This window comes from Aegilops tauschii, chromosome 5, assembly GCF_002575655.3.
Source record: "Aegilops tauschii subsp. strangulata cultivar AL8/78 chromosome 5, Aet v6.0, whole genome shotgun sequence".
NCBI classification, from domain to species: Eukaryota; Viridiplantae; Streptophyta; class Magnoliopsida; order Poales; family Poaceae; genus Aegilops; species Aegilops tauschii.
The window spans coordinates 28,497,744-28,569,471 of NC_053039.3; the positions used below are offsets into that span (position 1 = coordinate 28,497,744).

Genomic DNA, 71,728 nt, shown 5'->3' on the forward strand with positions numbered 1-71,728 from the left:
GACTATAGACTTGCAAGATAGGATCAAGAACTCACATATATTCATGAAAACATAATAGGTTCGGATCTGAAATCATGGCACTCGGGCCCTAGTGACAAGCATTAAGCATAGCAAAGTCATAGCAACATCAATCTCAGAACATAATGGATATTAGGGATCAAACCCTAACAAAACTAACTCGATTACATGATAAATCTCATCCAACCCATCACCGTCCAGCAAGCCTACGATGGAATTACTCACACACGGGGGTGAGCATCATGGAATTGGTGATGGAGGAAGGTTGATGATGACGACGGCGATGGATTCCCCTCTCCGGAGCCCCGAACGGACTCCAGATCGGCCCTCCTGAGAGAGATTAGGGCTTTGCGGCGGCTCCGTATCATAAAACACGATGAATCCTTCTCTCTGATTTTTTTCTCCCCGAACGTGAATATATAGAGTTGGAGTTAAGGTTGGTGGAGCTCCAGGGGGCCCACGAGGCAGGGGGCGCGCCCCCACCCTCGTGGACAGGGTGTTGGGCCCCTGGTCTTGATTCTTTCGCCAGTATTTTTATTGATTCCAAAAATATTCTCTGTGAAGTTTCAGGTCATTCCGAGAACTTTTATTTCTGCACAAAAATAACACCATGGCAATTCTGCTGAAAACAGCATCAGTCCGGGTTAGTTCCATTCAAATCATGCAAGTTAGAGTCCAAAACAAGGGCAAAAGTGTTTGGAAAAGTAGATACGATGGAGACGTATCAACTCCCCCAAGCTTAAACCTTTGCTTGTCCTCAAGCAGTTCAGTTGACAAACTGAAAGTGATAAAGAAAAAAAACTTTTACAAACTCTGTTTGCTCTTGTTGTTGTAAATATGTAAAGCCAGCATTCAAGTTTTCAGCAAAGATTATGAACTAACCATATTCACAATAACATTTAGGTCTCATGTGTACTCATATCAATGGCATAATCAACTAGCGAGTAATAATAATAAATCTCGGATGACTACACTTTCTCAAAACAATCATAATATGATATAACAAGATGGTATCTCGCTAGCCCTTTCTGAGACCGCAAAACATAAATGCAGAGCACCTCTGAAGATCAAGGACTGACTAACATTGTAATTCATGATAAAAGAGATCCAGTCATAGTCATACCCAATATAAACTAATAGTAATGCATGTAAATGACAGCGGTGCTCTCCAACTGGTGCTTTTTAATAAGAGGGTGATGACTCAACATAAAAGTAAATAGATAGGCCCTTCGCAAAGGGAAGCAAGGATTTGTAGAGGTGCCATTGCTCGATTTTGAAATAGAGATAAATAATATTTTGAGCGGCATACTTTCATTGTCAACATAACAACCGAGAGATCTCGATATCTTCCATGCTACACATATTATAGGCGGTTCCCAAGCAGAATGGTAAAGTTTATACTCCCCCACCACCAACAAGCATCAATCCATGGCTTGCCCGAAACAACGGGTGCCTCCAACTAACAACAGTCCTGGGGGAGTTTTGTTTGCAATTATTTTGATTTGGTTTTAGCATGGGACTGGGCATCCCGGTGACCAGCCATTTTCTCGTGAGTGAGGAGCGGAGTCCACTCCTCTTGAGAATAACCCGCCTAGCATGGAAGATACAGACAGGCGTAGTTGATACATGAGCTATTCGAGCATACAAAACAGAATTTCATTTGAAGGTTTAGAGTTTGGCACATACAAATTTACTTGGAACGGCAGGTAGATACCGCATATAGGAAGGTATGGTGGACTCATATGGAATAACTTTGGGGTTTATGTAAGTGGATGCACAAGCAGTATTTCCGCTTAGTACAAGTGAAGGCTAGAAAGAGACTGGGAAGCGACCAACTAGAGAGCGACAACAGTCATGAACATGCATTAAAATTAATCAACATTGAGTGCAAGCATGAGTAGGATATAATCCACCATGAACATAAATATCATGGAGGCTATGTTGATTTTGTTTCAACTACATGTGTGAACATGTGTCAAGTCAAGCCACTTGAATCATTCAAAGGAGGATACCACCCTATCATACCACATCACAACCATTTTAATCGCATGTTGGCACGCAAGGTAAACCATTATAAACTCCTAGCTAATTAAGCATGGCATAAGCAACTATAATCTCTAATTGTCATTGCAAACATGTTTCATTCATAATAGGCTGAATCAGGATCGATGAACTAATCATATTTACAAAAACAAGAGAGGTCGAGTTCATACCAGCTTCTCCCATCTCAATTAGTCCATCATATATCGTCATTATTGCCTTTCAGTTGCACGACCGAACGGTGTGGATAATAATAATAGTGCACGTGCATTAGACTAAGCTGGAATCTGCAAGCATTTAGTACAAAGGAGAAGACAAGGTAACATGGGCTCTTTGTTAAATCAACAATAATGCATATAAGATCCACTCAACATTTTAATTATGGTCTTCTCCTCTCGACCCCCAAAGAAAAGAAAAGAAATAAAACTATTTACACGGGAAAGTTCCCAACAAGCAAAAGAAGAACAAGAAATCTTTTTGGGTTTTCTTTTAATTACTACTACTAAAGGCATGGAAAGTAAACTAACTAAAAGCTACACTAATTTTTTTGTTTTTCTTAAGGTTTTTCAAACACACAAGAAGAAAGCGAGAAAAAGGAAAATAAACTAGCATGGATATTACAATGAAAAAGTATGATCACCGACAACTAGAATGAGTATGTGAACATGAATGTAATGTCGGTGAGAAATACGTACTCCCCCAACCTTAGGCTTTTGGCCCAAGTTGGTCTATGCCCAAGGATCAAAGCTACTCTCTCCGGTGTACTGCTACCTCTTGAGCACTGCGTTGGTTTTCCCTTGAAGAGGAAAGGGTGATGCAGCAAAGTAGCGTAAGTATTTCCCTCAGTTTTTGAGAACCAAGGTATCAATCCAGTAGGAGGCCATGCTCAAGTCCCTTGTACCTACACAAACAAATAAGAACCTACGATAAAGGGGTTGTCGCTCCCTTCACGGCCACTTGCAAAAGTGAGATCTGATAGAGATGATAAGATAATATTTTTGGTATTTTTAGGATAAAGATTAAAAGTAAAGATTGCAAAATAAACGGCGCCAGAAATAGCTTGTTGACGGGAAATTAATATGATGGAAAATAGACCCGGGGGCCATAGGTTTCACTAGTGGCTTCTCACGAGATAGCATAAGTATTACGGTGGGTAAACAAATTACTGTCGAGCAATTGATAGAATTGACATAGTTATGAGAATATCTAGGTATGATCATGTATATAGGCATCACGTCCGTGACAAGTAGACCGACTCCTGCCTGCATCTACTACTATTACTCCACACATCGACTGCTATCCAGCACATGCATCTAGAGTATTAAGTTCATAAGAACAGAGTAACGCTTTAAGCAAGATGACATGATGTAGAGGGATAAACTCATGCAATATGATATAAACCCCATGTTTTTATCCTCGATGGCAACAATACAATACGTGTCGTTTCCCCTACTGTCACTGGGATCGAGCACCGCAAGATTGAACCCAAAGCTAAGCACTTCTCTCATTGCAAGAAAGATCAATCTAGTAGGCCAAACCAAACTGATAATTCAAAGGGACTTGCAAAGATAACCAATCATACATAAAAGAATTCAGAGAAGATTCAAATATTGTTCATAGATAATCTTGATCATAAACCCACAATTCATCGGATCTCGACAAACACACAGCAAAAGAAGATTACATCGAATAGATCTCCAAGAGAATCGAGGAGAACTTTGTATTGAGATCCAAAGAGAGAGAAGAAGCCATCTAGCTAATAACTATGGACCCAAAGGTCTGAGGTAAACTAATCACACATCATCGGAGAGGCTATGGTGTTGATGTAGAAGCCCTCCGTGATCAATGCCCCCTCCGGCGGATCGCCGGAAAAGGTCCCAAGATGGGATCTCACGGGTACAGAAGGTTGCGTCGGTGGAAATAGGGCTTTGTCTCCTCTGCTGATGGTTTGGGGGTACGTAGGTATATATAGGAGGAAGAAGTAGGTCGGTGGAGCCACGAGGGGCCCATGAGGGTGGAGGGTGCGCCCCCCTGCCTCGTGGCTTCCTCGTTGGTTGCTTGACATCCACTCCAAGTCCTCTGGATCATGTTTGTTTCGAAAATCACGTTCCCGAAGGTTTCATTCCGTTTGGACTCCGTTTGATATTCTTTTCCTTCGAAACACTGAAATAGGCAAAAAACAGCAATTTGGGTTGGGCCTCCGATTAATAGGTTAGTCCGAAAAATAATATAAAAGTGTATAATAAAGCCCATTAAACATCCAAAACAGAATATATAATAGCATGGAACAATCAAAAATTATAGATACGTTGGAGACGTATCAAACATCCCCAAGCTTAATTCCTGCTCGTCCTCGAGTAGGTAAATGATAAAAACAGAATTTTTGATGTGGAATGCTACTTAGCATAATTCTCAATGTAATTCTTTTTATTGTGGCATGAATATTTAGATCCGAAAGATTCTAGATAAAAGTTTAATGTTGACATAAAAACAATAATACTTCAAACATGCTAACCAAGCAATTATTTCTTATCAAAATAACATAGCCAAAGAAAGCTCATCCCTACAAAATCATATAGTTAGGCCATGTTTCAATTTCGTCACACGAAATGTTCTCATCATGCATAACCCTGATGACAAGCCGAGCAATTGGTTCATACTTTTTAACGCGCTTCAGCCTTTTCAACCCTTACGCAATACATGAGCGTAAGCCATGGATATAGCACTATGGGTGGAATAAAGTATAATGATGCGGTTATGTGAGAAGACAAAAAGGTAGAAAGTCTCACATGGACGCGGCTAATCAATAGGCTATGGAGATGCCCATCAATTGATGCCAATGAGAGGAGTAGGGATTGCCATGCAACGGATGCACTAGAGCTATAAATATGTGAAAGCTCAACAAAAGAAACTAAGTGGGTGTGCATCCAACTTGCTTGCTCACGAAGACCTAGGGCATTTTGTGGAAGCCACCATCATTGGAATATACAAGCCAAGTTCTATAATGAAAAATTCCCACTAGTATATGAAAGTGATAACATAGGAGACTCTCTATCATGAAGATCACGGTGCTACTTTGAAGCACAAGTGTGGAAAAAGGATAGTAACATTGTGCCTTCTCTCTTTTTCTCTCATATTTTTTCTCTTTTTTTTTCTTGGGCCTTCTCTTTTTTTTTTGGCCTCTTTTTTTAGTCCGGAATCTCATCCCGACTTGTGGGGGAATCATAGTCTCCATCATCCTTTCCTCACATGGGACAATGCTCTAATAATGATGATCATCACACTTTTATTAGTTACAACTCAAGAATTACAACTCAACACTTAGAACAAAATATGACACTATGTGAATGCCTCCGGCGGTGTACCGGGATATGCAATGCACCAAGAGTGACATGTATGAAAAATTATGAAAGGTGGCTTTGCCACAAATACGATGTCAACTACATGATCATGCAAAGCAATATGACAATGATGGAGCGTGTCATAATAAACGGAACGGTGGAAAGTTGCATGGCAATGTATCTCGGAATGGCTATGGAAATGCCATGATAGGTAGGTATGGTGGCTGTTTTGAGGAAGATATCAGGAAGTTTATGTGTGATAGAGTGTATCATATCACGGGGTTTGGATGCACTGGCGAAGTTTGCACCAACTCTCAAGGCGAGAAAGGGCAATGCACGGTACTGTAGAGGCTAGAAAATTGTGGAAGGTTGAGAGTGCGTATAATCCATGGACTCACATTAGTCATAAAGAACTCATATACTTATTGCAAAAGTTTATTAGCCCTCGAAGCAAAGTGCTACTACGCATGCCCCTAGAGGGATAGATTGGTAGGAAAAGACCATCGCTCGTCCCCGACCGCTACTCATAAGGAAAGCAATAAAAGAACACCTTGTGTGTCAAAATTGTCACACAACTTTTACCATACGTGCATGCTACGGGACTTGCCAACCTTAACACAAGTATTTCTCAATTTTACAATTACTCAACTAGCGCACTCTAATATTACCACCTTTATATCTCAAAACACTTATCAAGTATCAAACTTCTCATGATATTCAATGAACTCCATATGGAAGTTTTATTATGCCAATCTTGGATGCCTATCATATTTGGATTAATTGCACAATTAAAGCAAATTACCATGCTGTTTAAGAATCTCAAAATAATATAAGTGAAGAATGATAGATCAATAATTTCTATAAAATAAAACCACCACCGTGCTCTAAAAGATATAAGTGAAGCACTAGAGCAAAAACTATATAGCTCAAAAGATATAAGTGAAGCACATAGAGTATTCTAACAAATTCCGAATCATGTGTGTTTCTCTAAAAAGGTGTGTACAGCAAGGATGATTGTGGTAAACTAAAAATCAAAGACTCAAATCATACAAGACGCTCCAAGCAAAACACATATCACGTGGTGAATAAAAATATAGCCGCAAGTAAAGTTACCGATAGACGAAGACGAAAGAGGGGATGCCTTCCGGGGCATCCCCAAGCTTAGGCTTTTGGTTGTCCTTGAATTTTACCTTGGGGTGCCTTGGGCATCCCCAAGCCTAGGCTCTTGCCAATCCTTGTTCCATAATCCATCAAATCTTTACCCAAAACTTGAAAACTTCACAACACAAAACTTAACAGAAAATCTCGTGAGCTCCGTTAGCGAAAGAAAACAAAACACCACTTCAAGTTACTGTAATGAACTCATTCTTTATTTATATTGGTGTTAAACCTACTGTATTACAACTTCTCTATGGTTTATAAACTCTTTTACTAGCCATAGATTCATCAAAATAAGCAAACAACACACGAAAAACAGAATCTGTCAAAAACAGAACAGTCTGAAGTAATCTGTAACTAACGCAAACTTATGGAACTCCAAAAATTCTACCAAAATAGGAAGACCTAGATAATTTGTTTATTGATCTACTGCAATTGGAATCAGTATTTTATCACATTCTGGTGATATTTAACAATTGTTTTCGTGAACAGAAAGTTTCTGGAATTTTCAGCAAGATCAAATAACTATCATCCAAGAAGATCCTATAGGTTTAACTTGGCACAAACACTAATTAAAACATAAAAAAACATCTAACCAGAGGATAGATGGATTATTTATTACTAAACAGAACCAAAAAGCAAGAAAATAAAATAAAATTGGGTTGCCTCCCAACAAGCGCTATCGTTTAACGCCCCTAGCTAGGCATTGATAATTTTAATGATGCTCACATCAAAGACAAGAATTAAAGCACAAAGAGAGCATCTTAAAACACGTCACAAACACATCTAAGTCTAACATACTTCCTATGCATAGGCATCTTATAGGAAAACAAATTATCATAGCAAGCAAAAACTAGCATATGCAAGGAAGTGGAAAGAAACAATAGCAATCTCAACATAACGAGAGGTAATGTTGTAACATGAAAATTCCTACAACCATATTTTCCTATCTCATAATAATTACATGTAGGATCATAAGCAAATTCAACAATATAGCTATCACAAAAAATATTCTTAACACGATCCACATGTATGCAAAGTTGACACTCTTCCAAAATAGTGGGATTAACATTAACTAAAGTCATGACCTCTCCAAACCCACTTTTATCAAAAACTTCATAAGATTGAACGTTATCCAAATATGTGGGATCTAAAGTTGACACTCTTCCAAACCCACTTTCAATATTATTGCAAACATTATTATCAATCTCATATTCATCATGGGGCTTAAATAAATTTTCAAGATCATAAGAAGAATCACCCCAATCATGATCATTGCAACAAGTAGTGGACATAGCAACACTAGCATCCCCAAGCTTAGGGTTTTGCATATTATTAGCACAATTGACATCAAGAGAATTTATTATAACATCATTGCGATCATGCTTTTCATCGAAGGAACTATCAAGTATGGGTGCGATAGCAACGATCTCATGATTAACATATGGGACTATAGCAAATTCATCTTTATAAATATTGGCATCATGGCCACAAGAATAGCAAGCATCATGTTCATCAAGGGATATTTCAATCAAATCATCGGAATCATAATTATCTATAGATTCATGCATATCATTATTTTCTTCCTCCATAGACTCCTGCAAAATATCAGCCTCTTCTTGGACAGCGGAGGAGTCCTCAATATATGGTTTAACATAGGCATTGGAAGCATAATTATCATAACAATATTTAAGTATGGCAAAATTTTCAGATTTGTAAAGAGTAGCATCATACGTTTCAATCAAAGAAGCAATTTCATAAGCACCCTTAAAAGCAACAAATTCTTCAATTTGTTGAGCATCATAGTAATTATAAACACCCTTAGCATACGAAGATACGATTCCATTATCACTAAACTCACATTGGTAGGGAAGGTGTTTCTTAATGTTTTCAGAGCAACAAGTAAAATCATAAATTTCACAAAGATTCCAAGCATAACACATCAATCTGTTTATTTGATCCCATAAGAGTCTCCCCTTTTCAGACAAACGATGACGCACAAAATGAGCATGCTCATCTAAAGATTTCCCATCAACTAAGCTAGTTGGGGTTTCAGCACGAGCGCATAAGGATCGAAGATGATCCAAGTACAACACTTTAAGAGGATCCATATCAATAGATTTTTAGCAAGAAAAGATGCAAGCAAATAGAAGGCACATGGTAACACAAACAAACAATAGATCTGGCGAGAAAAAGGAAAACGAAAAAGAAGGCGAATAAAATGGCAAAGGTGAAGTGGGGGAGAGGAAAACGAGAGGCAAATGGCAAATAATGTAATGCGAGGGATAAGAGTTTGTGATGGGTACTTGGTATGTCTTGACTTGTGCGTAGACTCCCCGGCAACGGCGCCAGAAATCCTTCTTGCTGCCTCTTGAGCACTGCATTGGTTTTCCCTTGAAGAGGAAAGGATGATGCAGCAAAGTAGCGTAAGTATTTCCTCAGTTTTTGAGAACCAAGGTAACCAGCAGGAGGCCACGCTCAAGTCCCTTGTACCTACACAAACAAATAAGAACCTTGCAACCAACGCGATAAAGGGGTTGTCAATCCCTTCACGGCCACTTGCAAAGTGAGATCTGATAGAGATGATAAGATAATATTCTTGGTATTTTTAGGATAAAGATTAAAAGTAAAGATTGCACAATAAACGGCGCCAGAAATAGCTTGTTGACGGGAAATTAATATGATGGAAAATAGACCCGGGGGGCCATAGGTTTCACTAGTGCCTTCTCTCAAGATAGCATAAGTATTACGGTGGGTAAACAAATTACTGTCGAGCAATTGATAGAATTGAGCATAGTTATGAGAATATCTAGGTATGATCATGTATATAGGCATCACGTCCGTGACAAGTAGACCGACTCCTGCCTGCATCTACTACTATTACTCCACACATCGAGCGCTATCCAGCATGCATCTAGAGTATTAAGTTCATAAGAACAGAGTAACGCTCTAAGCAAGATGACATGATGTAGAGGGATAAACTCATGCAATATGATATAAACCCCATCTTTTTATCCTCGATGGCAACAATACAATACGTGTCGTTTCCCCTACTGTCACTGGGATCGAGCACCGCAAGATTGAACCCAAAGCTAAGCACTTCTCCCATTGCAAGAAAGATCAATCTAGTAGGCCAAACCAAACTGATAATTCAAAGAGACTTGCAAAGATAACCAATCATACATAAAAGTATTCAAAGAAGATTCAAATATTGTTCATAGATAATCTTAATCATAAACCCACAATTCATCGGATCTCGACAAACACACCGCAAAAGAAGATTACATCAAATAGATCTCCAAGAGAATCGAGGAGAACTTTGTATTGAGATCCAAAGAGAGAGAAGAAGCCATCTAGCTAATAACTATGGAACCGAAGGTCTGAGGTAAACTACTCACACATCATCGGAGAGGCTATGGTGTTGATGTAGAAGCCCTCCGTGATCAATGCCCCCTCCGGCGGAGCGCCGGAAAAGGCCCCAAGATGGGATCTCACGGGTACAAAAGGTTGCGGCGGTGGAAATAGGGTTTTGGCTCCTCTGCTAATGGTTTGGGGGTACGTAGGTATATATAGGAGGAAGAAGTAGGTCGGTGGATCCATGAGGGTGGAGGGCGCGCCCAGGGGGGTAGGCGCGCACCCCTGCCTCGTGGCTTCCTCGTTGGTTCCTTGACGTCCACTCCAAGTCCTCTGGATCACATTTGTTCCGAAAATCACGTTCCCGAAGGTTTCATTCCGTTTGGACTCCGTTTGATATTCTTTTCCTTGGAAACACTGAAATAGGCAAAAAAAACAGCAATTTGGGCTGGGCCTCCGGTTAATAGGTTAGTCCCAAAAATAATATAAAAGTGTATAATAAAGCCCATTAAACATCCAAAACAGAATATATAATAGCATGGAACAATCAAAAATTATAGATACGTTGGAGACACATCATGTACTGAGGAGGATCCTCAGGGTGCCACTGGTTAGCGATCTCCTCCGGATTCCACTGATAAACAGACTGATTGTGAGGATCAAGTGGTGGCTCCGGCTCGGGCTCTGGAGCTGATGTTAGGCTCCAGTAGGCATGAATGGCCTCTGGCAGAACAAGGTACATGCCTGAAGATAAGTTGAACAAAGAAGGAGCAGGCAAGGTAATAGTCTCAAAGTAATTTTTATCAAATATCAGTCTATAGTTTAGCATCTTTTTCTTATTCTTAACAATAAAATCATGTGCTACCATACTCTTATAGTCTAGAAAAATAAGAGGTAGCAACTTTTCCTCTTTCTCATAGTGTCTAATAGGTATCTCAAAATATTTAGCAAGACGCGAAGCAAAGATACCTCCAAAGATTGGACCCTCCATACGGTTCAGATTTAACTGCTTAGCAACAATAGCGCCTAAACTAAAAGTGGAATAAGCATGGCGCAGAATAAGAATATCAGGGGCACTAAGATTTCCACAGTTCCCGCGACCAATTAAGCATCTACTAGCAAATATTGCAAAGTAACGTAGAACAGGAAAGTGTATGCTAGTAATTCTTGCATCGGAAACCTTCCTCGTCTCCCCTACAGCGATCATATCAATAAACCCTTCCACATTGTTACGATGTGGTTCCTCTATGCTGCCCTCAAAGGGCAACTTGCAAACCCCACAAAAGTCATAAAGTGACATCTCCTTATACTCATCATATAAATAAAAATCCACTGAAGGTGGTGATCTCCTAGCATGGAAATGAAAATTTTGCACAAAAATATTAGTGAGTAGGAGATACTGATCGAGCTGGTCGTGGAGGAAGTCGGTGAGGCCTGCATTCTTAGCTGAATAATAAAAATCATCATGAATCCCGGCTGCTCTCAAGAACTCATCACAAGGCCATTCACACGGCCGAACCTCCGTGGTGCGAGGGAGATTATATTTGGGCTTCTTATCCTCTTCACTTTGCTTATCCTTCGAGCTTCGGCTCGAAGAGCCCCTCAAAAATCTCTTCATCATTTTCTGAAATTTTCTGAAATTTTTAGTAACTCAAAATAAAAGTGAACAAAACTCAACAAAATTGATAGCAACTACTCCCAGAAGTGCCTAGAGACTATATCATGCATTAGAACTACTTGGGACCATATAAATTTGACATGCAAGCTCAAGAACAGGGTCACCTAAGCATCAAAATTTTGCAATGAATAAAGCACTAGAACAAAAACTAATTGGACCATTGAAGGAGTCACATACCGAAGAACAATCCCCCAAAGCAGTTTTGTGAGTGGATCTTTGAGCAAGGAGATCGAAAATGGCAGCAAGATGAGCTAGAACTCGTGCTTTGAGCTGGTGGGTGATTTTTTTCTAGAGGAAGGAGTGTGTGGGTGCTGGAATAAGTGGAGGGGGCACGTGGGGCCCATGAGGCAGGGGCGCGCCCTGGACCCTCCTAGCCAGGTGCTGGCTCCCCCTGATGTGTTCTCAGTGCCAGATATTCTCAAATATTCTAGAAAAAATCATATTTCATTTTCAGGGCATTTGGAGAACTTTTATTTTTGGAGTATTTTTTATTGCAAGGATAATTCAGAAACAGACAGAAAATACTATTTTTGCTTTATTTAATCTAAATAACAGAAAGTAAAAGGAGGGTACAGAAAGTTATGCTTTCTAACTTCATCCATCTCATGCTCATCAAAAGGAATCTACTAACAAGGTTGATCAAGTCTTGTTAACAAACTCATTCCGAATCGCATGAAACCGGAGAATTTTCGAATAGCACTAGGTTACCTCAACGGGGATATGCACATCCCCAATAATAAGAATATCATATTTTTTCTTGACAGTAGGAAGAGGAAATTCAAAACCTCCAATAGTAATCGTTGGAATTTTTCCAATAGAATTGATACTGTGGACTTGAGGTTGTTTACTCGGAAAGTGTACCATATGCTCATTGCCATTAACATGAAAAGTGACATTGCCTTTGTCGCAATCAATAACAGCCCCTGCAGTATTCAAAAAGGGTCTAGCAAGGATAATTGACATACTATCATCCTCGGGAATATAAAGAACAACAAAGTCCATTAAAATAGTAACGTTTGCAACCACAACAGGCACATCCTCACAAATACCGACAGGTATAGCAGTTGATTTATCGGCCATTTGCAAAGATATTTCAGTAGGTGTCAACTTATTCAAATCAAGTCTACGATATAAAGAGAGAGGCATAACACTAACACCGGCTCCAAGATCACATAAAGCAGTTTTAACATAGTTTCTTTTAGTGGAGCATGGTATAGTTGGTACCCCTGGATCTCCAAGTTTCTTTGGTATTCCACCCTTAAAAGTATAATTAGAAAGCATGGTGGAAATTTCAGCTTCCGGTATCTTTCTTTTATTTGTAACAATTTCTTTCATGTACTTAGCATAAGGATTCATCTTAAGCATATCAGTCAAACGCATACACAAAAATATAGGTCTAATCATTTCAGCAAAGCGCTCAAAATCCTCATCATCCTTTTTCTTGGATGGTTTAGGAGGAAAAGGCATGGGTTTCTGAACCCATGGTTCTCTTTCTTTACCATGCTTCCTAGCAATGAAGTCTCTCTTATCATAACGTTGATTCTTTGATTGTGGGTTATCAAGATCAACAGCAGGTTCAATTTCTACATCATTGTTATTGCTAGGTTGAGCATCAACATGAACATCATCATTAACATTATCACTAGGTTCATGTTCATTACCAGATTGTGTTTCCGCATCAAAGATAGAAATATCATTGGGATTCTCAGGTGTGTCAACAACAGGTTCACTAGAAGCATGCAACTTTTTATTGTTTTTAGAAGGACTAGGTGCATCAACATTAGTTCTCTGAGAATCTTGCTCAATTCTCTTAGGGTGGCCCTCGGGATACAAAGGTTCCTGAGTCATTTTACCCCCTCTAGTCATAACTCTAATAGCATTATCATTTTTCTTATTGTTTAATTCATTGAGCAAATCATTTTGAGCTTTAAGCACTTGTTCTACTTGAGTGGTAACCATAGAAGCATGTTTACTAATGAGTTTAAGTTCACCCTTAACTCTAGACATATAACCACTCAAGTGTTCAATCATATAAGCATTACGTTTCAATTGTCTACCAACATAAGCATTGAAGTTTTCTTGTTTAACAATAAAATTATCAAACTCATCTAAGCATTGGCTAGCAGACTTATAACGAGGAATATCACCTTCATCAAATCTATAGAGAGAATTTACCTTTACTACCTGTGTCAGGTTATCAAGACCATGTATTTCTTCAATAGGTGGTAAATTCTTAACATCTTCAGCTTTAATACCTTTTTCTTTCATAGATTTCTTTGCCTCTTGCATATCTTCAGGACTGAGAAATAGAATACCCCTTTTCTTCGGAGTTGGCTTAGGAGTTGGTTCAGGAAGTGTCCAATTATTTTCATTAGTCAACATATTATTCAATAGCAATTCAGCTTGATCAACTATTCTTTCCCTGAAAACACAACCATCACAACTATCCAGGTGGTCTCTGGAAGCATCGGTTAGTCCATTATAAAAGATATCAAGTATTTCATTTTTCTTGAGAGGATGATCAGGAAAAGCATTAAGTAATTGGAGAAGGCTCCCCCAAGCTTGTGGGAGACTCTCTTCTTCAATTTGCAGAAAATTATATATTTCCCATAAAGCAGCTTGTTTCTTATGAGCGGGGAAATATTTAGCAGAGAAGTAATAAATCATATCCTGGGGACTACGCACACAACCAGGATCAAGAGAATTAAACCATGTTTTAGCATCACCCTTCAATGAGAACGGAAATAGCTTAAGGATATAGTAGTAACGAGTTTTCTCATCATTAGTGAATAGGGTGGCTATAACATTTAATTTAGTAAGATGTGCCACAACAATTTCAGATTCATAACCATAAAAAGGATCAGATTCAACCAAAGTAATTATCTCAGTATCAACAGAGAAATCATAATCCTTATCAGTAACACAGATAGGTGAAGTAGCAAAAGCAGGGTCATATTTCATTCTAGCATTCAAAGATTTTTCTTTCAGCTTAGCTAATAATTTCTTAAGATCATATCTATCATTGCAAGCAAGAAAATCTCTAGCAGTTTCTTCATCCATAACATAAACCTCAGGCACAACAGGCAATTCATATCTAGGGGGAGAATCTTCATCATCACTTTCATCAATATTATCAGTTTCAATAATTTCATTCTCTCTAGCCCTAGCAAGTTGTTCATCAAGAAATTCACCTAGTGGCACAGTAGTATCAAGCATAGAAGTAGTTTCATCATAAGTATCATGCATAGCAGAAGTGGCATCATCAATAACAAGCGACATATTAGAATTAATAGCAGAAGCAGGTTTAGGTGTCGCAAGCTTACTCAAAACAGAAGGTGAATCAAGTGCGGAGCTAGATGGCAGTTCCTTACCTCCCCTCGTAGTTGAGGGATAAATTTTGGTTTTCTCGTCTTTCAAGTTCCTCATAGTGATCAGCAGATATAAATCCCAAATGACTCAAAGAATAGAGCTATGCTCCCCGGCAACGGCGCCAGAAAATAGTCTTGATAACCCATAAGTATAGGGGATCGCAACAGTTTTCGAGGGTAGAGTATTCAACCCAAATTTATTGATTCGACACAAGGGGAGCCAAAGAATATTCTCAATTATTAGCAGTTGAGTTGTCAATTCAATCACACCTGGATAACTTAATATCTGTAGCAAAATATTTAGTAGCAAAGTAGTATGGAAGTATCGGTAACGGTGGTAAAAGTAACAGTAGCAGTTTTGTAGTAATTGTAAAAGTGGCAACGGAAAAGTAACTAAGCAAAGAGCAATATGTGAAAAGCTCGTAGGCACTGGATTAGTGATGGAGAATTATGTCGGGTGTGATTCCTCATGCAAAAGTTATAACATAGGGTGACACAGATCTAGCTCCAGTTCATCAATGTAATGTAGGCATGTATTCCGAATATAGTCATACGTGCTTATGGAAAAGAACTTGCATGACATCTTTTGTCCAACCCTCCCGTGGCAGCGGGGTCCTATTTGAAACTAAGGGATATTAAGGCCTCCTTTTAATAGAGTACCGGACCAAAGCATTAACACTTAGTGAATACATGAACTCCTCAAACTACGGTCATCACCGGCAAGTATCCCGATTATTGTCACTTCGGGGTTAACGGATCATAACACATAATAGGTGACTATAGACTTGCAAGATAGGATCAAGAACTCACATATATTCATGAAAACATAATAGGTTCAGATCTGAAATCATGGCACTCGGGCCCTAGTGACAAGCATTAAGCATAGCAAAGTCATAGCAACATCAATCTCAGAACATAATGGATAGTAGGGATCAAATCCTAACAAAACTAACTCGATTACATGATAAAATCTCATCCAACCCATCACCATCCAGCAAGCCTACGATGGAATTACTCACACACGGCGGTGAGCATCATGAAATTGGTGATGGAGGAAGGTTGATGATGACGACGGCGACGGATTCCCCTCTCCGGAGCCTCGAACAGACTCCAGATCAGCCCTCCCGAGAGAGATTAGGGCTTGGCGGCGGCTCCGTATCGTAAAACGCGATGAATCCTTCTCTCTAATTTTTTTCTCCCCGAACGTGAATATATAGAGTTGGAGTTGAGGTCGGTGGAGCTCCAGGGGGCCCACGAGGCAGGGGGGCACGCCCAGGGCGGGTAGGCGCGCCCCCCACCCTCGTGGACAGGGTGTGGCCCCCCTGGTCTTGATTCTTTCGCCAGTATTTTTTATTAATTCCAAAAATATTCTCCGTGAAGTTTCAGGTCATTCCGAGAACTTTTATTTCTGCACAAAATAACACCATGGCAATTCTGCTGAAAACAGCGTCAGTCCGGGTTAGTTCTATTCAAATCATGCAACTTAGAGTCCAAAACAAGGGCAAAAGTGTTTGGAAAAGTAGATACGATGGAGACGTATCACCTATCAAGCTCGCCTTGGGTCCTGATGCGAGTGTTTCTTTTTATTTCTTCTTCAATTAGCGATCAAATAATAATGCCCTCGAATTTTGTATGATCAAGACCAAATGTTTCTTATGCGCTAAGTGTTAGTAGCAGATACCAGAGTGATCCAGGAGTGGCCCACTAAACAACAGTTAAAAATATTTTCAAATACCTCGGAGGAACAAAGGACATGCTCCTAGTTTATAGAGACCTGGGTTCGATCCCAGGTTCCTCATTTTTCTCTTCTTTTCTCTCAAGCGCTCCTCCCCCCCCCCCCCCCCCCCCCACACACACACATATGGGCAAGGCGTGACACCCTTGATTTTCTTTTCTTTTCATTTTTTGCCTTTTCTTTTCTCATTTCTGTTTTTGTATTCCTTCTTTAAATTAATTTCGGACTTTCAAAAATTCCGAATTTCGAAAAGTTGTCTGCTTTTTATATTTGAGAAATCAAAAAATGTTCGTGAATTCTAAAAATGGTCAGGAAATCACAAAATGTTCGTGACTTAAAAAAATGTTTGCATATTATAAAAAAAATCATGATATCAAAAAATCGTGAAATAAAGAATGTTCATAATTTTTAAAAAACCACCGTGTATTCAAAACATATTAGGGAATTTGAAAACAATGTCCATGAAATTTTAGAAAATATTCAAACATATCCATTGAAATAGACCCGTAAATAACAAACAAAACGAACCGTCGCTTACATAGAGTTTTTTTAGGAATTCTGTAAATGTGTTTTATGATTTTGTTTAGTCCATTGTGCGTTGGGTAAAAAAAGGTTTTTGTGTTCCATAAAGTGATGAGCCCCAAAAGTATTAATACAACTTCCTATGTGTTAGTTTTTGTAAGATATATGAAAATGACTAAATGTATAATTTGCCTCCTTACATAGCTATGTTTATTCCGAAAATGCCAAATGGAGACCGAGCTCCATGAAGGCCTTTATTTGAAAACTTGAAAATTTAATCTTTTCGGTTTCAAAATATTCTGAAAATAAATACACATATACCTAGATACCTAATGTACATGTGTGCAAATTTTCAGGTCGAAATACATTAAAATCTGAGCTAAAACAAGACAAATCTAGGGCCTTTTAGCATATGTACTGTTCATATATAAAGTCCATGAATTTGGTTTTTTTGTACAGCTCGTAATTCAAGGTATTTCATCCTGAAATTTTTCACACATACACTTTACATCCTTGCATACATGTGTACTGTTTTCAAATTTTTTTAACTGAAATTTATGAATTTTGAATTATTCAAAATAAAGGGCTCCATGGAGCTCGGACTCCAAAATGCCCTACTATGTTTATTCTGGTATTATAGTTTTACTAGTCATGGAAAATACTCCCATGCTAGGTCAAGGTAAGACACATCATTCATCAATCTAGCTTAGCCAGGGTCCTTAATGCAATTTGCTCAACCAAAATATTTTTTGGTGTGGCGCCTTAGGAAATCAAGTCGTGATGAGACCATCACATTTTTAGTTTTTGAAATGATTTTTTAAAAGTCCCTTATCTCATCATGACATGATTCAGACATAGTTTATAAAATGACATTTCAAAAGTCTTTATCTCATCCTAGCATAATGTGCATAAGTTGGTTGTTTTTCTCCCGTTGCAACGCATGGACATATTTACTGGTATAATTAACAAAAATTGCATGCATATTGCATGTCGAGGTGGTTCTTTGGTTTATTGCATAATGAGGTGACATAGTCGTGTGTTGAAATAAATATTTTAGTAGAGATCAACTACTTATTTTTCTAGAAAAAAGATTAACTACTTATTTATATAGGATTTTGCTTGTCGTCGTAGCGTCGTCGCACACGCTTTTTCAACTATTAATAATACAGAAAAAAGAAGAAGCTAGATATAGCCCTGGACGACCCCAAACCCAAACAAGAAGTCAAGGAACTTTGCTGGCGCGACGGTTTGGAAATTCGATGCCCAGATCACTCTACTTATCGTTATGTTAACCCAGATCGTAGTGAGCACCTCGTTCTGTTAACCCAGATCACTCTGCTTATCGTTTTTTGGTCAATTGGAACGTAAATTGGATGACACCATTGCAGCATGCACTTTATTTTCTTGCTACTACCGAACATATGTTACCCAAGAAATTCCATTCCCCAACTCCGAGATTAAAAAAGTTCATAAAAAAACTCCTGGATAAAAAACATGTCCTACAGGCTACAGAGACACCAGGACCGTGCATTCGAAGGCACCAGTGTTTCTTGGGGATCAAGCTGCGGTTCGCTTTCGCTTGGGTAAATGGTGCTCCTGGCCGCGCACCTTGATCACTCGCCGAGGAAAAAGTCTTTGACAAGGGGAGGAAAAAGTCTCTAGATTCTGGAATCCACGCCGTCTACTCCAACCGACTACTGTGGCACGCCTCTCCGGCTCGTCGTCATCGCCGCGAGCCCCAGGGCTTAGGCATGTACAATGATTAATAAAATAGTTTTATCTTAAGTCTTGCATGTAATTTAGAGATGATACTAAAGCATGTCTACAATACGCCATCTTTTAGCCTTATCTTAAATAACTAGCTATTCCTAAAAATATGGTGAGACATATTGTGCTAAAAGATTATTTTTTGTCTTCTCAGAGAAGGCAAGTTTTTTCTTATAATTCCTTTTTTCTCCACCTCATCATTTATCCTACGTGACATTTCTAAAATAAAACCATTGTACATGCCTTTAGAGCATCTCAGGCGCTAGGATAGGAATCCTGGCCGATTAGCGGTTTAACCATCATATCACCCATGACATCAGCGCAATATTAGGTGCCAGGCGCTTGACCCTTTTTTTTCTCACGGGAAGGTAAACGACGCAGTGAATTGCTGCCGGTTTCTTTGTTTATTAACGCCTTAATTAGCGGCCAGCGTTGCGTAAGACGAACGCTTAAATATTTTATAATTTGATAATTTTTTTTGCTATAAGCGCCTAAGCAAGCGACTTGCATTGAATATGCCCTTAGGTCACGTACAATGTAGGGAGCTAGAGTGTGTGTGTCTATATATATATATATATATATATATATATATATATATATATATATATATATATATATATATATATATATATATATATATATATATATATATATATATATATATATATATATATATATATATATCACGTTCAAGATTAATAGACCGACTTCCGCCTGCATCTACTACTATTACTTCACACAGACCATTATCTAGCATGCATGTAGTGTATTAAATTTATGGACAAACGGAGTAATGCAATAAGAATGATGACATGATGTAGACAAGATCTATTTACATAGGAATAGACCCCATCTTTTTGTCCTTAATAGCAACGATACATGCGTGCCTCGCTACCCTTTCTATCACTGGGTGAGAACACTGCAAGATCGAACCCATCACAAAGCACCTCTTCCCATTGCAAGAAAAATCAATCTAGTTAGCCAAATCAAACCAAAGTTTCGGAGAAGAAATATGAGACTATAATAATCATTCATATAAGAGATCAAAGAAGACTCAAATAATATTCATGAATATAAATCTGATTATAAACTCACAATTCATCGGATCCCAACAAACACACCGCAAAAAGTCATTACATCAAATAGATCTCCAAGAACATCGAGAAGAATATTGTATTGAGAATCAAAAAGAGAGAAGAAGCCATCTAGTTACTGCCTATGGACCTGTAGGTCTGTGGTAAACTACTCACGCATCCTCAGAGGAGCACCAATGAGGATGATGAACCCCTCCGTGATTGTGTTCCCCTCCGGCAGGGTGCCGGAATAGGGCTCTAGATTGGATCTCGTGGTGTTGGAACTTACGGCGGCTTGAATTGTGTTTCGTCGACTCTTCTAGGGTTTCTGGAATATTTGAGTATTTATAGAGCTGAGAGGCGGCTGAAAGGACCTACGTGGGCCCCACCACCCATCAGGGCGTGCCCAGGTGGGTGATGGGCCCCACGGGCCTCCCCTCGTGCACTTCCTTGGCTCCCAAGTTGTCTTCTGGGCAGAAAATATCTCCAAAAAGTTTCATGACATTTGGACTTCGTTTGATACTGATATTCTGCGAAGTAAAAAACAATCAAAAAACAACAACTGACACTGGGCACTATGTTAATAGGTTAGTCCCAAAAAATGATATATATACTCTCTCTGTTCCTAAATATTTTTCTTTTTAGAGATTTCAAATGGACTACCACATACAGATGTATATAGACATATTTTAGAGTGTAGATTCACTCATTTTGCTCCGTATGTAGTCACTTGTTGAAATCTCTAGAAAGACAAATATTTAGAAATGGAGGGAGTAATTGCTATAAAATGAATGTAAAACATCCAAGAATGATAATATAACTGCATGGAACAATAAAAAATTATAAATACGTTGGAGACGTATCAATCGTGTCCCCGACAGGCGGGCCAGGGGAGGACAGGGGCGTGTGTCCCGCCCGTCCACGCGTTGTTCGTTCGGCCTCAAACACGGCCCAAAGTTGGGCCAGGAATGGGTCGAAAGCGGACTGAAAATGGACAACGGTATGTTTGCTCCCGCGCGTTGGGCGGCCAGTTCTGTCCGTTTACCCCCAAGTGGACGCGGGCGGGCCATTTGGGGTCGTGCGTTGGAGTTGGCCTCATGGACATCCTACAACTTCCCATGGTGCTCAACATTGTGTTGCCGCTCATGCAGCAGATGGCGTGGCCATGCCTGCGCCTCATCATCGTGTCTGGGTTTGAAGTCACACTCGATGTTGGCGCCGTGGCGATGTATGTTGGGACGATGGTGATCCTTAAGGCGGGGTCGATGTCCCACTCCGGACACAGATCATCTGACGTAGCTAACCATGCCTTTCCTTGCCTTTCAGTCGCTGACAGGTGGGCCCCGCGCCTAGTGGGACCCATGTGTCAGTGTCTCAACGGCAGGATGGGCTACGCCAGGGGATCCTCGTCCGTCCCACTCCTCCACCCCATAGGTACTAGTACAACGAGATCATCCCAAGGACGCTTTCAACGTCTAGGTGTAATGGACCGACCATTGACCCCATTCAATAAGTGAAACATATTAGTCGTCCGCTCTCTCGAATTGAGAAGTAAGCTAGGGTCAGATATGTGTCAAGTTTGTATATTGTGTTGTTGTATTGTGATCAGTATATTGTGTTGTGGTATGTCTGAAGTACTAGTATATTATACTGTTGTATTGTGATCAGTATATTTGTGTTGTGGTATGTCTGAAGTACTAGTATATTATACTGGTGTACGTGTGTCAAAGTGCTCCCTACTCCTAAACTAGAGTTTGGATAATTTTTTTCTCAAAAGTACAACTCTGGCCCTTCTCACTCTACATATAAGATTTGTTTGAAGTCACACTTAATAAAATTTAACCATATTTATATGAAAAAATGTCAAGATCTATAGTATTGTAATTATATAATATGAAAATTCAATTCATCACACACCTAATGGTATTAAATTTGTATTGTAAATGTTGATATATTTTCTATAAGGTTGATCGACGTTTACAAACTTTGACTTCAGAAAAATTTTATATACGAAGTAAAAAAGGACTGGATGAAGTATATGCTGTGAAGTCGACCAAATTTAGAGAGAAGTATGTCATGAACACATTTTAAACTAGAAAGTTTGTTTCTTTGTATTGCGAACAACGGCCACGCCAGCATCAGCATGCCGCACCCTCATGCTCTGTCAGTGGAAATTGCGCAAACCACGAGCTATTGGTGCCGATTTTGCACAGAACACCACATATTGGTCCAACATTTTGGTACGCTAGCATGCTTTCCGATAAGTGGGCCCCGCTAGTGATTGCACATGTGAAAAAAAAACGGACACATAGGTCGACCACCTAAATCTGTCAATATCTTCAAAACATTTGGTCCGATTGAGTTGGAATTTTTCAAGGTCAGTATTGATTACATGTATGATCTAATTATAATTTTTTGGCATTTTTTCTAAAAATCTCAAATTTTAAAAAACTAATGAGCTAACTAAAATTTCCACGTTGATCTTTGCCACACGTACACTTACAAGCAGGACCCATCTGTTAGAAATTATATCACCGCACCTAAACACTGGATTATACCTTGCCGCAACAGATTACATAAACATGTGATGCTCTATTCAACAAACCCGTAAAGTTGGTTTACTGTACAAAATTAACACCAATAGTTGATATTTTCTCTGCTTTGTCATAGGGCAGTGCAGTACGCGCCCCTGAGCTGCCTATGCCGAGACAGACAAGCCCCGCCGTCCCCTCCTGGTCCTCTCAAGAAAGCCCTAGGGGAGCCATGCCCATGGATCAACGTCTTCTCCGCCTCCATGCCTGGACCAAATTAAAACTGAAACTTTGAATAAACATGAACAGTGAGCGATTGTTTGCGTACCAAAATGGTTCAGTTCTCTTAGAACCTGGTATGGGAAAGTAAACTAACAATTCATGAAAAAGTAAAAAGAAAAAAGAAAAAAGACCGAAACCTTTTCAACAAACTTGACTTGTTTGCGTACTCATATAATAATTTTGACAAAAAAAACTGACATCAGAAATCTGAGCGCAAATATCCGAGGACAATATAGAGTGAATAGTAACTCTAATATAGTGCTGATTTTGTATTTTCGCCAACAATATCATGAAAGTCTTCTTCGTAAAAAAAATTTTGCACGAGTGTAGCGCTTGAGGAAGCTCATTGTCAAAAGTCTTCATTTTTTTCAATAATTTTTGCAATTACTTTTTCTTAGGGAAAAAAAACGGGTGCATCTCCCCAGGTTTGAAACGTTCGCCTCCATGGCCATGCTCTTAAACAAGTGGCAAGTGGGTGACGAGAAGTTTATATAGTACTCGGAGGCGGACGCCCAGCACTCATATTCCCCTGAACCCAACCATAGCCGCCGACCATGAACTCCATGAACTACCTGTCCAACCCAAACTCTGTCTGCTCCATCATCCCACTAACCAGACGCGTCCCCCGCTCCACCTTCCGCATCGGCGCCGGCGCCGCGAGCACCATGGCTTACCGGCGTTACCGCCCCGTTCCCGTCGCCGCGAGCCCCATGGCTCACCGCCCCGTCCCAGGCTCCACTGTCCTGTGCTTTGCGAGTGCTCGGCAGCCGGAGCCCGTTCCGGAAAGCACCAGGAGGAAGCTCGTCGCCGCGCGCCTGCTCGCCGACCTCCGCGCCGACGCCATCGTTGCGCGCTGCTTGGACTCCCTGCCGGATGACCTGGACGCCGTGCGGGCCATCGCCATGGAGGTGGGGAACACGCCCATCGGAGAGGACGGCCACGTGCCGGTCATCTGCGCCGTGTCGGGGTGCAACAAGGGGGACATCGGCGCCGCCTGGGAGGCCCTGCGCCACGCGCAGAAGCGGCGCATCCGTCTCGTCGACGTCGACGTTGGTGCCATGCAGATGCAGCACAAGACGGCCGAGCAGGTGGTGGCCGACGCCAGGGACATGGTGGCTTACGCGCGCACTGTTGGATTCCTCCACATCGAGTTTACCCCCGAGGATCCCGCCAGGTACAAATTTTTGTTCCACAGATTTGTTTTTTTTTTCGCCAGGTACAAATTTTTGTTCGACAGATTTGTTGGCCAAATAATCTGATTGCAGTAGCACATGTTTTTTCTTTTTTTGGATCGAGATTGCACCGCAATTGTTTTTTAGATTTTTTTAGACGAACTTATTTTTTAGATTAGAGAGATATTTTGCTTGCACACCGTGACACGCCGTTTGGGTGGCCCGGCCCAAACAATGGTACTGTACTACCCGTCCGTGAGTCTGGGCCGAGCCCGACGACCACAGATCGCGTCCATCAATCGATCGGTTCGCGTCCATCATTGATCAATAAAGCGAGTGTGTTTAGACTAAAAAAAAATCAATCGAGATCGATTAACCTGTCAAAAAAAATCGAGATCGATCCTCCCCACATCAAAAAAATAAAAATAAAATCGAGATCGATCCCCTCCGCTCCGATCTTGGTCGAGCGGCGGCGCTGGTGGCGATGGAGAGCCAAGCCAGCATCTCTCCCTGGGTCAACTCCACTTTACGGGCAAGCCAGCAGCGGCAACACGCGAGGAGCAGCCGCCGCCGATCCCCTTCTCTGCTCGCGGTACTGCTTCTTCTTCTTCGGATGCCCATGCCGTTGTTCTCCTCTCATCTCCCTTGCCTACTGCTTCCGATCATGTATTGTATTCAGATTAAGTTGACACCCTTGCCGAAAATCCAGTCAGAAGTCAGTGGCCTTGTTGTCCTGTTCAACTTAAGTTTGCACGATGCGTATTTGATTTCTTGGCTGATTGTTGTGAGCATGAGTTATATATACAGGTTTACACTCATGCTGGTTTATCTCCTTTCTTTTTACAATAATAACTATTACAAACGAAGCATGAGGCTGCGAATAATAAGTCTCTCTTTGTCATCCAGGTCAGACAGGGTGTTCCTCTATCATATTCTAGGAGAAGTGATAAAAGCCGGAGCAACAAGCCTCAGCATCCCAGTTGGCCAGCACACCCCTCTTCATGAATTCCAGGAATTAATTGCTGACATAAAAGAAAACACTCCTGGGATCGAAAATGCAATCATATCTACTCCTTGCCATGACGTTCTTGGTCTTGCAAGTGCCAACACACTAGTGGTATAAATTTACTTCCTGTCATTTATTCTCTTTGGTCTAATGATGATGATCATGTTACTAATTTTGGCTTGGCTTTAGGGTGTTTTTGCACGAGCAAAGCAGTTAGAGGTGACTGTCACTGTTAGTGGTGAAAGAGTCGGAAATTCTTCCATGGAGGAGGTGAGCTCCTAACACTATATTTCTACTTACAAGTTTGTCTTACGGGGTGGGGAAAATATGAGTGTGGCCTGATAATAAATTGTAACCCCTCTTCAGGTTGTCATGGAAATTAAATTTTCTCGAGAACTTTCAGGTGACCTATATACTGGAGTTAATACCCAAGGAAGTACCATGAAAAGCAAAATGGTACATATTGGTCTTTTGTCTTTGTCCTTGTAACAGTTCTCAGGCAACTTGGGTTTCTTGTGCAAAATTCTGTAATTATTGTAGATGCAAGAGCAGAGTGGACTTCACGCGCAGCTGCATAATGCTACTCTTGGCGCTATTGCTCATGAAAGGGAAATTAATCTGGTACCTGAATTTGCAGCCTCTTCCATCAGTATTACCATCGAGCTTTCAATTCGGCTTTTATTAGTGATAGTTAGTCTGATTTCATGGCATGGCACCATTTGGCTTTGTTGATGGTGTTCTCACTGGTATATGTTCACTGTTTACGGATTAATCATTCTACGATAGAGTTGCAAAACTCAGTTTTGTTTTGTTTTGATTTGTTTTCTCAGGAATGCACTGAGATGCTTAAATTCGAAAGAACTTGTGAAATAGCATCATATGTTGATATCGGTCTCAGGTACCATTCAAAATGTATCTTTACCCCTTAGTTGACGTTCTTACAGACTTTTAATGTGATGTATTGCTAGTATATTTTTCCTCTCTCGTGGACTATCTTCTAACTTGATATGGTGTATGTGCATCCATAAAGTCTTGACTAGCGCCTGATATTGTGTCATTGCAGAGGCCGGGTGTACTTGATATCATCTTGACACTAATATATCGCCCTTCATTGAAAAATGGCTGTATGTTCCAGCTAAGGAACCCCAAATGCTTAGATTTTGAAAGTGTGCATAATATGGGGACTGTCAAATTCTTGGAGACATGTAGAGGTAGCGTCATAGGGCAATGAGTCATCAAGAAAGGGTGTTATGTACACCATTGCACTCTTTTGTCATCTGTACTCTTCTGAAGTCATCTGTACCCTTCTAAATTAGCTTATCTTGGTATAGAAATCCTGCTCGAATACATTTAGATCAAAGTTTTAAATAGCCCGCTATAGCTCCCCTGTAGCATCGCTATAGCTTTTGAAGGGCCCTCCCGCAAAGCCATGCACTTTTACTGCTAAATTACAGATGACGGTAATAGCTCGCTATTTTCCGCTATACCGCTAAATTTGAAGTCATTTAGCGCCGGTAAGCTACTGTTGGGCCAAAAATTTCTGCGCTTCCAAAATCACATCGCAGCAGTCCAGATTTCTGCCTTACTATTACTTCTTGTTCTCTATACACGTGATGCATTGATGCAAAGCTTGGTTATTAAATTAGGATGCTTGATTAGTACCTTGTTTTTTAATGCCCGAATATCTCTATGTCAAGTATATGTGATATATCATACATGATGCCTGATTGACTGTTTATTTTTCTATCTTTTTCATGATTTAAGCAAAAACGCTAAATGGGGATTAGTTCGCTATAGCTTTTCATAGCTCCTGGGCGAGTCGTCGCTAAGTGGCATAGTCCCCTACTTAAAACCCTGATTTAGATAGGCATACAGTTGTAATTTAGGTAAGTTCAGATTCCTAACCATAATCGGTGGCCTTTTTTGTTCCAGCAGAAGGCATGTCGTCAGAACTAAAGTAGTGGAGGTATTACTTGATAATTTGATCTTGTTTCTAGTTAGTGCAATTGGTTTTCTCTTTCAGCTGCTATTGCTACCAAATGACGTCCTTCATGCACAAACTTGTAGCATGGATATGGAATCACAGAGAAAGAATTTGCGGATTTATGTAAAAGCAGCTACAAAGTGGTTGCAGAGGAACAAAAGGTGATACTTTTATGGAGTATATGCTTGCTCTGTAGCTACGATGATATTCTTGAGCATTTATTGTTCTTTTCAAATGTCATACTTGTGCTTGGCTAAACAACCTGCAGTCTGACTGGACTCTGAATACTGTCATCTCTGTGTTGTACAGCCCGTCGCGCCGCTGGACTCGCGCATGGACATAACCACCCTGCTCTACAACACCGGGCAGGTGGTTGTCGTAGGCAGGTCCGTCATGGACATTGCGCAGCATCCTGTGGTGCTCAACACTGTGCTACCGCTCATGCGGCAGATGGCGTGGCCATGCCTGCGTGTCATCGTCGTGTCTGGGTTTGGCGCCACGCTCGTTGCTGGCGTCATGGCCATGTATGTTGGGGCGATGGTGATCCTTGATGCAGGGTCCACGTACCGCTCCTCCACCCTGTAGGAACTACGAGATCACCACAAGGACACTTTCGGCATCCAGGTGTGATGGATCCACCATAGACCCTGTTCAATAAGTGGAACACGCCAGCTGTTTGCTCTCCGGTTAGCTAGGAAGTAATAAGGGTCAGGGTGTTGTAATAAGGAACACACTAGCTGTTTGCTCTCAGGCTGTTGTATGCACAATCACTATATGTGCTCTTGTATTTGTGAAAACACTAGTATATTGTACTGTCGTAATAAATGTCCTGTAAAAGAAACTGTCAAGAAACAAGCACCTTTAACTGAAGATGGACCCCGATATGTACCGACCGTTCGGTCTGGGGACCTCCCTGACCGAACGAAAGGTTCGGTACGAGCGCTCTCTCTGGCCGAACGATTCCGTTCGATATAAAACAGCCACAACCCGAACCCCCCAAAACGGAACCCCCCCCCCCCCCCCCCCCCAGCCCCAGCCTGTGTGCCTTTCCTGAACGGGCCTCCCATCTCACCAACGCCATTGTTTATGACAGAAAAAAAAATCAAAGTTTCTTACTGACTACTATCAAGAATTGAAAAAGGGAACTATGAACATGATTTTGAATAGCAAAAAAAAAGAAAGAAAATTGCCATAGTGTGTGTTCTAAACTACCTTCATTATAAAAAATCAGGATGCAAAAATTTAAAAATTATGCTTTTAGACATGTCGATACGAGTAGACCATAATAATTATGAAACTAAGAAAAATGCCAGAACTTAAAAACACACAGGACAAAAAATAAGGAAATTAAGTTTGACCTGAAAAGTTGCCATTGCTTCATGTAAAACAGAATATGGTAGAAAAGCATAATTGAAAAGAAAAAAAAAAGCAAAATTTGCCAGGGTCATATTTTTTGGTTTTTGCAAATGGACCAAAAGAAAAAATCATGACAAATTCGCATTGTGTGCATGGTGGCAAAATATGTGGATTAACAATTGCCAACATGTACAAACACAAAAAAAAAGTGTACCATGTGCGTTCAAATAAAAAATTTGCCACCATGGCAATAAAGGTAAAATTTTGCCATGCCAAAATAAGGTGAAATTTGGCATGGTAAAAAATAAAGTAAAATTTGCCATGGCAATGAAAGGTAAAAAGTTGCCATGGCAAGATGGCAATGAAAAAGTAAAATTTTATCATGGCAAAGTGGAGTAAAAATTGCCACGTGTGTTCTAGTAAATTTGCCATGTACCTCCATTCCAAAATAGATGACCCAACTTTGTACTACATCTGTTGTCTCGTGCTTGTAATACATCTCCATCAGAGTGATTGCGCCTTTGTGCCTCCGTAGTTTTCTCCAGCAAGGGTTTCCACGTAAAAATTTGTGTCTCTCGTGTTTCGTTTATTTTTGTTTTGTCTAACACTCTTTCCCCATAAAAAAACGTGATTTTGTACCAGCCGCATGGATTTGTACGATGATTTTGTACAAGCCCTATTCGGCCGTAGCGGCACATCGGGCGTCCACCGCAAGGCAACAGTTATACGAAGCACCATTTCCCATAGGTGGCAAATACCGCAGGATTGTATCGCGACAGCCGTCACACGTACGCATCAAGCCACGATGCTAATCAGGGGCAGCATGCCGTCCTCTCATTAGATCTAATGTATCCAGGAAAAGGCCAAATTTTGTCGAGAAACCAAGACTTGTCAAATCTCCCTGCTCATGCGCGACGTGGCATGCTCATATCACCTGGGGTCGTGAAGATTTTCCTTTCCATCTGGAAAATATATACTGACAGACACACGTATGTGGGGCGGATGGAAGTGAAAATGTGTCAAAAAATGCATCAGCTCTATGTATCCTTTTTTTCTTAATTTAAAGTATTTGGTGAACACAATAGTTTGACAAGCCGCGCTCATTGCAGAACAAACACGCGACTGCGCGCAGAGCTCATCTGCTCTTAGTTGGTGGTGCTGGACACGGCGGTCCGAGGCTGCGTCGCCTCGGCATACTCGACGAGCCTCTCCACGCGCGGCATGACCGGCTCCACCGCGTCCAGCGCGCAGAAGAGCTCCGCCCATGCGGCCAGGAGCGGCGTGGTGGTCGGGTCGAAGGTCTGGAGCCCACATATCTCCTCCGTCGCGCGCATCGAGCCGAGGAGGCTGCCGAGCATGATATCCAGGTAGCCGGGTCCATCCCTGCCGCTGAAGAACCTCGCCTTGGACTCCCTCAACACCCCCTCCAAGGTTTCCATGGCCGCGGCCGCCTTCTTCCTCCCCTGCTCCTTCTCCTCGCCCGTCTCGCCTCTCAACGCCTGGCTCCGCGCCTTCAACAGCTGCACTGAAAAAGGTATACATGAACGCACGCCGCCATGTGAGGGTGAGGTAGTACTCAAGCAACATGTATGCACCTACCGTGTCGTCGATGAAAGCGGCCCAGAAGAGAACCATGGCTCGGCCGTAGGGGTCGTCGGCGGGGAGGAGGGACGGCTCGGCGCCGGAGAAGGCCTCGTCGATGTACCGCAGGATGACCGACGACTCGCAGACGGGCTTGCCGTTGTGGATGAGCACCGGCACCTTGCCGGCGTGGACAGGGTTGGACCTGAGGAGCAGCTCGCTCTTGTTCTGCAGGTCCTCCTCCACGTACTCGTAGCTGAAGCCCTTGAGGCGAAGCGCGATCTGCACCCGCACCACGAACGGGCTCGCCCACATGCCCAGCAACTTCAGTTCCTCTCCGCAGCCGGCCATTCCCTTCCTACTGCTTTGCTTTGCCTTGCTACTCTCTCAACATCGGTCTCCTTTGCTCCTTTCCTTTCTTAATTGCCGGCCTTGTTGATTGATTTTCTGACTTCAAAGGACTCGATGACCAAGCGCGGTACTGCTACCACTTATACACTATATAATAACATCGTGTGACGTCTCGTGCCTACCTTGTGTACACTATATAATCTGATACAGTATCGTTGTGACGTCTCGTGCAACCCACAACAGAATCGAGCAGAGGAGTTGGCATGAATGCGCGTGTATCTGAATCTAACCTGTTCTTCTCTGTCTCTCATCTTCTTTCTCTTTTCAAGTCCAGTCTCTTTGGGTATTTAACCTGAACTGAACAGAAAAGTTGGCATGAATGAGTATGTATCTGAATCAAACCTATTGGCATGAACAGATCAAATTATTGAGTAATACTTCCACTAGAATAGCTCTGACGGCATGCCTTCCATTCAGTTAGGCCTATAGCTGTCTCTGGTGTGCAGAGGAACGAAGCGCTATGCTCGCACGTGTTGTGGGATGATGAAAAGTAAAGAGACAAACAAATGATACTCCCTCCGTCCCTAATATAAGAACGTTTTCTACACTACCTGTAGTGTCAACAGCGTTCTTATATTATGGGACGGAGGGAGTAAGTTACTGTATAAATGATGATAAAAAAGAAAGAGACAAACAAGCGAGGAGATTTACAACTGTAGTTCTTATTGTAGCGTGGGCGCCCCACTTATATATATATTCTTATACATGTTTTGCCTTCGGGGTCATGCCTCAGTTATATACATATACACAATGTGGGGTGGTGCTCCGTCATCTCCGTCAACTCATCATCACATGTTTATTTCTTTCTTTTTTCTAAACAATATATACTACTCCGTCCGATCAATATTAATTGATGCACATATTGCACGCACAATGATAAGAGATATAACAGCAGTAAATAAAGGCAAAATAGACGTACACTAACTAGGCCGAGCGGGACGGGGACCCCCCTGTAGGCTCATCTTGATGCCGGCATACATGAGCAAGACGCCTAGTGCGAGCGCGGCGCCGAGGCCAGACACGAGGACGACGCGCACCATGGTGAGCGGCAAGGCCTCCCAGCATGTGACCACCAGCCCAAGCACACTTGGGTGGTGCGCTTTCACATACAAGCCAAGCCCCGCCGTCATGAGGTTGATGATCCCGGTGGTGGTGACCACGCGGGCGTTCAGCCACGCCAGCGGCTGCACAGCATAAAAAACATACGACGAATTAGTACTCAGAGACCAATTGGATTCGCAGGGTCCAGCCATGTATGCTGCGCATACCCGTCTTGTTTTTTCCAAAAAGAACAATAAACGGTAAAAAAAATGTATCATGGAAGCAGAAATGATCACCTTTTCCCCCTCCCCGCACGGTCTACAGCTATCCTCACATTCCTTGCCATCGTCTCCAGCTTCTACAGGTTTGGCCTACAAGTTTGCGCGGCCACGATGTCGTTTAGTAGCAATAAATTAACAACCGGAAAAGAAAAGAAAACCAGTTGCAGTAACAAGAAACAAATATCAAATTTATCCGAGTAATACCTCGACCGGTTCATCTCCGACGTCATCACTTCCGCTGGAACAAAAAGACGACCAATGGTTAGGGATCTCAAATTACCTTAAATTAAAAATTGTATATATCTATCTGAATGTACTCGAGCAGGGTTTCTATGTCAAGTTAAGCTAATTTATTAGAAGGGTTACTTTCTGCAAAATAAAATAAAAACACAAGGGTTACACATGACAAAAAAATCGGTCTCGAACTGTTTCCACACGAGTACAGATGATGAATAGAACACAGACGTTCAATTAGTTTTTTTTTTTTTTGCCTACTGAGATTAGACAGGAGAATGTACAAAGTCACATTTTCTATGTATGAGTATTCCTCTCCCACCAAAGGTTCTAGAAAAAGTAATCATGAAACAATAACCCGGTACAGGAACAATGTATTTACTGAAACTGTTGTTTGACTTTGAGTACCTGTGTAGAACAAGGGCTTCTTTTCCATGAGAATCATATATGTGTTTGAATTCGGTAATATTCATCCGGCTAACCTGCACAACAAGAAGTCACAAGAAAAGAAATAGAATATCTACTATCATGTGTTGGTTGAAAAATCATGATGCATACCAGTTCTGCAAACTCTTTGAAGCTTCCCTGCTCCTTCGGCGAAAATGTAGGTAATACCGCTTCTGGTTTTCGACCAACATCAGGAAGCTCGGTTACTAATCTAAGTGTATCAAAGTTCATATTTGCACCGCTACTTATTGCAACCACAGTTTCCCCTTTCAAACCGTAGTATTTGCAGTAAGCTTCAGCCCCAGCCAAGGCAAGGGCCCCAGAAGGCTCAAGGATATTCCTGTTCTCCTCAAACATATCCTGTGCCCATGAAAAACAACATTTTCAGTATGAATAATATTGTTAGTGCAGAACATCCACAACAATCTAGCATAAACAGTCCACAAGCATGATGACGGTAAGATTGGCATAGAACAAACTGCAGAGCTAGAATTTCCACCATCCTATTTTTGAGCAATGTTATCACAATGCTTATGCGTAGTAAATTTTAAAGAAGACACAAAAAATACCAATATCCACAGCAAGAACTGAAAACTAGAAAACAAGGCCACATTATCACATAATACACACCATTATAACACTTCTATTCAAATGAAACTGAAAACTTCTATTCAAGGCGGATCAGACATATAATAAGTTGATCACTCTCACCTTTATTGAAGCACAGATAGCATCTTGGCTGACCAGGACAATGCCATCTACAAAATCTTGACACAAGGGAAATGTCTCCTTGCCTACAACTTTGACAGCTACACCATCAGCAAACCCTCCAATATGTTCTAACATGACCCTCTGGCCATGAAACAAGGACAATGCCATGGCATTTGCATCTGAGGGCTCCACTCCAATTATTTTGACCTGCACCAGAATTGTTGTAAACATACAAGAAAGGACAGCCTGAATACGAATATTTTACCCCGACTGTGACCAAATGATGTATTGTGTTCAATCTAGAGAAGGGTTACAGTTAGGTGATTGGATGAAAAACAATTGATTCCCAAATGCACTTGAAATAGGGCCATTTACTTTAATGGCATTTATAAAGAACTTCGGTGTCTTGTAATGTTTTACATAGAAAAAGAAAACACTCCTGTGTTTGAAAGCTTACCTCAGGGCAGACCCGTTTCACATAGGCAGCAATTCCAGCAATTAATCCACCACCTCCCACAGGTACAAATATTGCATGTAATGGACCTTGCAATTGGCGAACAATTTCCATGCCAACAGTTCCTTGTCCAGCAATAATGTCGGGATGGTCAAAAGGAGGTATGAATGTGAGGCCTTCCTCCTCACAGAGTAGTTTTGCATATGATTGAGCTTCGTCATATGAATCTCCTTTGAGAACGACTGTCGCACCCAGTTTCTCCACTGATCGCCACTGGATTAAGTTGTATGTTAATAGCTGCTGATAATAACTTAGATATACCATACAAACGGCATATTTAAGGTAAAGTCATCGAGATATCGATAACCTTGTTTTCTGGTGTTGTCACAGGCATGACAATAACGGCATGACAGCCCAATCTTTGGGCAGAAAGAGCAACTCCTTGAGCATGGTTTCCAGCAGAGGAGCAGATAACGCCGTTGTTTAACTGCTCTTGGGAGAGCTTTGCCATCATATTATATGCACCCCTCAACTTGAATGAAAATGCCTATGCATATAAGAAACAAATTTTACCTAGGTATGTAAATAGCAAATGAGACAGCCAGTAACAGCTCCATGTGCATTAAAAAAACAAAAAGTAGTGGATAGTTGAGCTAGTCATTCAACCTAAAATTAAAAATTTGTTGGACAATAAAAGCTGAGGGCAAGAGGACCCTGTTAGCAAATCCTACAGAGATGCACATAATTAAACAGGCTCACAATGCATGCACTTGGTTATTCTCTGACGAAACTGAAGAAAATTAACACTAGACTAACTGAAAAAGTGCAGCAGGATTAATGCGGCTAACAGTTACTGCGATAGTACTATGATGTGAACGCCAAGGTGAGAGAGGAATCTAAACATCAGTACTAATCAAGATAGAACCTCCACAAAACCCACACAGACACTGACCGAAGCTTGAAGCGTCAGGAAACGAAGGGCTGAACCCGCATGTCATGGATACAAGGACAAAATTGCAAAATAGGCTACGGGGTTGGTTTGGTGATTGATTACCGGCTCAGGCTGCAGATCCTCGCGCTTGATGTGGAGGTCGACCCCGAGGCGTTCGGAGAGCTTGCCGGCGCGCTCCAGCGGCGTCTGGACGGCCACGTCGTAGACCTTGGAGGCCAGCACGGCCGTCAGGTACTCCATGGCGCCGGGCCCGTCCAGGTCCCCAGTCCCGCGGCTCGGCACGCCCACGAGGGACCCGCTCGCGGCCTGCAGCGACTCGGGCGCCACCCGCATCAGCGGCACGGCCCTGAGGGGCGTCGCGGCCACCCGCGAGCGAGCCAAGCAGGCGACGCGGGGCGCGGGGCGGAAGGGGGTCATGGATGGGGAGGAGGCGGCGGCGGCGGCGGCCTCCATCCTCGGTCACTCCTCGGTGCAGCGCTTGGGTGGAGTGTGGAAGGTGGTTTCCTTCCAAGGAGCGCTTGACGGGGTCGTGCGGGGCGGGATATGGTCGGCACTTCTTTCTTGGCGCGCGGTCGACCTTTTCCCTTTCAGAGCTGCTATAGGTACGACATTTTCAGGTCGGAAACACATACCATGTGCGGTTGCATGTCCTTTCGTCCAATCAACCAGCTTCATCGGGAAAAGAAAACCAATGCAGCATGTTGTCTAGTGAAAACACATCAGATCGTATGTATAAAAATCGTGTGTAAAGCAATTTCGTTTTCCTTTCTGCCGTCCTTTTCGCGATCGGCGAAGGACCACACTCCAACATGTTTAGTTCCAGCTTCAACTAATACGAGAGTCGAGTTTGGATTCTTTTCGGACACGCAGGTGCTAGTTTTGTCTTGTTTCTTTTTTTGCGGGTTATTTTTTCAATAAATCTCTACAAAAAATTCAAAAGAAAGCAAATATGTCCAATTATAACTAAGGAAACAAGACAATTCCCGCAAAAAACAAAGGGTTCTCCCCCTATTGATGTTGATTTTGTACACAACACCAATTTTACGGGTTTGTTGGTCAGAGCACCACATATTTTGTAATTCTTTGCAGCTAATCTAGTGTTTGGCGGATGGGTCCTACTTGTAAGTGCACGTGCGACAAAGAAGACCCGTCACATCAACATGGACATTTTAATTACTTGGCTCATTATTTGTTTAATTTGACATTTTTATAAAAATGCCAAAAAGAATAGACCATACATGTAACCAATAGTAACCTTAGAAATTTCCAGCTCAATCGGACCAAATGTTTCCAAGGTATTGACAGATTTAGTTGGCCGACTTATGTGTCCGTTTTTTTGCCATGCATGCATTCACTAGCAGGCCCACTTATCAAAAATCATGTCAATGTACCTAAATGTTGGACTCGACCTAGCTGCAACGGGTTACACTGATATGTGGTGTTCTATGCAACAAATTCTTACCGTGGGTGTTCTGTGCAAAATCGGCACCAATAGTTCGTGGTTTGTACAATTTTCTTTGACAGAGCATGGGTGTGCGGTGTGCTGATGCTCGTGTGGTCATTGTATGCCATACAAAGAGAAAAAAAACTGTCTAATTTAAAATGTGTTCATGACATACTTCTCTCTAAATTTGGTCAACTTCATAGCATATACTCCCTCCGGTCCGTTTTACTTCGCATATAAAATTTGTCTGAAGTCAAAGTTCGTAAACTTTGACCAACTTTATAGAAAAATTATCAACATTTACAATACGAAATTAATACCATTAAGTGCGTCATGAATTGAATTTTCATATTATATAACTTCAATATTGTAGAGTCGATGTTGATATTTTTCATATAAATATGGTTAAATTTTATTAATTGTGACTTCAGACAAGTCTTATATGTAGAGTGAAAAGAGCCGGAGTTGCACTTTTGAGAAATAAATCTATACAAACTCTAGTTTAAAAGTAGGGAGCACTTTGACAAATGTACAACAGTATAATATACTAGTACTTCAGACATACAACAACACAATATACTGATCACAATACAACAACACAGTATACAAACTTGACACATATCTGACCCTAGCTTACTTCTCAATTCGGGAGAGGGGACGACTAATAAGTTTCACTTATTGAACGGGGTCTATGGTCGGTCCATGACTAATATTCGGGAGAGGGGACGACTAATATTCGGGAGAGGGGATGTCGAAAACGTCCTTGCGATGACTGAAGGAAATATGCCCTAGAGGCAATAATAAAGTGGTTATTTATATTTCCTTATATCATATAAATGTTTATTATTCATGCTAGAATTGTATTAACCGGGAAACATAATACATGTGTGAATACATAGACAATCATAGTGTCACTAGTATGCCTCTACTTGACTAGCTCGTTTATCAAAGATGGTTGAGTTTCCTAAACCATAGACATGAGTTGTCATTTGATTAACGAGATCACACCATTAGGAGAATGATATGATTGACTTGACCCATTCTGTTAGCATAGCACTTGATCGTTTAGTTTACTGCTATTACTTTCTTCATGACTTATACATGTTCCTATGACTATGAGATTATGCAACTCCCGATTACCGGAGGAACACTTTGTGTGCTACCAAACGTCACAACGTAACTGGGTGATTATAAAGGTGCTCTACAAGTGTCTCCGATGGTACTTGTTAAGTTGGCATAGATCAAGATTAGGATTTGTCACTCCGATTGTCGGAGATGTATCTCTGGGCCCTCTCGGTAATGCACATCACGATAAGCCTTGCAAGCAGTATGACTAATGAGTTAGTTGCGGGATGATGCATTACGTAACGAGTAAAGAGACTTGCCGGTAACGAGATTGAGCTAGGTATTGAGATACCGACGATCGAATCTCGGGCAAGTAACATACCGATGACAAAGGGAACAACGTATGTTGTTATGCGGTTTGACCGATAAAGTTCTTCGTAGAATATGTGGGAGCCAATATGAGCATCCAGGTTCCGCTATTGGTTATTGACCGGAGACGTGTCTCGGTCATGTCTACATAGTTCTCGAACCCGTAGGGTCCGCACGCCTAAAGTTCGATGACGATCGGTATTATGAGTTTTTGTGTTTTGATGTACCGAAGGTAGTTCGGAGTCCCGGATATGATCACGGACATGACGAGGAGTCTCGAAATGGTCGAGACGTAAAGATCAATATATTGGACGACTATATTCGGACACAGGAAGTGTTCCAGGTAGTTTCGGAGAAAACCGGAGTGCCGGAGGGTTACCGGAACCCCCCGGGAGAAATAGTGGGCCTTATGGGCCTTAGTGGAGAGAGAGAGGGCTGGCCTAGGGCAGGCCGCGCGCCCCTCCCCCTCTGGTCCGAATTGGACTAGGAGAGGGGGGCGGCGCCCCCCTTTCCTCCTCCTCTCCCCCTTCCTTTCCCCCTCCTAGTAGGAGTAGGAAAGAGGGGAGTCCTGCTCCTACTAGGAGGAGGACTCCTCCTCCTGGCGCGCCTACAGGGGCCGGCCGGCCTCCCCCTTGCTCCTTTATATACGGGGGCAGGGGTGCACCTGTAGGCACACAAGTTGATATGTTGATCTCTCCCAGCCGTGTGCGGTGGCCCCCTCCACTATAATCCACCTCGATCATATCATAGCGGTGCTTAGGCGAAGCCTTGCGTCGGTAGCATCATCATCACCGTAATCACGCCGTCGTGCTAACGAAACTCTCTGGCAAAGCTTTGCTGGATCGGAGCTCGCGGGACGTCATCGAGTTGAACGTGTGCTGAACTCAGAGGTGTTGTGCGTTCGGTACTTGGATCGGTCGGATCGTGAAGACGTACGACTACATCAACCGCGTTGTGCTAACGCTTCCACTTTCGGTCTACGAGGGTACATGGACACACTCTTCCCTCTCGTTGCTATGCATCGCCATGATCCTGTGTGTGCGTAGGAATTTTTTTGAAATTAATACGTTCCCCAACAGTGATATCAGAGCCAGGTTTATGCGTAGATGTTATATACACGAGTAGAACACAAGTGAGTTGTGGGCGATACAAGTCATACTGCTTACCAGCATGTCATACTTTGGTTCGACAGTATTGTTGGATGAAGCGGCCCGGACCGACATTACGCGTACGCTTATGCGAAACTGGTTCTACCGACGTGCTTTGCACACAGGTGGCTGGCGGGTGTCAGTTTCTCCAACTTTAGTTGAACCGAGTGTGGCTACGCCCGGTCCTTGGGAAGGTTAAAACAACACTAACTTGACGAACTATCGTTGTGGTTTTGATGCGTAGGTAAGAACGGTTCTTGCTCAGCCCGTAGCAGCCACGTAAAACTTGCAACAACAAAGTAGAGGGCATCTAACTTGTTTTTGCAGGGCATGTTGTGATGTGATATGGTCAAGACGTGATGAGATATAAGTTGTTGTATGAGATGATCATGTTTTGTTGAAGTTATCGGCAACTGGCAGAAGCCTTATGGTTGTCTCTTTATTGAATAAGATGCAAGCGCCAAATAATTGCTTTACTTTATCGCTATGCGATAGCAATAGTTGCAAGAGCAATAGTTGGCGAGACGACCATGTGATGACACATTGATATAGATCAAAATGATGGAGATCATGGTGTCATGCCGGTGACGATGGAGATCATGACGATGCTTTGGAGATGGAGATCAAAGGCACAAGATGATGATGGCCATATCATGTCACATATTTTGATTGCATGTGATGTTTATCTTTTATACATCTTATTTTGCTTAGTTCGGCGGTAGCTTTATAAGATGATCCCTTACTAAAATTTCAAGGTACAAGTGTTCTCCCTGAGTATGCACCGTTGCCAAAGTTCATCGTGCCGAGACACCACGTGATGATCGGGTGTGATAAGCTCTACGTTCATATACAACGGGTGCAAGCCAGTTTTGCACATGCAGAAATACTCGGGTTAAACTTGACGAGCCTAGCATATGCAGATATGGCCTCGGAACACTGAGACCGAAAGGTCGAGCGTGAATCATATAGTAGATATGATCAACATAGTGATGTTCACCATTGAAAACTACTCCATCTCACGTGATGATCATACATGGTTTAGTTGATATGGATCACGTGAGCACTTAGATGATTAGAGGGATGTCTATCTAAGTGGGAGTTCTTAAGTAATTTGATTAATTGAACTTTAATTTATCATGAACTTAGTCCTGATAGTATTTTCATAACTATGTTGTAGATCAATAGCTCGCGATGTTGCTTCCTGTTTTATTTTTGATATGTTCCTAGAGAAAACTAAGTTGAAAGATGTTAGTAGCAATGATGAGGATTGGATCCGTGATCTGAGGTTTATCCTCATTGCTGCATAGAAGAATTATGTCCTTGATGCACCGCTAGGTGACAGACCTATTACAGGAGCAGATGCAGACGTTATGAACGTTTGGCTAGCTCAATATGATGACTACTTGATAGTTTAGTGCACCATGCTTTTTGGCTTAGAATCGGTGCTTCAAAGACGTTTTGAACGTCATGGAGCATATGAGATGTTCCAAGAGTTGAAGTTAATATTTCAGACTCATGCCCGTGTCGAGAGGTATGAGACCTCTAACAAGTACTTTGCCTACAAGATGGAGGAGAATAGCTCAACTGGTGAGCATGTGTTCAGAATGTCTGAGTACTACAATCGCTTGAATCAAGTGGGAGTTAATCTTCCAGATGAGATAGTGATTGACAAAGTTCTCTAGTCACTATCACCAAGTTACTAGAACTTCGTGGTGAACTATAATATGCAAGGGATAACGGAAACGATTCCCAAGCTCTTTGTGATGCTGAAATCGACGGAGGTAGAAATCAAGAAAGAGCATCAAGTGTTGATGGTTAACAAGACCACTAGTTTCAAGAAAAGGGCAAAGGGATAGAAGGGGAACTTCAAGAAGAACGGCAAGCAAGTTGCTGCTCAAGTGAAGAAGCCCAAGTCTGGACCTAAGCCTGAAACTGAGTGCTTCTACTGCAAATGGACTGGTCACTGAAAGCGGAACTGCCCCAAGTATTTGGCGGATAAGAAGGATGGCAAAGTGAACAAAAGTATATTTGACATACATGTTATTGATGTGTACTTCATTAGTGTTTATAGCAACCCCTCGGTATTTGATACTGGTTCAGTTGGTAAGAGTAGTAACTCGATACGGGAGTTGCAAAAAACAGAGACTAGTTAAGGGTGAAGTGACAATGTGTGTTGGAAGTGGTTCCAAGATTGATGTGATCATCATCGTACACTCCCTATACTTTCAAGATTAGTGTTGAACCTAAATAAGTGTTATTTGGTGTTTGCGTTGAGCATGAATTTGATTTGATCATTTTTATTGCAATACGGTTATTCATTTGAAGCCAGAGAATAATTGTTGTTCTGTTTACATGAATAAAACCTTCGATGGTCATACACCCAGTGAAAATAGTTTGTTGGATCTCGATCGTAGTGACACACATATTCATAATATTCAAGCCAAAAGATGCAAAGTTAATAATGATAGTGCAACTTATTTGTGGCACTACCGTTTAGGTCATATTGGTGTAAAGCGCATGAAGAAACTCCATGCTGATGGGCTTTTGGAATCACTTGATTATGAATCACTTGATGCTTGCGAACCATGCCTCATGGGCAAGATGACTAAAACTCCGTTCTCCGGAACAATGGAGCGAGCAACAGATTTGTTGGAAATCATACATACTGATGTATGTGGTCCAATGAATGTTGAGGCTCACGGCGGGTATCGTTATTTTCTCACCTTCACAGATGATTTGAGCAGATATGGGTATATCTACTTGATGAAACATAAGTCTGAAACATTTGAAAAGTTCAAAGAATTTCAGAGTGAAGTGGAAAATCATCGTAACAAGAAAATAAAGTTTTCTGCGATTTGATCGCGGAGACGAATATTTGAGTTATGAGTTTGGCCTTCAATTAAAACAATGTGGAATAGTTTCACAAACTCATGCCACCCGGAACACCACAGTGTAATGGTGTGTCCGAACATCATAACCGTACTTTATTAGATATGGTGCGATCTATGATGTCTCTTACCGATTTACCACTATCGTTTTGGGGTTATGCATTAGAGACAGTTGCATTCACGTTAAAAAGGGCACCACTAAATCCGTTGAGACGACACCGTATGAACTGTGGTTTAGCAAGAAACCTAAGCTGTCGTTTCTTAAAGTTTGGGGTTGCGATACTTATGTGAAAAAGTTTCATCCTGATAAGCTCAAACCCAAATCGGAGAAGTGCGTCTTCATAGGATACCCAAAAAGAAAATGTTGGGTACACCTTCTATCACAGATCCGAAGGCAAGATATTTGTGGCTAAGAATGGATCCTTTCTAGAGGAGTTTCTCTCGAAAGAAGTGAGTGGGAGGAAAGTCGAACTTGATGAGGTAACTGTACCTGCTCCCTTATTGGAAAGTAGTTCACCACAGAAATATGTTCCTGTGACTCCTACACCAATTTAGTGAGGAAGCTAATGATGATGATCATGTAACTTCAGATCAAGTTACTACCGAACCTCGTAGGTCAACCAGAGTGAGATCCACACCAGAGTGGTACGGTAATCCTGTTCTGGAGGTCATGTTACTTGACCATGATGAACCTACAAACTATGAGGAAGCAATGATGAGCCCAGATTCCATGAAATGGCTTGAGGCCATGAAATCTGAGATGGGATCCATGTATGAGAACAAAGTGTGGACTTTGGTTGACTTGCCTGATGATCGGCAAGCCATAGAAAATAAATGGATCTTCAAGAGGAAGACGGACGCTGATAGTAGTGTTACTATCTACAAAGCTAGACTTGTCGAAAAAGGTTTTTGACAAAGTTCAAGGTGTTGACTACAATGAGTTTTCTCACTCGTAGCGATGCTTAAGTCTGTCCGAATCATGTTAGCAAATTGCCACATTTTATGAAATCTGGCAAATGGATGTCAAAACTACATTCCTTAATGGATTTCGTAAAGAAGAATTGTATATGATGCAACCAGAAGTTTTTTCAATCCTGAAGGTGCTAACAAAATGTGCAAGCTCCAGCGATCCATCTATGGACTGGTGTAAGCATCTCGGAGTTGGAATATACGCTTTGATGAGTTGACCAAAGCATATAGTTTTATACACACTTGCAATGAAGCCTGTATTTACAAGAAAGTGAGTGGGAGCACTACATCATTTCTGATAAGTATATATGAATGACATATTGTTGATCGAAAATAATGTAGAATTTTCTGGAAAGCATGTGACGCCCGGGTAATTAAGCTATAGTAATCCCATGCTAATGGTGCCACGTTACCTTCGTTACTGTTGCTAATCTATCGTTAGATCAAAACCGGTCCAAAATTCAAATTCAAAATTTGGTAAATAATAAAAGTTTTCAATAATTAAAATAAAAATGTTCGGTTTGTACTAAATATTACATAGATAATTATGGTGCAGAAGACACAGTTTTATAACATGCATAAATATTTTAAATTGAATTAAAACAGAAGAGAAAATAAATAAAAGAAAGAAAATACAAAAGAGAAAAGCAAAAAACCCAAAAAATTTTATAAGAGAAAGCCCCCTGGGCCTTAGTCATCTGGGCGGCCCAACCCAGCAGCCCACCTCCCCCGGTCGCCTCCCTCCTCTCTGTTCACCCGACCCAGCGACCGCGCTCGCCGGTCGCCACCGAACCCTGTCGCCGTCCCCGTCGGGGAAGGGATAAGGGCGACGTCCCCTCGACCCCTCGGGCTCCCCGCACCCACTCACTCCCCCTGGACGCCCCTCTCCCCTCTCTCCCTCTGGCCTCGCCCCCTTCTCCAGATCCACCTCGCCCCGACTCGCTGTCGCCGCCGTGTTGCTGCGCCACCGTGGCCACCGTGCCCTCCTCGCCGCCCCGATGTGTCCATGAGCACCACGACCATCTTCTGCTTTGTCTGCACCAACGACCTCAAGGCGGGAGCCACCCCAGCGCCAGATCCCCTTCGTCTTCCTCCTCGATGGCCACCACACGACCTCACGGCCGATCTGCTGCACTGGACCTCCCCGAGCCCTCTGCCTAGACCCCACGCTCCCGTGGTGAGCTCCTGCGCCGAACGCGCCGTCCCCTGCCCTCTCTAGCCGCCCGTAGCCACTACCCCGACGAAGCCCGAACCACCACCGACTCATTTGGTCGCCGGCGCGTCTCCGGTGACATTTTGGTCACGGGCTAGTGCCCAACGTGCTCGCCGCGCTGCTTAGAGAACGCCTAGCCCTTCCGTTCAAGCTGCTACACGCCGTAGCGCCGTCTCCGTCGAGCACCCGTACGTGCCGCCGCCTCTGCTCGTCGCCAGCGCCGATTCCGGCCAAGTCCGGCTGCGCTACCGCCACCACTTGACGCGCGGCATCGTCAGCGTTCGAACGCAAGCAAAACCGCGCAAAACGGTGCCCCGTAGCGAATTTCCGAGCGTCTCCGGCGAACTCGCCGACGCGGAGAGCTCGCCGGCGCAACTCCAGTGCCGGCCGCCGACGTGGCCAACCTGGGGCCACCACCAGTGTCACTGGCAGCTGGGTCCCCCGGGCCCAGTTGGCTGGTTGACCGGGTCAATTGTGCTGACTGTGCACGGTTGACCTGACATGTGGGCCCCCTACTGTTAATTAGTCCAATAACGTTTTACAAACAAAAGTAATTAGTTTAACCTAAAACACTCACTGACACCCGGGGCCCACACCCCTAATTGACCCTGCTAGATTATTAATCCACTGTTAAGCCAACAGAGGCTGACATGTGGGTCCCAGTGGCCCCACTGGGAAGTTTGACCTGGTCAGCCGTCCTGTTGACTGCTGATGTCACAGTGATGTCATGCTGACGTAGTAATTCCTTTCTGTTAATTTAATTAATTCTAGAATTTGTTTAAACTTTTAAAATTAATATAAAATAAACCGTAGCTCAGATGAAAAAACTTTGTACATAAAAGTTGCTCAGAACGACGAGACGAATCCGGTTACGCAGCCCGTTCGTCCGCCACACCTCCCTAGCATAGCAAACACGCAACTTTCCCCTCCGGTTCATCTGTCTGAAAAAGCGAAAACTGGGAATACTTTCCCCGGATGTTTCTCCCCTTTGCCGGTATCACCTAGTACCGCGTTAGGTCACTTCTAGCACCGCGTATTGCCATGTTACGCTTTGTGATGCTTTGATTGCTTTGTTATTTATTGTGTTTCCCCTCCGTTACTTCTTTCCGGTAGACCTTGAGGCTGCCGACGACCCCCAGTGCGACTACGGTGTTGACGACCCGTCCTTCTTGCCAGAGCAACCAGGCAAGCCCCCCCTTGATCACCAGATATCGCCTGTTCTTCTCTATACTGCTTGCATTAGAGTAGTGTAGCATGTTACTGCTTTTCGTTAATCCTATCCTGATGCATAGCCTGTCATTGTTGCTACAGTTGTTACCCTTACCTGCTATCCTACTGCTTAGTATGGGATGCTAGTGTTCCATCAGTGGCCCTACACTCTTGTCCGTCTGCCATGCTATACTACTGGGCCGTGATCACTTCGGGAGGTGATCACGGGTATATACAATATACTTTATATACATGACACATGTGGTGACTAAAGTCGGGTCAGCTCGTTGAGTACCCGCAAGTGATTCTGATGAGGGGGCTGAAAGGACAGGTGGCTCCATCCCGGTAGAGGTGGGCCTGGGTTCCCGACGGCCCCCGACTGTTACTTTGTGGCGGAGCGATAGGGCAGGTTGAGACCACCTAGGAGAGAGGTGGGCCTGGCACTGGTCGGCGTCCGCGGTTACTTCAAAATAACATGCTTATGGGCATTTGTTCTATACACACTAACCAACTACGTGGGAACAGTTATGGGCACTCGACGTCGTGGTATCAGCCGAAGCCTTCGTGACGTCAGCGACTGAGCGGCGCGCACCGCATTGGACCGTAAGCTCGCACTTGTATTAAGGGGGCTAGGTCTGCTTCCGGCCGCGTACGCAACGTGCAGGTGTGCAATGGGCAATGGGCCCAGACCCCTGCGCGCATAGGGTTTAGACCGGCGTGCTGACCTCTCTGTTGTGCCTAGGTAGGGCTGCGACGTGTTGATCTTCCGCGGCCGGGCATGACCCAGAAAAGTGTGTCTGGCCAAGTGGGATCGAGCGTGTTGGGTTATGTGGTGCACCCCTGCAGGGAAGTTTATCTATTCGAATAGCCGTGTCCCTCGGTAAAAGGATGACCCGGAGTTGTACCTTGACCTTATGACAACTAGAACCGGATACTTAATAGAACACACCCTTCCAAGTGCCAGATACAACCGGGTGATCGCTCTCTAATAGGGCGACGAGGAGGGGATCGCCGGGTAGGATTATGCTATGTGATGCTACTTGGTGAACTTACCATCTACTCTCTTCTACATGCTGCAAGATGGAGGTGGCCAGAAGCTTAGTCTTCGACAGGATTAGCTATCCCCCCTCTTATTCTGGCATTCTGCAGTTCAGTCCACTGATATGGCCCTTTACACATATACCCATGCATATGTGTAGTGTAGCTCCTTGCTTGCGAGTACTTTGGATGAGTACTCACGGTTGATTTTCTCCCTCTTTTCCCCCTTTCCTTTCTATCTGGTTGTCGCAACCAGATGCTGGAGTCCAGGAGCGAGAGATCCCGAGGATGATTCTACGTGGAGTTTGGCTTCGAGGAGTAGTTAGGGGGTCCCAGGCAGGAGGCCTTGCCTTTTCGATCGTTGCTACTTTTGTGCTAGCCTTCTTAAGGCAATCTTGTTTAACTTATGTCTGTACTCAGATATTATTGCTTCCGCTAACTCTTGTGTTTTTGAGCTTATGGATTCGAGCCTTCCAGGCCCCTGGCTTGTAATATAAAGCTTGTTTATTTTAATTTGTGTCTAGAGTTGTGTTGTGATATCTTCCCGTGAGTCCTCGATCTTGATCGTACACATTTGCGTGTATGATTATTGTACGATTGAATCGGGGGCGTTACAAGTTGGTATCAGAGCCAACTGCCTGTAGGAATCCCCTTTCCACTCCTTGGCCGAAGTCGAGTCTAGACATTGCAAAACTTTTACTAACATGGTTGTGTGTCTTACGGGCCCACGTCGCCATTGGGTGGTACTAGGATCTTTTACTCCTCGACCTTTACTCTGGGACTCTGAACTCTCTCCTATTCGGGTTAAATGAATTTTGCTAAATCTAACATTAGGATCTCGTTATCACTTTCACCCGGAGAGCCCCTTATTACCGATGATCGTCTGCTGCACGTGAAGACCCTGAAGACACTCTCCGCTGTTAACCCGAGAACTTGTGTTCATCGCTTTTGCAATTCCCTTCCATCGATAAACTCCTATGGATAACCACGTATACTCGCCATTCATACAATGTTTCCCAGTTGATATTGTTATTACGAGATACCCCAAAATTCTCTCTGTTGTTACGAGAGTCCTTTGAGCTGACTGGCTTGCTGTTCTTTGTCACCTTAATACCCCTACGGATAATTCTCGCACTTACCGAGTATCCGCTCATCCCCAGGTGATTCAAGTATTTCAAAAAAGTGTTCAAAATACCATTCGATCTTCCGAAAATCCTCAGGAGCCTTTTTGCTCTTGAAATTCTTGCTTACTTGCATTATGATTAATCTTAAGTCTCGTAATCTTATTGGCATCTCTTGTCATTATCATTTTGAGTCCGTTGATTAAATTTGTTGCGAATGCTCGCAATCCTCAATCAGATCCTAGAATTCATCCTTCCGGCTCAGACATCATTTGAAACGTGAGCTAGTTCTCGCCAATCAAATTGTCGTCGATTGTGCCCCTATGTCTATTGAACTTATCCATCCTTGATCAGAGCGTCTGTTTCTGATCCTTCGCTTTGTAAATCATAATTCCTTTGCAATTGAGCTCTAAGTTACTTAGTTGTTTCTATAATCCAAGGTCTTTGCATTGATTCTTCCTCTGGTTGTGTGCCGATACTCACATCAGATCCTTTATGGACCATCAGAACCTTGTTGGATTTTATCCGACAACGTCCTTCATATTTAATCACTTCGGAAGTTCTTTCCCTGATACATAATGCCTTTGGTAAATCCTATTCCTTGATTTGGCCAACCATGCTCTGCTTTCGAGCTGGTGATATTTACTATTGAAGCTTGTGGTATATGTTTCCACGATGCCCAGATGGGTTGAACCTATGCCTTCCATAATATGTGTGAACTCGAAAGTTTTCATGAGTCACACTCTTCTGGTATTTTGCCAGATAAAATTTTCAACACTGCAACTTCATCAAACGCGAGAAGTGAACGAAAGGTTATGCATTGAAGAAGTGGGAGTCGACCTTGAACTTTGCGTTCATGCCCATGGACACGATGTAGATCTTATCATGGAAGCTTCTCGCAAAATAGTTACCCCCCTTGTTATAAGTGCTTGTATCTGTGGTTTGATCATTTACAAATGTGGTTCTGACCATATTGTTCCCCTTTGAAGCAATTTCTCAGACAAGTTAAAACCACTTTTCCTCTACAGATCAATGCACCAGTCCAACCTTTACTTTGATCTTTTGTCGAGTATTACACCCTGGTATCTTGAGATTATCACGGAACTGCATAACTTCTTATGAGTTCTCCATCAAGTACTATATTCTCACTGATTCCAATTTTTTTCACGGGCTCTGAGTCATTAAACACTCAAGAAACACCGATAACTGAATCGAGTCCGCATCGCGATTAAACAACTGTTAGTAGTGTTCTTTGCTTACGAGTTTAATACTCCATCATGTCATTCCTAGCCTGGTCGCTACATCATTATCGTGCTAAATTTAACTATGCTACCTGGTTCTTCTTCTCGGAGCACAAAATTCGATGATGAGCTAATCTTACGACGATCTTACTCGTCATATCATTTCTCCTTGAACAGCAAACTTGATTTCAAGTTTGTGTCGTACCCATGGTTCCAATAACCCTTTGCTTCATCATTCCTTTGACTTGATGTCATCGCCGACCGATTACATCTTCATGAAACCTCTTGACAAATGTGTCGTGATCATAATCAACATTCTGAGCGTTTCCAGGATATCAATCGAATTCATCATGGGAGATATCATCCTTGCCCCCACGATGATTGTGTTAACATCGACAACATTCTTGCATTTCCGCAGCACAAAACTGGTTCACGGTTTGTGTTGTACCTTGAGTTCCTTGCTATCCAGCATTTGTTCTTTACCTTGGAGTATTACCATCTTTTATGTCAAGAATGTTGTGAGAATTTCACCACCTCTTAAGAATTCTTGATAAAGTCATGCTTCTCGACATCACCATTCTTCTTGGTCCCCGTGTTGTTTCTAACCGGAAAACCGACAATTGAACTATGAAGTGCGACTTCAAAACTTCTAGCAACCCTATTGCTTTGAAGTTAATGGTCGATATTTCATTCTTAGACCATTGTTTATCGAATCACCATTCTAACATTGATCATTCTACCTAAGCCCAGATTTCGGGTGCACCTTTCAACCAATGTTTAATTGTGTATGTTTTCCTCGAGCATACCTCATTATATCATTTGATCTGACAAATGTTATCTCCTTGTTCACATAAGTGTGGAAATCCCTCTTTTTGGAAATCTCGAGGAATTGTCGCTGAGTCCATCAGCCATCCCCTCATCCTCTCCTTGGTTTAAGGATGAACTCTTGTTTCGGAACTCGCTTCGATCGTTCATTTCCCGAGAATCTTACAATGTCTTCTCGACAATTTGTGTTGCACCTCTCTTCTCAGGCATCCCGAGCCTGCGGTATCCCGACGCCAATCAGATCTGGATCTCGGTCAGATATGATGGTTGGGACATATTTCCAAGAGTTATAACATTGGTCTTCACATGACCCGGTAAGGTGATGTCATGCCCGGTACACCTGGGCGGAGGACCTATCGTTATAGTTTCCTTTTCTGCAAGGTAATCCATTCTTTCATGAGGAAATTGTAAGACTTATTCTAAAATGGATCCTTTGTTATCCAAGTCCGACCTTTGCTTGAAGACCATATCAATGCTATCTCGAAGCATGTCTATGGTACTCCGATCTTCAATAAAAACATTTGAAGCACAATGCTAAATTTTCGTTATCAATTATTCAAACACCGTTGTTTGGGTGATGTCATGAACTTCCTCTTCCCTAACCTAAATGGTTCTCTTCTAACCATTGTCCTTGGGAAGGATATACCCCTGAAATATGTGTTCAAACACATTTTCCTTTCCATTGTTCGGTTTAATCTGATAATCATATTTTCCTTTCCATTGGTTGGTTTAACATTTCTGGTGATCATTATGATCTAAGCAGTATTAATTCCCTGCTTGTGTAAACACCTCGGTGTACAATTCTGTCAGCAAGAACCTGTTACTTTTGTTGATGACATTTCGGTAACCGCCGATGGACGAGAACTTTGCCTACTGGTCCGCCTCGTTTCAACGAGCAAGAAAATGTTTCTCTTCGTCCCTCGCCCTTGGTACTGACGTTGTTGCCGACATAATCGACAGGCTACCCTCTCACATGTCTTGCTATCATGACCGTGCAAGATGTCACCGTTCCTCCTACTTTTAATCCACATGGTGGGCCCATAACCCACAGTTCCACAGGATCGAAACCTGACTCTCATGTACACCCCCTGTTCCCAAGGTTGTTCCTCGCGCGTGGCCTCGTATATAATTCACGAGCCACCTCCTGAGGGATCATCAATTCTGGTATCAGACACAAAACTTATTCACATTGCTCTGGACCCCTTTTACACTTTGTTTCAGGCATCGAACGATTGCCTACCCGCTTGAGACTTCTCATGGTACCTTCTTACTTTGCTCTCGATATTTTCTTAAGTTTCAGTTCGAGAGTTACTTTCCGCCACCTTCCCCAATGTTAGCTACCAGATAGTCAACCTTGCAGAGGTCCGTTCTCCCGGAATACCCCCTTTATACATTCGTAAGTACGATTGAGTTCCAGAAGAAAGGATGCCGACTTCAGCATGATGACCTGAAGCAGAGAAATGTAGACATCAACATAATGGATCGACCTCTCTGAGAATAGCAACCAAGACCGAGAAGACTCGTTAGAATTTCGCGACCAAATCCCTTCCCCCTTACTTCCCCTCGTAAATCTCGGGACGAGATTTCTTGTAGTGGAGGAGAATTGTGACGCCCGCGTAATTAAGCTACAGTAATCCCACGCTAATGGTGCCATGTTACCTCCGTTACTGTTGCTAATCTATCATTAGATCAAAACCAGTCCAAAATTCAAATTCAAAATTTGGTAAATAATAAAAGTTTTCAAACATTAAAAAAATGTTTGGTTTGTACTAAATATTACATAGATAATTATGGTGTAGAAGACACAGTTTTATAAAATGCATAAATATTTTAAATTGAATTACAACAGAAGAGAAAATAAATAAAAGAAAGAAAATACAAAAGAGAAAAACAAAAAACCCAAAAAAATTATAAGAGAAACCCCCCTGGGCCTTAGTCATCTGGGCGGCCCAACCCAGCAGCCCACCTCCCCCGGTCGCCTCCCTCCTCTCTGTTCACCCGACCCAGCGACCGCGCTCGCCGGTCGCCACCGAACCCTGTCGTCGTCCCCGTCGGGGAAGGGATAAGGGCGACGTCCCCTCGACCCCTCGGGCTCCCCGCACCCACTCACTCCCCCTGGACGCCCCCTCTCCCCTCTCTCCCTCTGGCCTCGCCCCCTTCTCCAGATCCACCTCGCCCCGACTCGCTGTCGCCGCCGCGTTGCTGCGCCACCGCGGCCACCGTGCCCTCCTCGCCGCCCCGATGCGTCCACGAGCCCCACAACCGTCTTCTGCTTCGTCTGCACCAACGACCTCAAGGCGGGAGCCACCCCAGCACCGGATCCCCTTCGTCTTCCTCCTCGACGGCCACCACACGACCTCGCGACCGATCTGATGCACCGGACCTCCCCGAGCCCCCTGCCTAGACCCCACGCTCCCGCGGTGAGCTCCTGCGCCGAACGCACCGTCCCCTGCCCTCTCTAGCCGCCCGTAGCCACTACCCCGACGAAGCCCGAACCACCGCCGACTCGTTTGGTCGCCGGCACGTCTCCGGTGACCTTTTGGTCATGGGCTAGTGCCCAACGTGCTCGCCGCGCTGCTTAGAGAACGCCTAGCCCTTCCGTTCAAGCTGCTACACGCTGTAGCGCCGTCTCCGTCGAGCACCCGTACGCGCCGCCGCCTCTGCTCGTCGCCGGTGCCGATTCCGGCCAAGTCCAGCTGCGCTACCGCCACCACTCGACGCGCGGCACCGTCAGCGTTCGAACGCAAGCAAAACCGCGCAAAAAGGTGCCTCGTAGCGAATTTCCGAGCGTCTCCAGCGAACTCGCCGCCGCGGAGAGCTCGCCGGCGCAACTCCGGCGCCGGCCGCCGACGTGGACAACCTGGGGCCACCACCAGGGTCACTGGCAGCTGGGTCCCGCGGGCCCAGTTGGCTGGTTGACTGGGTCAATTGTGCTGACTGTGCACGGTTGACCTGACATGTGGGCCCCCTACTGTTAATTAGTCTAATAACGTTTTACAAATAAAAGTAATTAGTTTAACCTAAAACACTCACTGACACCCGGGGCCCACACCCCTAATTGACCCTGCTAGATTAGTTAATCCATTGTTAAGCCAACAGAGGTTGACATGTGGGTCCCAGTGGCCCCACTGGGCAGTTTGACCTGGTCAGCCGTCCTGTTGACTGCTGATGTCACAATGATGTCATGCTGACGTAGTAATTCCTTTCTGTTAATTTAATTAATTCTAGAATTTGTTTAAACTTTTAAAATTAATATAAAATAAACCGTAGCTTAGATCAAAAAACTTTGTACATGAAAGTTGCTCAGAACGACGAGAAGAATCCGGTTACACAGCCCATTCGTCCACCACACTTCCCTAGCATAGCAAACACGCAACTTTCCCCTCTGGTTCATCTGTCCGAAAACGCGAAACACCGGTAATACTTTCCCCGGATGTTTCTCCCCTTTGCCGGTATCACCTAGTACCGCGTTAGGTCACCTCTAGCACCACATATTGCCATTTTACACTTTGTGATGCTTTGATTGCTTTGTTATTTATTGTGTTTCCCCTCCGTTACTTCTTTCCGGTAGACCCCGAGGCTGCCGATGACCCCCAGTTCGACTACGGTGTTGACGACCCGTCCTTCTTGCCAGAGCAACCAGGCAAGCCCCCCCTTGATCACCAGATATCGCCTATTCTTCTCTATACTGCTTGCATTAGAGTAGTGTAGCATGTTACTGCTTTCCGTTAATCCTATCCTAATGCATAGCCTGTCATTGTTGCTATAGTTGTTACCCTTACCTGCTATCCTACTGCTTAGTATAGGATGCTAGTGTTCCATCAGTGGCCCTACACTCTTGTCCGTCTGCCATGCTATACTACTGGGCCGTGATCACTTCGGGAGGTGATCACGGGTATATACTATATACTTTATATACATGACACATGTGGTGACTAAAGTCGGGTCAGCTCATTGAGTACCCGCAAGTGATTCTGATGAGGGGGCTGAAAGGACAGGTGGCTCCATCCCGGTAGAGGTGGGCCTGGGTTCCCGAAGGCCCCCGACTGTTACTTTGTGGCGGAGCGACAGGGCAGGTTGAGACCGCCTAGGAGAGAGGTGGGCCTGGCCCTGGTCGGCGTCCGCGGTTACTTCAAAATAACACGCTTATCGAGTTCTTGGTATTTGATCTGAGTCTGGCCATTTGGTCTATACGCACTAACCAACTACGCGGGAACAGTTATGGGCACTCGACGTCGTGGTATCAGCCGTAGCCTTCGTGACGTCAGCGACTGAGCGGCGCACGCCGCATTGGACCGTAAGCTCGCACTTGTATTAAAGGGGCTAGGTCTGCTTCCGGCCGCGTACACAACATGCAGGTGTGCAATGGGCGATGGGCCCAGACCCCTGCGCACATAGGGTTTAGACCGGCGTGCTGACCTCTCTGTTGTGCCTAGGTAGGGCTGCGACGTGTTGATCTTCCACGGTCGGGCATGACCCAGAAAAGTGTGTCTGACCAAATGGGATCGAGCGTGTTGGGTTATGTGGTGCACCCCTGCAGGGAAGTTTATCTATTCGAATAGCCGTGTCCCTCGGTAAAAGGACGAACCAGAGTTGTACCTTGACCTTATGACAACTAGAACCGGATATTTAATAAAACACACCCTTCCAAGTGCCAGATACAACCCGGTGATCGCTCTCTAACAGGGCGACGAGGAAAGGATCGCCGGGTAGGATTATGCTATGCGATGCTACTTGGCGAACTTACCATCTACTCTCTTATACATGCTGCAAGATGGAGGTGGCCAGAAGCTTAGTCTTCGACAGGATTAGCTATCCCCCCTCTTATTCTGGCATTCTGCAGTTTAGTCCACCGATATGGCCCTTTACACATATACCCATGCATATGTAGTGTAGCTCCTTGCTTGCGAGTACTTTGGATGAGTACTCATGGTTGCTTTTCTCCCTCTTTTCCTCCTTTCCTTTCTACTTGGTTGTCGCAAGCAGATGCTGGAGTCCAGGAGCGAGAGATCCCGAGGATGATTCTACTTGGAGTTCGGCTTCGAGGAGTAGTTAGGAGGTCCCAGGCAGGAGGCCTTGCCTTTTCGATCGTTGCTACTTTTGTGCTAGCCTTCTTAAGGCAATCTTGTTTAACTTATGTCTGTACTCAGATATTATTGCTTCCGCTGACTCTTGTGTTTTCGAGCTTACGTATGTGAGCCTTCGAGGCCCCTGGCTTGTAATATAAAGCTTGTTTATTTTAATTTGTGTCTAGAGTTGTGTTGTGATATCTTCCCGTGAGTCCTCGATCTTGATCGTACACATTTGCGTGTATGATTAGTGTACGATTGAATCGGGGGCGTTACAAAGCATAAAGGAGTATTTGAATGGAGTTTTTCAAATAAAGTCCTCGGTGAAGCTGCTTACATATTGAGCATCAAGATCTATAGAGATAGATCAAGACGCTTGATAAGTTTTTTCAATGAGTACATACCTTGACAAGATTTTGAATTAGTTTAAAATGGAACATTCAAAGAAGGAGTTCTTGCCTGTGTTACAAGGTGTGAAGTTGAGTGAAGACTCAAAACCCGACCACGGCAGAAAATAGAAAGAGAATGAAAAGTCACTCCCAATGCCTCAGTCATAGGTTCTATAAAGTATGCTATGCTGTGTACCAGACCTATTGTGTACCTCACCATGAGTTTGGCAAGAGGGTACAATAGTGATCTAGGAGTAGATCACTGGACAGCGGTCAAAATTATCCTTAGTGGAATAAGGATATATTTCTCGGTTATGGAGGTGATTAAGAGTTCGTCGTAAAGAGTTACGTTGATGCAAACTTTTACACCGATCCAGATGACTCTGCGTCTCAATCTGGATACATATTAAAAGTGGGAGCAATTAGCTAGAGTAGCTCCGTACAGAGCATTGTAGACATAGAAATTTGCGAAATACTTACGGATCTGAGTATGGCAGACCCGTAGACTAAAACTTCTCTCACAAGCAAAACTTGATCACACCTTATTACTCTTGGGTGTTAAATCACATGGCGATGTGAACTAGATTATAGAATCTGGTAAACCCTTTGAGTGTTGGTCACATGGCGATGTGAACTATTGGTGTTAAATCCCATGACGATGTGAGCTAGATTATTGACTCTAGTGCAAGTGGGAGACTGAAGGAAATAGGCCCTAGAGGCAATAATAAAATGGTTATTTATATTTCCTTATATCATGATAAATGTTTATTATTCATGCTAGAATTGTATTAACCGGGAAACATAATACTGTTGGGAATCGTAGCATAATTTTAAAATTTTCCTACGCTCACCAAGATGCATCTATGGAGTATACTAGCAACGAGGGGAAAGGAGTGCATCTACATACCCTTGTAGATCGCGAGCAGAAGCGTTCCAATGAACGTGGATGACGGAGTCGTACTCGCCGTGATCCAAATCACCGATGACCGAGTGCCGAACGGACGGCACCTCCGCGTTCAACACACGTACGATGCGGCGACGTCTCCTCCTTCTTGATCCAACAAGGGGAAAGGAGAGGTTGATGGAGATCCAGCAGCACGACGGCGTGGTGGTGGATGCAGCGGGTCTCCTGCAGGGCTTCGTCGAGCTTCTGCGAGAGAGAGAGAGGTGTTGCAGGGGAGGAGGGAGGCGCCCAAGGCTGTTGTGTGCTGCCCTCCCTCCCCCCTTTATATAGCCCCCCTAGGGGGGCGCCGGCCCTGGAGATGAGATCCAAGGGGGGGGGGGGGGCGGCGGCCACAAGGGGGGAAGGGGTTGCCTTGTCCCCCAAGGCAAAGGGAAACTCCCCCTAGGGTTCCCAACTCTAGGCGCATGGGGGGAGGCCCAAGGGGGGCGCCCCAGCCCACTATGGGCTGGTTCCCTTCCACTTTCAGCCCATGGGGCCCTCCGGGATAGGTGGCCCCACCCGGTGGACCCCCGGGACCCTTCCGGTGGTCCCGGTACAATACCGGTAACCCCCGAAACTTTCCCGGTGGCCAAAACTGGACTTCCTATGTATAATTCTTCACCTCCGGACCATTCCAGAACCTCTCGTGACGTCCGGGATCTCATCCGGGACTCCGAACAACTTTCGGGTTTCCGCATACATATATCTCTACAACCCTAGCGTCACCGAACCTTAAGTGTGTAGACCCTACGGGTTCGGGAGACATGCAGACATGACCGAGACGCCTCTCCGGTCAATAACCAACAGCAGGATCTGGATACCCATGTTGGCTCCCACATGTTCCACGATGATCTCATCGGATGAACCACGGTGTCGAGGATTCAATCAATCCGTATGCAATTCCCTTTGTCAATCGGTATGTTACTTGCCCGAGATTCGATCATCGGTATCCCAATACCTTGTTCAATCTCGTTACCGGCAAGTCTCTTTACTCGTACCGCAATGCATGATCCCGTGACTAACGCCTTAGTCACATTGAGCTCATTATGATGATGCATTACCGAGTGGGCCCAGAGATACCTCCCCGTCACACGGAGTGACAAATCCCAGTCTCGATCCGTGCCAACCCAACACACACTTTCGGAGATACCCGTAGTGCACCTTTATAGTCACCCAGCCACGTTGTGACGTTTGGCACACCCAAAGCACTCCTACGGTATCCGGGAGTTGCACGATCTCATGGTCTAAGGAAAAGATACTTGACATTGGAATAGCTCTAGCAAACGAAACTACACGATCTTTTATGCTATGCTTAGGATTGGGTCTTGTCCATCACATCATTCTCCTAATGATGTGATCCCGTTATCAATGACATCCAATGTCCATAGTCAGGAAACCATGACTATCTGTTGATCAACGAGCTAGTCAACTAGAGGCTTACTAGGGACACGTTGTGGTCTATGTATTCACACATGTATTACGATTTCCGGACAATACAATTATAGCATGAACAATAGACTATTATCATGAACAAAGAAATATAATAATAACCATTTATTATTGCCTCTAGGGCATATTTCCAACAGTCTCCCACTTGCACTAGAGTCAATAATCTAGTTACATTGTGATGAATCGAACACCCATTGCGTCCTGGTGTTGATCATGTTTTGCCCTAGGGAGAGGTTTAGTCAACGGATCTGCTACATTCAGGTCCGTATGTACTTTACAAATATCTATGTCTCCATTTTGAACACTTTCACGAATGGAGTTGAAGCGACGCTTGATATGCCTGGTCTTCCTGTGAAACCCGGGCTCCTTCGCAAGGGCAATAGCTCCAGTGTTGTCACAGAAGAGAGTCATCGGGCCCGACGCATTGGGAATCACCCCTAGGTCGGTAATGAACTCCTTCATCCAGAGTGCTTCCTGTGCTGCCTCCGAGGCTGCCATGTACTCCGCTTCACATGTAGATCCTGCCACGACGCTTTACTTGCAACTGCACCAGCTTACTGCTCCTCCATTCAATATATACACGTATCCGGTCTGTGACTTCGAGTCATCCAGATCTGTGTTGAAGCTAGCGTCGACGTAACCCTTTACGACGAGCTCTTCGTCACCTCCATAAACGAGAAACATATCCTTAGTCCTCTTCAGGTACTTCAGGATATTCTTGACCGCTGTCTAGTGTTCCTTGCCGGGATTACTTTGGTACCTTCCTACCAAACTTACGGCAAGGTTTACATCAGGTCTGGTACACAGCATGGCATACATAATAGACCCTATGGCTGAGGCATAGGGGATGACACTCATCTCTTCTATATCTTCTGCCGTGGTCGGGCATTGAGCCGTGCTCAATTGCACACCTTGCAATACAGGCAAGAACCCCTTCTTGGACTGATCCATACTGAACTTCTTCAATATCTTGTCAAGGTATGTACTTTGTGAAAGACCAATGAGGCGTCTTGATCTATCTCTATAGATCTTGATGCCTAATATATAAGCAGCTTCTCCAAGGTCCTTCATTGAAAAACATTATTCAAATAGGCCTTTATACTTTCCAAGAATTCTATATCATTTCCCATCAATAGTATGTCATCCACATATAATATGAGAAATGCTACAGAGCTCCCACTCACTTTCTTGTAAACACAGGCTTCTCCATAAGTCTGTGTAAACCCAAACGCTTTGATCATCTCATCAAAGCGAATGTTCCAACTCCGAGATGCTTGCACCAGCCCATAGATTGAGCGCTGGAACTTGCACACTTTGTTAGCATTCTTAGGATCGACAAAACCTTCTGGCTGCATCATATACAACTCTTCCTTAAGGAAGTCGTTAAGGAATGCTGTTTTGACGTCCATCTGCCATATCTCATAATCATAGTATGCGGCAATTGCTAACATGATTCGGACGGACTTCAGCTTCGCTACAGGTGAGAAAGTCTCATCGTAGTCAACCCTTGAACTTGTCGATAACCCTTAGCGACAAGTCGAGCTTTGTAGATGGTCACATTACCATCCGCGTTCGTCTTCTTCTTAAAGATCCATTTGTTTTCTATGGCTCGCCGCTCATCGGGCAAGTCAGTCAAAGTCCATACTTTGTTTTCATACATGGATTCTATCTCGGATTTCATGGCTTCTAGCCATTTGTCGGAATCCGGGCCTGCCATCGCTTCTTCATAGTTCGAAGGTTCACCGTTGTCTAACAACATGATTTCCAGGACAGGGTTGCCGTACCACTCTGGTGCGGAACGTGTCCTTGTGGACCTACGAAGTTCAGTAACTTGATCTGAAGCTTCATGATCATCATCATTAACTTCCTCCCCAGTCGGTGTAGGCACCACAGGAACATTTTCCCGCGCTGCGCTACTTTCCGGTTCGGAAGGGGTGACTATCACCTCATCAAGTTCCACTTTCCTCCCACTCAATTCTTTCGAGAGAAACTCCTTCTCCAGAAAGGACCCGTTCTTGGCAACGAAGATCTTGCCTTCGGATCTGAGGTAGAAGGTATACCCAATGGTTTCCTTAGGGTATCCTATGAAGACGCATTTTTCCGATTTGGGTTCGAGCTTTTCAGGTTGAAGTTTCTTGACATAAGCATCGCATCCCCAAACTTTTAGAAACGACAGCTTAGGTTTCTTCCCAAACCATAATTCATATGGTGTCGTCTCAACGGATTTCGACGGAGCCCTATTTAAAGTGAATCCGGCAGTCTCTAAAGCATAGCCCCAAAATGAGAGCGATAAATCGGAAAGAGACATCATAGATCGCACCATATCCAATAGAGTGCGATTACGACGTTCGGACACACCATTTCTCTGAGGTGTTCCAGGCGGCGTGAGTTGTGAAACTATTCCACATTTCCTTAAGTGTGTACCAAATTCGTGACTTAAATATTCTCCACCACGATCTGATCGTAAGAATTTTATTTTTCTGTCACGTTGATTCTCAACTTCACTCTGAAATTCCTTGAACTTTTCAAAGGTTTCAGACTTGTGTTTCATTAGGTAGACATACCCATATCTACTTAAATCATCAGTGAGAGTGAGAACATAACGATATCCTCCGCGAGCCTCAACACTCATGGGACCACACACATCGGTATGTATGATTTCCAATAAGTTGGTTGCTCGCTCCATTGCTCCGGAGAACGGAGTCTTGGTCATCTTACCCATGAGGCATGGTTCGCACGTGTCAAATGATTCGTAATCAAGAGACTCCAAAAGTCCATCTGCATGGAGCTTCTTCATGCGCTTGACACCAATGTGACCAAGGCGGCAGTGCCACAAGTATGTGGGACTATCGTTATCAACTTTACATCTTTTGGTATTCACACTATGAACATGTGTAACATCACGTTCGAGATTCATCAAAAATAAACCATTGACCAGCGGGGCATGACCATAAAACATATCTCTCAAATAAATAGAACAACCATTATTCTCGGATTTAAATGAGTAGCCATCTCGAATTAAACGAGATCCAGATACAATGTTCATGCTCAAAGTTGGCACTAAATAACAATTATTGAGGTTTAAAACTAATCCCGTAGGGAGATGCAGAGGTAGCGTGCCGACGGCGATCACATCGACCTTGGAACCATTCCCGACGCGCATCGTCACCTCGTCCTTTGCCAGTCTCCGTTTATTCCGTAGTTCCTGTTTTGAGTTACAAATATGAGCAACCGCACCGGTATCAAATACCCAGGAGCTACTACGAGTACTGGTAAGGTACACATCAATTACTTGTATATCACATATACCTTGGGTGTTGCCGGCCTTCTTCTTGTCCGCTAAATATTTGGGGCAGTTCCGCTTCCAGTGACCACTTCCCTTGCAATAAAAGCACTCAGTCTCGGGCTTGGGTTCATTCTTTGACTTCTTCCCGGTAACTGGTTTACCGGGCGCGGCAACTCCCTTGCCGTCCTTCTTGAAGTTCTTCTTACCCTTGCCCTTCTTGAACTTAGTGGTTTTATTCACCATCAACACTTGATGTTCTTTTTTGATCTCTACCTCAGCTGATTTCAGCATTGAATATACCTCAGGAATGGTCTTTTCCATCCCCTGCATATTGAAGTTCATCACAAAGCTCTTGTAGCTTGGTGGAAGCGACTGGAGGATTCTGTCAATGACCGCGTCATCCGGGAGATTGACTCCCAGCTGAGACAAGAGGTTATGCAACCCAGACATTCTGAGTATGTGCTCACTAACATAACTGTTCTCCTCCATTTTACAGCTGAAGAACTTGTCGGAGACATCATATCTCTCGACCCGGGCATGAGCTTGAAAAACCAGTTTCAGCTCCTCGAACATCGTATGCTCCATGTTTCTCAAAACGCTTTTGGAGACCCGGTTCTAAGCTGTAAAGCATGCCGCACTGAACGAGGGAGTAATCATCAGCACGCTGCTGCCAAGCGTTCATAACGTCTTGGTTCTCTGGGATTGGTGCTTCACCTAGCGGTGCTTCTAAGACATAATCTTTCTTGGCTGCTATGAGGATGATCCTCAGGTTCCGGACCCAGTGCGTATAGTTGCTGCCATCATCTTTCAGCTTGGTTTTCTCTAGGAACGCGTTGAAATTGAGGACAACGTGGGCCATTTGATCTACAAGACATAGTGTAAAGATTTTAGACTAAGTTCATGATAATTGAGTTCATCTAATCAAATTATTTAATGAACTCCCACTCAGATAGAAATCCCTCTAGTCATCTAAGTGAAACATGATCCGAATTCAACTAGGCCATGTCCGATCATCACGTGAGACGGACTAGTCAAGATCGGTGAACATCTCCATGTTGATCGTATCTTCTATACGACTCATGCTCGACCTTTCGGTCCTCCGTGTTCCGAGGCCATGTCTGTACATGCTAGGCTCGTCAAGTCAACCTAAGTGTATTGCGTGTGTTCCGAGGCCATGTCTGTACATGCTAGGCTCGTCAACACCCGTTGTATTCGAACGTTAGAATCTATCACACCCGATCATCACGTGGTGCTTCGAAACAACGAACCTTCGCAACGGTGCACAGTTAGGGTGAACACTTTCTTGAAATTATTATAAGGGATCATCTTACTTACTACCATCGTTCTAAGCAAATAAGATGCAAAAACATGATAAACATCACATGCAATCAAATAGTGACATGATATGGCCAATATCATTATGCTCCTTTGATCTCCATCTTCGGGGCACCATGATCATCTTCGTCACCGGCATGACACCATGAGTCATTGTGTCTTCATGAAGTCGTCACGCCAACGATTACTTCTACTTCTATGGCTAACGCGTTTAGCAACAAAGTAAAGTAATTTACATGGCGTTATTCAATGACACGCAGGTCATACAAAATAATAAAGACAACTCCTATGGCTCCTGCCGGTTGTCATACTCATCGACATGCAAGTCGTGATTCCTATTACAAGAATATGATCAATCTCATACATCACATATGTCATTCATCACATCTTCTGGCCGTATCACATCACATAGCACTTGCTGCAAAAACAAGTTAGACGTCCTCTAATTGTTGTTGCAAGTTTTTTTTACGTGGTTTGTAGGTTTCTAGCAAGAACGTTTCTTACCTACGTATGACCACAACGTGATTTGCCAATTTCTATTTACCCTTCATAAGGACCCTTTTCATCGAATCCGTTCCGACTAAAGTAGGAGAGACAGACACCCGCTAGCCACCTTATGCAACTAGTGCATGTCAGTCGGTGGAACCTGTCTCACGTAAGCGTACGTGTAAGGTCGGTCCGGGCCGCTTCATCCTACAATGCCGCCGAAACAAGAAACGACTAGTAGCGGCAAGAAGAATTGGCAAACTCAACGCCCACAACTTCTTTGTGTTCTACTCGTGCATAGTAACTATGCATAGACCTGGCTCATGATGCCACTGTTGGGAATCGTAGCATAATTTTAAAATTTTCCTACGCTCACCAAGATGCATCTATGGAGTATACTAGCAACGAGGGGAAAGGAGTGCATCTACATACCCTTGTAGATCGCGAGCGGAAGCGTTCCAATGAACGTGGATGACGGAGTCGTACTCGCCGTGATCCAAATCACCGATGACCGAGTGCCGAACGGACGGCACCTCCGCGTTCAACACACGTACGGTGCAGCGACGTCTCCTCCTTCTTGATCCAGCAAGGGGAAAGGAGAGGTTGATGGAGATCCAGCAGCACGACGGCGTGGATGTGGATGTAGCGGGTCTCCTGCAGGGCTTCGCCGAGCTTCTGCGAGAGAGAGAGAGAGAGAGGTGTTGCAGGGGAGGAGGGAGGCGCCCAAGGTTGTTGTGTGCTGCCCTCCCTCCCCCCTTTATATAGGCCCCCTGGGGGGGGGGGGGGCGCCGGCCCTAGAGATGAGATCCAAGGGGGGGGCGGCCACAAGGGGGGAAGGGGTTGCCTTGGGCGCATGGGGAAAGTCCCCCCACCCTAGGGTTCCCAACCCTAGGCGCATGGGGGAGGCCCATGGGGGGGCGCCCAGCCCACTAGGGGCTGGTTCCCTTCCACTTTCAGCCCATGGGCCCCTTCGGGATAGGTGGCCCCACCCGGTGGACCCCCGGGACCCTTCCGGTGGTCCCGGTACAATACCGGTAACCCCCGAAACTTTCCCGGTGGCCGAAACTGGACTTCCTATATATAATTCTTCACCTCCGGACCATTCCGGAACCTCTCGTGACGTCCGGGATCTCATCCGGGACTCCGAACAACTTTAGGGTTTCCGCATACATATATCTCTACAACCCTAGCGTCACCGAACCTTAAGTGTGTAGACCCTACGGGTTCGGGAGACATGCATACATGACCGAGACGCCTCTCCGGTCAATAACCAACAGCGGGATCTGGATACCCATGTTGGCTCCCACATGTTCCACGATGATCTCATCGGATGAACCACAATGTCGAGGATTCAATCAATCCCGTATACAATTCCCTTTGTCAATCGGTATGTTACTTGCCCGAGATTCGATCGTCGGTATCCCAATACCTTGTTCAATCTCGTTACCGGCAAGTCTCTTTACTCGTACCGCAATGCATGATCCCGTGACTAACGCCTTAGTCACATTGAGCTCATTATGATGATGCATTACCGAGTGGGCCCAGAGATACCTCTCCGTCACACGGAGTGACAAATCCCAGTATCGATCCGTGCCAACCCAACACACACTTTCGGAGATACCCGTAGTGCACCTTTATAGTCACCCAGTTACGTTGTGATGTTTGGCACACCCAAAGCACTCCTACGGTATCCGGGAGTTGCACGATCTCATGGTCTAAGGAAAAGATACTTGACATTGGAAAAGCTCTAGCAAACGAAACTACACGATATTTTATGCTATGCTTAGGATTGGGTCTTGTCCATCACATCATTCTCATAATGATGTGATCCCGTTATCAATGACATCCAATGTCCATAGTCAGGAAACCATGACTATCTGTTGATCAACGAGCTAGTCAACTAGAGGCTTACTAGGGACACGTTGTGGTCTATGTATTCACACATGTATTACGATTTCCGGACAATACAATTATAGCATGAACAATAGACTATTATCATGAACAAAGAAATATAATAATAATCATTTATTATTGCCTCTAGGGCATATTTCCAACAAATACATGTGTGAATACATAGACAAACATAGTGTCACTAGTATGCCTCTACTTGACTAGCTCGTTAATCAAAGATGGTCGAGTTTCCTTAACCATAGACATGAGTTGTCATTTGATTACGGGATCACATCATTAGGAGAATGATGTGATTGACTTGACCCATTCTGTTAGCTTAGCACTTGATCATTTAGTTTACTGCTGTTGCTTTCTTCATGACTTATACATGTTCCTATGACTATGAGATTATACAACTCCCGATTATCGGAGAAACACTTTGTGTGCTACCAAACGTCACAACGTAATTGGGTGATTATAAAGGTGCTCTACAGGTGTCTCCGATGGTACTTGTTGAGTTGGCATAGATCAAGATTAGGATTTGTCACTCCGATTATCGGGGAGGTATCTCTGGGCCCTCTTAGTAATGCACATCACAATAAGCCTTGCAAGCAGTGTGACTAATGAGTTAGTTGCTGGATGATGCATTACGTAACGAGTAAAGAGACCTGCCGGTAACGAGTTTGAGCTAGGTATTGAGATATCGACGATCGAATCTTGGGCAAGTAACATACCGATGACAAAGGGAACAACGTATGTTGTTATGCGGTTTAACCGATAAAGATCTTCGTAGAATATGTGTGAGCCAATATGAGCATCCAGGTTCCGCTATTGGTTATTGACCGGAGACGTGTCTCGGTCATGTCTACATAGTTCTCGAACCCGTAGGGTCGGCACGCTTAAAGTTCGGTGACAATCGGTATTATGAGTTTTTTTTGTTTTGATGTACCGAAGGTAGTTCGGAGTCCCGAATATGATCACGTATATGACGAGGAGTCTCGAAATGGTCGAGACGTAAAGATCGATATATTGGACGACTATATTCAGACACCGAAAGTGTTCCAGGTAGTTTCAGAAAAAATCGGAGTGCCGGAGGGTTACCGGAACCCCCCCGAGAGAAATAGTGGGCCTTATGGGCCTTAGTGGAGAGAGAGAGGGCTGGCCTAGGGCAGGCCGCGCGCCCCTCCCCCTATGGTCCGAATTGGACTAGGAGAGGGGGGGCGGCGCCCCCCTTTCCTTCTCCTCTCCCCCTTCCTTTCCCCCTCCTAGTAGGAGTAGGAAAGAGGGGAGTCCTGCTCCTACTAGGAGGAGGACTCCTCCTCCTGGCGCGCCTACAGGGGCCGGCCGGCCTCCCCCCTTGCTCCTTTATATACGGGGGCAGGGGGCACTTCTAGACACACAAGTTGATCTGTTGATCTCTCCCAGCTGTGTGCGGTGCCCCCTCCATCATAATCCACGTCGATCATATCGTAGCGGTGCTTAGGTGAAGCCCTGCGTCGGTAGCATCATCATCACCGTCATCACCCCGTCGTGCTGACGAAACTCTCCGGCGAAGCTTTGCTGGATCGGAACTCGCGGGACGTCATCGAGTTGAACGTGTGCTGAACTCGGAGGTGCCGTGCGTTCGGTACTTGGATCGATCGGATCGTGAAGACGTACGACTACATCAACCGCGTTGTGCTAACGCTTCCGCTTTCGGTCTACGAGGGTACGTGGACACACTCTTCCCTCTCGTTGCTATGCATCGCCATGATCCTGTGTGTGCGTAGGAAATTTTTTGAAACTACTACGTTCCCCAACAATGACCTCATAGTACTATTACCTATGGGGTGGAGGAGTGGGATGTGGACCCCGCTTTAAGGATTACCATCGTCCCAGCATACATTGCCACGACGCCGACACCGAGTGTGACTTGAAATCCAGACACGCCGATGGTGTGCAGGCATGGCCACACCATCTGTCGCATGAGCAGGAACACAGTGTTGAGCACCATGGGAAGCTCCAGGATGTCCATTACAGACCTGCCTATGACAAGTGCTTGCTCGGTGTTGAAGAGCAGGGTTGTTATATATGTCCATGCGCGAGTCCAGTGGCGCGACGGGCTGCACAACACGAGGCGACATTACTCAGAGCCAAGTCGGACTGCAGGTTGTTTAAACCATTCGCCCTGGATTGTGAGCTATCTCAAAAACAAGGGCTGCAGGTCATTTAGCTATGTACTTTTACATAAATCCACAAATTCTTGTACATATGGCGGTGATGCCCCCCCCCCCGAGATTGCTCCCCCTTGTGGATTTGCGTGGTCTCCGGAACATACTCCGACCATGAGAAGGGGGCCGTAAGAACATCTACAACCGGACTCCCTAAATTAACGAGGCATACGTAGGACCACTGATCGGACATGACAGAAGAAAAAAAAAATTAACCCAATGAGACCCCTCAAAGCCTCCTTAAATATCCAGGTTGTACGATAATCCTCATATTGTTCTCATATATGAGATGAGTATGAGGAGTGCCCAGGAGTGTCCGGTCGGTGGTCCTGCGTCCGTCACATAGGATTTGGCCCATCACAGAGCATTTTTTCTTTGTTTATTACTAGCAAAAGAGACCATGCGTTGTAACAGATGAAAAAAATACTACACTTCCCTAACCCAATAATCATGACTCCGAACTCCAATAGGTCCAACACTTGGCATCCCATCTGTGTTGCCATGTATCCTCCTTCTCAGTGTTCACACAATCACAACACATTTGAATGTTGTCAATTATAAGGTGTCTCTCTTTCGGCATAAGATGAGATCTACCTTTTTCCTGTGAGGTTTTGGCGAGGCGTGCATGCATGGTTATAGTTGTTTCTTTCGTTTCCTATTCATTTTCAATCCTGGTCGGCACGGTATGAAAGAAAGATGAATCATGCACTATCGATTAATATTGCATCCTAAATTACTTTTTTGAATGGTTAGCACGTAAAATAATAGCATATTTAGATTCTACATATTTTCTAATCAAATTCATATATAAAATGTTAAATTTAAACTTAGGGTTTAAAAGATATGAATATTTTTAAAAATTGTTAGATATGTACTGCGGGTTGATTAATCCAAATATCAGGGTTTTCTGCAAAAGCAAAAATCTGCTTAAAGCTGGCATGCGGATTGATTACCAGAAACATTAGTGGGTTTCCTGAAAAAAGCGAAAACCTAACTGCGGATTGACTACCAAAAACATAAAGGAGCTTTCTACAAAATAGTATGACGGACCAAGAATACTTATTTCCTTTATTAGTAAAAAATAAAGAAAATAAAACTATAAAAATAAATTAATAGGTCTAAATAGTTTTTTCTCTTTTCTCCATTGATCATATGCATGTGACCGGATGCATAGGAAGAATAAAAAAGAAACATGGCTGCGTGGACGGATGGATAAGGAGCCATGATATGTTTGGGCACTAATCGAATGCGTCCGCGGATGTTTGAATGGCCAATTTTGCCTACTCCAGTCAGTTATAGATGCCCTAAGGCCTGTAGTTGTCGAGGATCTGATAACGTTGCCATAAGCCCGGGGCTCGCGGCGACGACGACGAGCCGGAGAGGGGCGCCGAAGCGGGGGACACGCCTCAGTATTGGGTTGGAGTAGACGGAGTTTAGGGTGGAGCTGTAGTGTACTCGAGCGCACAAGGACGTCATGTTCGGCGGGTTTTGTTCAGGGGAAGTGTGGATGCGATGCGACGGCGTGGGTTCCAGAATCTAGAGACCTTTTGCTTGGCGTGTGATGAAGGTGCGCGGCTAGGAGCACGATTTACCCAAGCGAAAGCGAAGCGCAGCTTGATCCACACTTTTTTACGGCTTGACCCCCACTTGCCAACGCTAACGAACAACTTTGTTAACGCCACGCCACCACTAGTGCCTTCTTTTTTTCAGGAAAAACTTCCAATCTATTCATTTTCAATCATGGTTAAAGTCCTGGTACTGCTCCTGGTTAAAGTCCTGGTACTCCTCGTAGACGGTGTACTCGGAGTGCCAGCGATAACCCAGATAGGTCATCATCTCAGCTAGCACAGCAGGTGATCCCGAGGCACCAATGGCCGTCGTGTGGCGCACGACCTGCCTCGTGGGTTCCATCTGAAAGCAAATACGTTTCAAAGGAGTCAAATGACAGTGTGTGAATTGTTCAAAATACTATTCTAAGAAACAACTATGGCTTATCCAACTTTGGGGTGAATGCGGTCACGGGATCCTAGTGTTAGAGTTAGTAAATTCGTTTAACCCGAGTAGAAGAGAGTTCAGAGTCCAGAGTAAAGGTCGAGGAGTAAAAGATCCTAGTACCACCCAATGGCGACGTGGGCCTGTAAGACACACAACCATGTTAGTAAAAGTTTTGTAATGTCTAGACTCGACTTCGGCCAAGGAGTGTGGAAAGGGGGAGTCCTACAGGCAGTCGGCTCTGATACCAACTTGTGACGCCCCCGATTTGACCGTACACTAATCATGCACGCAAATGTGTACGATCAAGATCAGGGACTCACGGGAAGATATCACAACACAACTCTACAACATAAATAAGTCATACAAGCATCATAATACAAGCCAGGGGCCTCGAGGGCTCGAATACAAGTGCTCGATCATAGACGAGTCAGCGGAAGCAACAATATCTGAGTACAGACATAAGTTAAACAAGTTTGCCTTAAGAAGGCTAGCACAAACTGGGATACAGATCGAACGAGGCACAGGCCTCCTGCCTGGGATCCTCCTAACTACTCCTGGTCGTCATTAGCGGACTGCACGTAGTAGTAGGCACCTCCAGTGTCATAGGAGTCGTCGTCGACGGTGGCGTCTGGCTCCTGGACTCCAGCATCTGGTGGCGACAACCAGGTAGAAAGGAAAGGGGGAAAAGAGGGAGAGAAGCAACCGTGAGTACTCATCCAAAGTACTCGCAAGCAAGGAGCTACACTACATATGCATGGGTATATGTGTAAAGGGCCATATCAGTGGACTGAACTGCAGAATGCCAGAATAAGAGGGGGATAGCTAGTCCTGTCGAAGACTACGCTTCTGGCCATCTCCATCTTGCAGCATGTAGAAGAGAGTAGATTGAAGTCCTCCAAGTAGCATCGCATAGCATAATCCTACCCGGCGATCCCCTCCTCGTCGCCCTGTTAGAGAGCGATCACCGGGTTGTATCTGGCACTTGGAAGGGTGTGTTTTATTAAGTATCCAGTTCTAGTTGTCATAAGGTCAAGGTACAACTCCGGGTCGTCCTTTTACCGAGGGACGCGGCCATTCGAATAGATAAACTTCCCTGCAGGGGTGCACCACATAACCCAACACGCTCGATCCCATTTGGCCGGACACACTTTTCTGGGTCATGCCCGGCCGCGGAAGATCAACACGTCGCAGCCCCACCTAGGCTCAACAGAGAGGTCAACACGCCGGTCTAAATCCTATGCGCGCAGGGGTCTGGGCCCATCGCCCATTGCACACCTGCACGTTGCGTACGCGGCCGGAAGCAGACCTAGCCTAACAGGCGTTCCAGTCCAATCCGGCGCGCGCCGCTCCGTCGCTGACGTCAAGAAGAGCTTCGGCTGATACCACGACGTCGAGTGCCCATAACTGTTCCCGCGTAGTTGGTTAGTGCGTATAGACCAAATGGCCAGACTCAGATCAAATACCAAGATCTCATTAAGCGTGTTAAGTATCCGCGAACGCCGACCAGGGCCAGGCCCACCTCTCTCCTAGGTGGTCTCAACCTGCCCTGTCGCTCCGCCATAAAGTAACAGTCGGGGGCCGTCAGGAACCCAGGCCCACCTCTACTGGGATGGAGCCACCTGTCCTTTCAGCCCCCTCATCAGAATCACTTGTGGGTACTCAACGAGCCGACCCGACTTAAGTCACCACATGTGTCATGTATATAAAGTATATAGTATATACCCGTGATCACCTCCCGAAGTGATCACGGCCCCGTAGTATAGCATGGCAGACGGACAAGAGTGTAGGGCCACTAATGGAACACTAGCATCCTATACTAAGCAGTAGGATAGCAGGTAAGGGTAACAACTGTAGCAACAATGAGAGGCTATGCAACAGAATAGGATTAACGGAAAGCAGTAACATGCTACACTACTCTAATGCAAGCAGTATAGAGAAGAATAGGCGATATCTGGTGATCAAGGGGGGGCTTGCCTGGTTGCTCTGGCAAGTAGGAGGGGTCGTCAACTCCGTAGTCGAACTGGGCAGCAGCAGCGTCGGTCTCTTAGTCTACCGGAGAGAAGGGGGGGGGGAACAGTAAATACAATGCAAACATAAGCATGACGATGCATGACATGACAAAGCGTGATGCTAGGTGTGCCCTAATGCGGCAGTAGGTGGTACCGGCGAAGGGGGGAACATCCGGGAAAGTATTCCCGATGTTTCACATTTTTGGACAAATGAAACGGAGGGGGAAAGTTGCGAGTTCGATATGTTAGGGATGTGTGGCGGACGAACGGGCTGCGTATCCGGATTCGTCTCGTCGTTCTGAGCAACTTTCATGTACAAAGTTTTTTCATCCGAGCTACGGTTTATTTTATATTAATTTTAAAGATTTAAATCATTTTTAGAATTTAATAAATTAATATAATTCGAAATTTAATTAATGCATCAGTATGACGTCAGCAGTCAACGTTGACCGTTGACCTGGTCAACCTGACAGGTGGGTCCCACCTGTCAGGGACTGTTAGCTAATTAACAGTAGTTAATTAGGTTAATTAATCTTAATTAGTTAATATTAACAGGATTAATTAAGTTAATTAATTATCTTTATTATTTATTTATTTATTTTTATTAATTTAATTTTTTTAAATCTTTTTTATTAAAACGTTCTCTGGGCGGGGCCCATGTGTCATAGGCCCAGCAGGGCATAACGGGCGCATGGGCGTTGGGGCGTTGCGGGCAGAGCCCCGTGAGTGTGCGGGCGTGCGGGCGCTGGCCCGGGCGTGGCCAACGGGGCGGCTGGGCGACGGCGGCAAGGCGGCGGAGGCAGGACGACGGGCAGTGCGAAGGGGAACGGGCGCCGGGCGAACGGCTGCGGCCGTGCGTGCGCGTGTGGGCGGGAGAGACAGGGCGCGGGGGCGCGGCCATGGGCGTGTTCAGGGGCGCCGGGGCGCGGCCGCCGACGTGGTGAGCGCGGGGGCGGGGCTGCGGGTGAGGACGGCGTCGTGGCGTTCTGGACAGGGAGAGGAAGAGGGGGGGCGCGTGCTCGCAGGGCCGGTAGGGATAGGGCAGCGGGGGTTGAGGAGGTCGACGGGGACGACCAGGCGACGGTGGTGAAGCAGGCCGGCGGGGAGCGCTCCGGCGACGGCGTCCAGGCGCGTGGCGCGGCTCGATCCGTCGGCTTCGGGGTCGGTGACGAGGTGAGGCGCCGGCGTCAAGGAGTGGGGCGGCGCGGTCGCCGGGGAAAGGTGGCGGGGTCGGGACGAGGCCGACGGGGGGCGCGGGGCGTCGGGGGCGAGCGGGGCGACGGGGTCGTCGGGGTGGCGTCGCCCCGATTGGATCGAGGGAGTGGGGGGAAGAGAGAGCGAGAGGGGGTGGGGGAGTGGGGGGTGGGTCGGGCTAGGGTTTGCTGGGGGGTGGATAAGGGGAGAGTGGGGGTGGGCCGGCCGGCTGGGCCCTTGCCCAGTTGGGCTGGCCAGCTGGGCCACAGTTGGCCCAATGGGGGGCTTCTCTTTTCTTTTCTTCTGTTTTCTGTTTTGCATTTCTTTTTTATTTCGCTTTTCTGTTTTATTTTATTTTAAATTATCTAGGCATTTTATAAAAATGTGTTTATTACACCATATTTACTTATCCAAAATATGGCACCTCCCGAACATTTTGTTTTAAA

The 71,728-nt window shown here is 44.3% G+C and overlaps 4 protein-coding genes across 10 annotated transcripts; 2 read left to right on the top strand and 2 right to left on the bottom strand.

The window, feature by feature from the left end:
- The first annotated feature begins 23,421 nt into the window (after positions 1-23,421).
- On the top strand, positions 23,422-24,126 carry LOC141022500 (2-isopropylmalate synthase A-like). The gene is made up of 2 exons (XM_073498758.1): positions 23,422-24,041; positions 24,084-24,126. Exons 1-2 carry the CDS (start codon positions 23,422-23,424, stop codon positions 24,124-24,126), a joined length of 663 nt encoding a protein of 220 aa, XP_073354859.1.
- A 274-nt stretch (positions 24,127-24,400) lies between these two features.
- Positions 24,401-27,870, top strand: LOC109751481 (2-isopropylmalate synthase A). 3 transcript variants are annotated; one of them, XM_040388715.3, is made up of 10 exons: positions 24,401-24,631; positions 24,719-24,846; positions 24,946-25,156; positions 25,235-25,315; positions 25,412-25,501; positions 25,586-25,666; positions 25,876-25,943; positions 26,978-27,011; positions 27,113-27,190; positions 27,339-27,870. In XM_040388715.3, the coding sequence occupies exons 1-10, from the start codon at positions 24,524-24,526 to the stop codon at positions 27,612-27,614; spliced, it is 1,155 nt and encodes a 384-aa protein (XP_040244649.1). In that variant the 5' UTR covers positions 24,401-24,523; the 3' UTR covers positions 27,615-27,870. The 3 variants fall into 3 exon arrangements, with proteins under 3 accessions (XP_040244649.1, XP_040244650.1, XP_040244651.1); XM_040388716.3 differs by having other exon boundaries at positions 26,981-27,011; XM_040388717.3 differs by having other exon boundaries at positions 24,402-24,631; positions 24,749-24,846.
- A 1,530-nt stretch (positions 27,871-29,400) lies between these two features.
- LOC109751521 (probable glutathione S-transferase GSTU6) lies at positions 29,401-30,317 on the bottom strand. Its single transcript, XM_020310410.4, has 2 exons — positions 29,985-30,317; positions 29,401-29,905 (listed from the first exon to the last, which is right to left on the bottom strand). Exons 1-2 carry the CDS (start codon positions 30,315-30,317, stop codon positions 29,531-29,533), a joined length of 708 nt encoding a protein of 235 aa, XP_020165999.1. The 3' UTR covers positions 29,401-29,530.
- Positions 30,318-30,328: 11 nt separating this feature from the next.
- Positions 30,329-35,071, bottom strand: LOC109751503 (threonine dehydratase 1 biosynthetic, chloroplastic). 5 transcript variants are annotated; one of them, XM_020310403.4, is made up of 10 exons: positions 34,600-35,071; positions 33,913-34,092; positions 33,549-33,818; positions 33,092-33,298; positions 32,492-32,740; positions 32,342-32,415; positions 31,904-31,937; positions 31,715-31,789; positions 31,297-31,561; positions 30,329-30,669 (listed from the first exon to the last, which is right to left on the bottom strand). In XM_020310403.4, exons 1-9 carry the CDS (start codon positions 34,948-34,950, stop codon positions 31,298-31,300), a joined length of 1,704 nt encoding a protein of 567 aa, XP_020165992.1. In that variant the 5' UTR covers positions 34,951-35,071; the 3' UTR covers positions 30,329-30,669; position 31,297. The 5 variants fall into 5 exon arrangements, with proteins under 5 accessions (XP_020165992.1, XP_020165978.1, XP_040244652.1 ...); XM_020310389.4 differs by having other exon boundaries at positions 30,329-30,674; positions 34,600-35,037; XM_040388718.3 differs by lacking the exon at positions 33,913-34,092 and having other exon boundaries at positions 30,329-30,674; positions 34,600-35,038.
- Between the last annotated feature and the right edge of the window lie 36,657 nt (positions 35,072-71,728).

Excerpts from the sequence above, each read along its gene's own strand:
- LOC109751481 (XM_040388715.3), top strand. The coding sequence starts at position 24,524 with ATGGAGAGCCAAGCCAGCATCTCTCCCTGGGTCAACTCCACTTTACGG. Across the intron at positions 25,157-25,234 it reads CAAGTGCCAACACACTAGTG|GGTGTTTTTGCACGAGCAAA; the intron begins GTATAAATTTAC and ends GCTTGGCTTTAG. Across the intron at positions 25,944-26,977 it reads TATGTTGATATCGGTCTCAG|CAGAAGGCATGTCGTCAGAA; the intron begins GTACCATTCAAA and ends TTTTTGTTCCAG.
- LOC109751521 (XM_020310410.4), bottom strand. The coding sequence starts at position 30,317 with ATGGCCGGCTGCGGAGAGGAACTGAAGTTGCTGGGCATGTGGGCGAGC. Across the intron at positions 29,906-29,984 it reads CCGCTTTCATCGACGACACG|CTGTTGAAGGCGCGGAGCCA; the intron begins GTAGGTGCATAC and ends TTTTCAGTGCAG.
- LOC141022500 (XM_073498758.1), top strand. The coding sequence starts at position 23,422 with ATGAACTCCATGAACTACCTGTCCAACCCAAACTCTGTCTGCTCCATC. Across the intron at positions 24,042-24,083 it reads ACCCCCGAGGATCCCGCCAG|GTACAAATTTTTGTTCGACA; the intron begins GTACAAATTTTT and ends TTTTTTCGCCAG.
- LOC109751503 (XM_020310403.4), bottom strand. The coding sequence starts at position 34,950 with ATGGAGGCCGCCGCCGCCGCCGCCTCCTCCCCATCCATGACCCCCTTC. Across the intron at positions 33,819-33,912 it reads TGACAACACCAGAAAACAAG|TGGCGATCAGTGGAGAAACT; the intron begins GTTATCGATATC and ends AACTTAATCCAG. Across the intron at positions 33,299-33,548 it reads TGAAACGGGTCTGCCCTGAG|GTCAAAATAATTGGAGTGGA; the intron begins GTAAGCTTTCAA and ends ATTCTGGTGCAG.